The 70,162-nt window shown below is 35.4% G+C and overlaps 2 protein-coding genes and 1 long non-coding RNA gene across 3 annotated transcripts; 2 read left to right on the top strand and 1 right to left on the bottom strand.

The window, feature by feature from the left end:
- Positions 1-17,792: 17,792 nt before the first annotated feature.
- LOC100010256 (olfactory receptor 13C7-like) lies at positions 17,793-18,752 on the bottom strand. The gene has a single exon (XM_001363144.3). It carries the CDS (start codon positions 18,750-18,752, stop codon positions 17,793-17,795), a length of 960 nt encoding a protein of 319 aa, XP_001363181.2.
- A 15,393-nt stretch (positions 18,753-34,145) lies between these two features.
- On the top strand, positions 34,146-52,420 carry LOC100010207 (uncharacterized). The gene is made up of 3 exons (XR_008913375.1): positions 34,146-34,776; positions 36,874-36,970; positions 52,279-52,420. It is a non-coding gene; the product is annotated as an uncharacterized LOC100010207 (long non-coding RNA).
- A 5,518-nt stretch (positions 52,421-57,938) lies between these two features.
- LOC130453501 (olfactory receptor 13C7-like) lies at positions 57,939-58,977 on the top strand. Its single transcript, XM_056804427.1, has one exon. It carries the CDS (start codon positions 57,963-57,965, stop codon positions 58,923-58,925), a length of 963 nt encoding a protein of 320 aa, XP_056660405.1. The 5' UTR covers positions 57,939-57,962; the 3' UTR covers positions 58,926-58,977.
- Positions 58,978-70,162: the final 11,185 nt, after the last annotated feature.

Genomic DNA, 70,162 nt, shown 5'->3' with positions numbered 1-70,162 from the left:
CATGAGAGTTACCTCAGGGAAGTTTCAGATTTAGCTAGTCTCAGACAGGTCCATGGACCCAAAGGTAAATGCTAATCTCAGTTAGGTGGGACTACACAAATGCTATTAGAAGTTTTCCCTATTGTATCAGGTCCTGCCAAGAAGACCAACACCTGAGCAGGGAAGATCCTTTTAGTGTCTATTGTAATTAGGTCACTTCCTGATACCCCAGGCTCTGGCTATGGTCTCTCTCAAGCCTGCTAGTAGCCAGGCAGCTAGTTTGAGCACTCCCATTTCCTTGTAACCCTGGTAATATCAATCATTTCCCTGTCCTTAGGTTTCCCAAAAGGTATACAAGTTCCTCAAATTCTTTTGTTCCTTGGAGTCCTCATCTAGTGGTGTCACTCCTAGGGATAATGTCTCCAGAGTCCCAGGGTGTAGATCTTACAAAAGTTCTTGGTGCTAAGCTCTGAGTAAAGGGCCAAATATTGGACTTACCACTTTCCTGATTAAAGACTTGGTTTTTCTAACTACTTTGGTAGTTCAGTGTTATTTCCAAGTTAACACCTTTCTAGATTACTTTAATAACCTCCTATCTTCAACCAGACTCTTTCAGTTCCAATTTACTCAAACAGCTTTTAGACTAATTTTCCTAACACATCTGACTGTCACTCACTACCCGGTTCAGAATTTTTCAATGATTCCTCACTATTGAAGGGATAAAGTTTAAGCTCCTTAGTCTGGCATTCCAGGGCCTTTATTAATCTGATTCCAAACAATGTTTCCAGTCTTATCCCATTTCATTTCAACACAAAGTCTGGATCATATGTAGGGTCCTATACTAGGTTTTAGAGTTGGAAAAGAAGTGACATGTTCCCTGTTTTCCAGGGGCTTATAGATATATAATAATAATAACAAATATACTATTTCACAATGCTACTTTTTACCTACCCTAAAATCCAGCAAAGTTGCATAGTTACTATTTCTGTAACAATTCCAGAACATGCTCAGACCTGGAGTCTAGTACCTGTTCTTCCACTAACTATGTATGATACAGGATTAGTCATTTTCCTTTTCAGGTTTTGTTTCTGCTTGGGAAAAAAAAAAAGAGCTCTAATCTTTAAGGTTCCTTCTAGCTCTAAAAATTACATTTAAATTCCCATTACTTCATTTCTGTATCTTAATCCTTTTTTTTTAAACATTATTTTTATTTGGTTAATTTCAACCATTATTCTTTGGATACAAAAATCATTTTCTTTTCCTCCCTCCCCTCCCACTGCCCCTCCCATAGCCTATGCACAATTCCACTGGGCATTACATGTGTCCTTGATCAGAACCCATTTCCATGTTGTTGGTATTTGCACTAGGATGTTCATTTAGAGTCTACATCCCCAATCATATCCCCCTCACCCCTGTAGTCAAGCAGTCGCCCTTCAATAGACCTTGAGTTAAAGGTCAGTAGTTAGCATGTCAGTCTCATAACCCCAAGGTCCTGAGTTCCACCCTCAAAAGGGGGATGTGATACAATGGGAAAAGCTTCAAAGGTTAAGGAGAGGCATCTGATGGGATTAGCCATCCCCAATCAGAACTAACTTAAGGTCTATTTTTAGCCTGAGACCAGAATAGTAGGACTTTCCCTCAGGGAGGAACTCTCTTGTGACAAGGTCAAAACCTGGGGTTTCTACCTCCAAACTAAAGAAACTGGGGATCACAAAATCCCTCTAAGCTACAAGTTTGGGAACTTCTAGTTTCTTCATTGACATATATGCCAGGCATTTAGAATTAAGGAAGGAAGCAAACATTTATTTTTTACATTTCATTTTATCACCCTCCCCCCAATTACATGTAAAAACCATTTACAACATTTTAAAAGAAATTTTGAATCTTGAATTCTCTTCTGCCTCTCCCAACCTTCTCTTATCCATCCCTTCACTGAGATTGTAAGCAATCTGATATAGATTTTATATGTGAATTATGTAAAAACATTTTTCATATTAATCCTTTTGTGGAAGGAAACTAAAAAAAATAATTAAGAAAATAAGTGAAAAAAGTTTGCTTTGGTCTGGATTCAGATTCTATCAGTTCTTTTTCTGGAAGCAGAAGGCATTTAAATTTTTTTTTTTTATCATGAGTCATTTGGGACAGTTTTGGATAATTGTATTATTAAGAATAGCTATGTAATTAAAAATTATTCATTATACAATATTGCTTGTACAGTGTTCTCCTGGTTCTGCTTACTTTACTCTGTTCCAGTTTGTCTCAGTCTGTCCAGGTTTTACTGAGCTCCTCCTGTCCTCATTTCTTATGACGTAATAGTATTCCATTATAATCACATTTTAACTTAGTCATTCTCTAATTTATGGGTATCTCCTCACTTTCTAATTCTTTGTATCCAAGAGCTGCTTTAAATATTTTTGTACATATAAGTCCATCCCCCCTTTTAAAAAAATCTCTTGGGGGTACAAACATAGTAATAGTATTTCTTGGTCAAAGGGTATGTACTGTTTAATAACCTTTTGGGCAAAGGTCCAAATTGTCCTCCAAAATGGTTGAATCAGTCCACAACTCCTCCAACATTGTATTTGGCTCTCAGTTTTCCCACACTCCCTCCAAATTTTAGCATTTTCCTTTTCTGTCATAATAGCCAATTTAATAGTTGTGTGTTCATACTTCAGAGTTGTTTTAATTTGCATTTTTCTAATTAATAGTGATTTAAAGCATTTCCCCTCATGACCATAGAGAGCTATAATTACTTTGAGAATTGCCTGTATCCTTTGATCATTTATCAATTGGGGAATGACTTGGGCATATTCTTTTACATTTGATACATTTCTTTGTGAATTAGAGAAATGAGACCTTTATTAGACTTGTAAAATTTTTTTCACCATTATTATTACTTTACATCCTATTTCCCCCTCATTTATCCTTTTCTCTCTCCTTTTATTCTGTCTACAATGTCCCCCAATTTGCCCTCTTTTCTATCATCAACCCTTCTCTTGTCCCTTTCCTTTCCTATTTTCCTATAGGGTAAGATAAAATTTCTATATGCAATTGAATGTGTATGTCCTTCCCGCTTTGAGCCAATTTTGATAAGAGTAAGGTTCAAATTTTCTTCTCCCCATGTCCCCCATCATTCCATTTACTGTAAAAGTTTTTTCAAGGTTATTTTATGTGAAATAATTTACCCCATTTTATCTCTTCCTTTCCCCTTCTCCCAAAGCATTTCTTTCTCTCTTTAATTTAAATTTTTTGTAGATATCTTCCCATCATATTCAAAGCACATCTTTATTCTCTATGTATGCCACTTCTAACTGCCCTAATAATGATAAAGTTCTTCATCTTCCCATGTAATTATATAAATAATTTATTCTTATTGAATGTCTTTTGATTTCTCTTTCCTGCCTACTTTTTTATGCTTCGCTTAAGTTTTGTATTGGAGGGACAAATTTTCCATTTAGCTCTGGTCTTTTCAACAGGAATTTTTGAGTCCTCTACTTTATTGAATAGCAATTTTTCCCCTGAAGGATTATGATGAGTTTTGCTAGGTAAGTTATTTTTAGTTGCATCCTAGCTTCTTTGCCCTCTGAATTATTATATTTCAGTTCCTCCAATCTTTAATGTAGAAGCTTGTAATCTTGGGTTATTCTGACTGTAGTGCCATGATATTTGAATTGTTTATTTTTGGATGCTTGCAATATTTTCTCCTTGAAATGGGAGTTATGGAATTTGGCTATAATATTCTTTGGAATTATACTTTTGGTGTTTCTTTCAGGAGGTGATTGATGGATTCATATAATTTCTATTTTATTCTCTGGTTCTATAATATCAGAGCAATTTTCCTTTATTTCTTTTCTTTATTTTTTTTAAACCCTTACCTTCCTTCTTGGAGTCAATACTCTGTATTGGCTCCAAGGTAGAAGAGTGGTAAGGGTTAGGCAATGGGGGTTGATAACTTGCCCAGGATCACACAGCTGGGAAGTGTCTGAGGCCAGATTTGAACCTAGGACCTCCCATCTCTAGGCCTGGCTCTCAATCCACTGAGCTACCCCGCTGTCCCCTTTCCTTTATAATTTCTTGAAAGATGATGTCTATTCCCTTTTTTTGATCATGACTTGGAGGTAGTACTACAAATTTTAGATTATATTTACTATTTTTATTTTCCAGGTCAGTTGTTTTTCCTATGAGATAGTTCACATTTTTTTTTCTATTTTTTTCATTCTTTTGACTTCATTTGATTGTTTCTTGAATTCTCATGCAGTCTTTATCTTTCACTTGCCCAATTCCAATTTTTAAAGTATTATTTTCTTGAGTGAGCTTTTATACTTCTTTTTCTAATTGGCCAGTTCTACTTTTTGAAGTGTTCTTTTCTTCAGTGAATTTTGTTTCTCTTTTTCCAGATGGTTAATTCTGCCTTTTAGAAAGTTCTTCTCTCTAGTACATTTTTATACATCCTTTTCCATTTGGCTAATTATGCTTTTTAAAAAGTTCTTATATTCAGTAGATTTTTGTGCTTTTTTTAACCAATTAGCCTACTCTATTTTTTAAAGTATTATTTTCTTCACTATTTTTTGTGCCTCTTTTACCAAAATGTTGACTTTCAATATTTTTCTATACCTTTCATTCCTTTTTCCAATTTTTTCTCTCATTTAATTTTAAATATCCTTTTTGAGTTCCCCCACTATTACTTTTTAGTCCCTCTTGTTGTGGCAAGCTCTGATGTATACTAGTCTTCCTTTTGGGCCTGGGACTCAGGACTGGGACCTAGACCTGGGTATGGGTAATGGGACAAGAATTTTTCAGAAAGAGTGAAGGGACCTGTGTATTCTCCTTCTGAGCAGTTGTCCAACCCATCCTTACCATCTGTGGCTGAGAACTCTGGAAGCCTTTGTTGCTAATTCAGGTGATTCCAAAGCCTATTGCCATACTGGTGTCCAATTTGATGTGCTACTTTGTACTTCATTTCCATCTTGGTACAATAGATCTTTTGTGCTAGTATTATAAGTTGTTTAGTAATGAAAAAATTATTTTATCCCATCTTTTTTATGAATTATACTACTCCAGAATTCATTTTGAGGTTCTATATCATAGTTGTTTAGAGAGTAATTTGGTGAAACAAACATTTATTAAGTACTTATATGTCAGTATCTGTACAAAGTACTGGTATACAAGTAAAAAGGAAGATAGTTTTCTACCCTCAAGGAGCTTATATTTAATGATGTATACTCTGTGTATTGATATTATTTTGCAACCTAGAAGGTTATAAAAATGAATGAAGAGAAGCCAGATAGGATCTCCTCACAAAATGGAGGCTTCAGGAAGAACTCATAAGTGGGAGAAGGGGAACAAGCCTTACAAAAGATATTATATGGTGAGCAGGCAGCAGGGGTGGTAGGATGATCCAGGGTGAGGAGAATCAAGGCACTGAGAAAAGTTCCAATATAAGAAAGCAGTAGAGGCTTGATTTGGAGGCCCAAAATGTCAGGAACAGGCATGGTAGGGGAATGAAGGCAGGTTTCCTGCAAGGTCTGGAAATATAAAGACAAAAAATTAAATGCTTTCTATTTTCAATGAACTTCCATTCTAATAAAATTCATTCTACTTAATATATATGCCTATAGACATATAGTTAAATAAAATTTTATTTCATAATATATTTTAAATATTATCAGAACCCTGAAGGAACCCCATTCTTTGTATAAAAACATTTTCTTTTCCCAATCTCATTCTAAATCTACAATTTAATTTTAGCAACAATGGCTGAAGTTTTATAGCCCAATATTCTTTTGATGTGACCACATGCCCATATTAGATGCACTATCTCCTGCTTCTGCTTTAGGAGTTATCACTATAAAAGAGAAGAGAACATGAAATGAAATATTTTAAAATGTAAAGTATTAAAAATCTACAACAAGAATAAACTACCCATCAAAACTGAGTATAATATTATAAGGAGAAAATTGGATCTGAAGTGAAATAGAGGATTTTCAATTATTCCTGATGAAGAAATTGGATCTTAAAAAGAACTTTCAAATAAAAATATATTAGTGAAGAGAGAAAATAAAAGGTAAATACTGACAGAGAATCAGAAGGGACCAATAAGGATAAAAATTATGTTTGGAAGATGTAAGAAAAAAAGAAAGGAAAGGCTGCTAAGAAGAGACATTAGGGTGAAATGGGAGGAAAAATGGTGGAATTGTTAACATACTTAAATTAGAATGTACAAATAGAACTATATCCAAATATGAAAAGGGTGGGTGGCATGGGCAAGACTTGAACTTCACTTTCATCTAAACTGTTCAAAAGATGGCAGAATACATACACAGTTTTGTGTATGACTACATTCAACAAAACAAGGCTATACATAGGAAAGAAAGAAAGGAAAAGGGGAATAAGAAAGTGGGTAGATACAGGGAAGAATTAGTCACAAATTTAAAAAACAACAACTTCAAGCTTGGAGAGGAGAGAGTGAGGAGAAAGTTAAAAAAACAAAAACAAAACAAAAGACAACAACTTTCAATAAACAGAGCCAAGAGTATAGAGAAGAAAAATATGAGTACCATGGAGAGAAATTAACAATTCTCTTTCATAACTGTGAATGTGAATGAGATTAACTCACATAAAACAGAGAGCCTAGCAAAATAGGTTAGAAAGTAAAATCCAATAATATGTTGATTTCAAAAATACTTAATGTATATAAACCTCAGTTTAACACAAGTGACAATTATGATTTCAGACAAGGGAACAAGATAGATTTAATTGAAAGAGATAAAGAGGAAAAATATTTTGCTGAAAGGTAATATTGACAATGGAAATAAAATACCTGAATTGACATTTTATAAATATTAGATATGATAGACCTCTGGTGATTATTGGATAAAAAGAGAAAAAGAGTCACATTTTTCTTCACTGTACGTGGTACCTAAAATTAATCATGTCTTAGGACATAAAAACTTCATGAAGAAATGTAGAAAAGCAGAAGTATTGTATATATATATAATATACATATATGTATACTTTATTAACTACAATTCAGCAAAAATCATATTAAATAATAGGTCTGGAAAAAAGTATTAAAAATACCTGGAGGCTAAATAATTCCTGAAGAATCAGAGTATCAAAGAACAAATTATAGAAATTTTAGATAATTCTGTAAAGATAATGAAAACACTAAGGTAATATATCAATTTTTTTGATAAGAAGCCAAAACAATTCTTAGGAGGAAATATATTTCTCTAAATGCTTTTATCAATGAAAAAAAGAAAGGACAGATCAATGAATTGAGAAACTAACTAAACATAATAGCAAAAAAAGAAATTTTTAAAACTCCAATTGAACACTAAATTAGAAATCCTATGTAAAAACGGAGGTTTGAACCCCAGACTTCAATTCCCAGAAGTCCTTGGCCACTTCCCAGAATGCTTTGTAACCTCATCTGAATTCCCACCTGGGCCAAGAACAGAAATTATATTTAGGCTGACTCTCCCACTAATATGGTTTTACTGTCTATTTCTTCCTTCAATTCTCCTAGTTTCTCCATTAGAAATTTGGGTGCTATATTATTTGGTGCATACATGTTGATTAGTGATATTTCCTCATTATCTAAGGTCCTTTTTAACAAAATATAATTACCTTCCCTATCCCTTCTGATCAGGTCTATTTTTGCTTTGGCTTTATCAGATATCATGATTACCACTCCTGCCTTCTTTCTGTCAGTTGAGGCCCAGAAGATCTTACTCCATCCTTTAATTCTGACCTTGTGGGTATCAACCCACCTCATGTGTGTTTCTTGAAGACAACATATGGTAGGGTTTTGGATTCTAATCCATTCTGCTATTCGTCTACATTTTATGGGTGACTTCATCCCATTCACGATCAAAGTTATGACTGTCATTTGTGGATTCCCTGGCATTATGATATCCCTCCCTAATTCCAACCTTTTCTTCTTCAGCTCTACCTTTTAGTCCAGTGATTTACTTTAAATCAGTCCCCCTTGTCCCCTCCCTTGATATGTTTCCTTTTTTAGTCCCTCCCTTTTTGTTCCCTCCCCCTCCCCCCTCTCTTTCCCTCCCCTTTTGTTTTCCCTCCCCCCCTACCCCCTTGGTTTTCCCTTCTCCCTACCCTTGTTGGGTAAGATAGAATTCAAGATCCCAATGGATCTGGGTGTTTTTCCCTCTCAGAGTTGATTTCCCTGAGATTAAGGTTTAAGTAAAAATTCTCTTCCTCTCCTTCTTATAGGAGTTTCCTTCCCCTCCCCTTCCCATGTGAATCTTTGCATGAGAAAGATTATTCTATTTGGTCTTTCTTTTCCCCCTATTTACACATTACATTTTCCCCACATGTTAGTATACATAGATTGATATAAATGTAGTCCTTATAGAAGAGAGTTTGAGTAAAAGAAGAAGATAACATTTTTCTCCTTTTCCCTTTCTTTCATATTTACCTTTTCAAGTATTCCATGCTCTTTGTTTTTCGGTGTCGAACTTTCCACAGAGCTCTGGTCTTTTCTTTGCAAAAACTTGGAAATCTTCTATTTTGTTGAATGCCCATACTTTCCCTTGGAAGTATATAGCCAGTTTTGCTGGGTAGCTGATTCTTGGTTGAAGACCCAGCTCTCTTGCCTTTCTGAAGATCATGTTCCATGCCTTACGATCATTCAGAGTAGAAATGGCAAGGTCTTGTGTGACCCTGATTGGCATTCCTTTATATCTAAATTGTCTTTTTCTGGCTTCTTGTAGGATTTTTTCTTTTGTTTGAGAGCTTTGGAATTTGGCAATTACATTCCTGGGAGTTGTCTTTTGGGGGTTTAGTGTAGAGGGTGTTCTGTGAGCTCTGTCAGTGGCTGTATTGCCCCCTTATTCTAGAATCTCTGGGCAATTTTCTTTGATTATATCTTATATTACGATGTAGAGTTTGCTTTTTATTTCTGGCTTTTCTGGAAGTCCAATTATTCTTAAATTATCTCTTCTCCCTCTATTTTCCAAATCTGTCACCTTGTCAGTGAGATATTTTATGTTCTTTTCTAATTTCTTGGTCTTTTGGCTTTGCTTTATTAGTTCTTGCTTTAAAGCCTGGTCAAACTGGTTTTGTAGATGCGTGAATTTCTTTTGCATTATTTCACAGTTTTCCTCCCAGAAGGCTTCCATCTTTTTGATCATTTCTGATTCATATTCTTCATGGATTTGTGGAGAGTTTCCATTTCCTTTGGAAGGTTTCGGAGTATTCGCTTGTGTTTCTCCTCTTCTATCTCCTCTGTGTTTTGTATTTTTGCTCCATAAAATGTGTCCAAAGTTGCCCCCTTCTTCTTGTTTTTTTTTTTTGGAATTTTGGTTTTTTTGTGCTTCTGTGGAGTTTGCCATCTCTATCTGAGTGGGGAGGATTAGCTTTTCTTATCTCTGTCTGGCTTTCAGAGGTTTTAGCCCTAGGCAGATTGTCAGTTCTATGGCTTGGCCCTAGGGGGGAGGGAGCTCTGAGGGCTGGTGATAGGATTAACCTCAGACTGAGTATGCCCTCAGGCAAGGACCTTCAGTGAGACTCAGATGGAAGGATCTGGTCAGGGGGCTACAGGCTCCTCCTATCTCTCTCTGTTTCCCTGCTGTCTGGGTGCCCCCTTGACTGGGTCAGGTTGTTTTCAGGATTCAGCCTTCAGCTCCAAGGCCCTTTTGCCAGCCCTGAGGGTTACTGTTGTTTCAGACGACCCTGCACTCTGAGGGGGAAGGTGCTGTGGATTCCTGGAGCTCTGAGGGCTGGTGATAGGATTAACCTCAGACTGAGTATGCCCTCAGGCAGTGACCTTCAGTGAGACCCAGATGGAAGGTTCTGGTCAGGGGGCTACAGGCTCTCCCCCCCCATCTCTCTCTGCCTCCCTGCTGTCTGGGTGCCCCTGCAACTGGCTCAGGTCGATTTCAGGGGGCAACCCTCAGAACAGCAGGCTCCCAAGGCCCCCCTGCCTGCCCTGAGGTTCCTGCTGCTGCCTTGGACTCAGCACTCTGGGTTGGGGGGGAAGGGACCTGGGACCTTCCCTTTGCCTTCCCCTTAGATCCGAGTGATCTTGGGCTCCGACTCTTGGGGGGCCGTACCTTTTGATCCAGGTCCAGAAGGAGTGTTTCCACAGTCTATTCTGCTGTTTGTTTTGAATTTCGATGCCCTAGGAGCATTCCATTTGAGATCGGTAAGGAAGGGTTTCTGGAGCTCCAAACTTTAGCTTTCTCTAAGCTGCCATCTTGATAGGAAGTTCTCGATATCTAGATTTTTTGATGATGATTTAGACCCAAAATGAGTTTCACTTTGTTCAAAAATATGTTTACCAAAGTTGAAAGATTTGCTACATTTGTAAAAATTGTGACAAATATCCATCAGTGCATAGGCTTTTTAAAAATGCCATACAGAAACTCACATGTAAAAAATGATAGTGTGTTTGTTACTGTAATTAACTGGACTATTGAGAATTTTGGGGATAATATTTGTAATACTGTTCTTTATTAAAAAAATAAAAACTGTTACCTTGTGAAATTCACAATGGATCATGGCCAGATATGAAGAGGAAATGGATTTCATTTTTGGTGAGAAGCCTTTTATTCTATATTTTCTTAGCTGACACAGTGTGTCAATGATTATAAGCTATATTTTTGAATTTCAAAACTCTTTTATTGTATTTTTCTTGCATGTGCAAAATACTATTTCAGTTTTTTTCTCTCCTTTTTAAATTTGAAGCACATCACCAGTATTAAGATTGTTTTAAACTTTTTTGATTTTGCAGTCATATAAGTTTAACATATATTTGTCAATGCATGCCCCCAAAGCTTGAGACTATAAAAATGATGCCACTTATTGTTTAAAAAAATATATGGGACTTTGTTTAATGATTTTGTCTGATTCCAGGACAAGATATACAAAAGAGCCATTGCATAGGGCCAAAGATAAACCAATCCAGGATTAATGCATTTCTAAGACAATATAAAGGACTTGAACCTAGTGTGAAGACTCAAGGTTGCTATACTTGACATACGTTAAGACGTAGGCCTTCCTTGTATCCACACTCTTTGTGAAAATACTTACAGATGAGTATCTCAAACTTGGCTCCTACTTGGCTCCTATAATCTAATCCCTTTTTTGTCTTTCACAGTGTGGCAAACTTTCTGTAGTCCTGGCTACTGACTGGGTAAATGCTTACTTGCTTAGATCATTTTAATTGGGCCCTGATTCAAGGACCTGTTATAGATTGATTTTTCCTTTACTTGGAATTTTTACACATAAGACTTTGATAGTCTATATTTTCATCCAGAAATTACCTTTTTTTATTTGGATTTTTCTGATGTCTTTTTAATATCTTGCCAATTGATTTATATACCTCATAACTCAGCCATGCCTTCCTAAGTGATCCTGTGTTTTTTAATCACCCTCTTCACAGGAAAATGTAAAAATATTATTATTTTAAATTGCAAAGTTTAAATTCCTTTTGAGAAGAATTTTAGGTCAAGAAACATGATACCTCTCTGAATCCAGAAACTGAACTGTTTGGAGAAGACACCATGAAGATGCCTCCAGACCACAAGCTGCACGAGAAGATCAAGAATGAACATTGGGTTTGGTTGATTGAACATTTATTTGTATGTATACTTTCATGCCAAAGGGAACTGCCCCCTATCTGGCTTTTATCAATGCATCTAGCATTTATTGGTTTTGTTCTTTTTTCCTCTTATCCTCAAATTGTTGTAATGTTTAAGTTGATTATGTTTTCATGATCCTTTTTGGGGAAACTTCTTTCCCCAATAATGATCAAATGGGAGAATGTAAAAATGGAGATTTGAATCCCAGACTTCAATCCCAGAAGTCCTTGGCCACTTCCCAGAATGCTTTGTAACCTCACCTGAATTCCCACCTAGACCGAGAACAGAAATTGTATTTAGGCTGACTCTCCACCTACTTTGGGGCTCTCGCTCCCTGCTTCCGCTTCCAAGCACACATGTCTCTCAAGATGTAGTGTAAGTGAAATTGAATGGGCCTTTCGGCCCTCCTAGCCACATGCTTTCTTATTTTGTATTTTCTTTATTTCTTAATCTTTAATAAACCTCATAAAAATATAATACTTTTAGCAGAGAAACTAATTTTAACTGTTATACCTAACAGCATTAACAAACTTCAAAACAAAAAATTGTTGCATCAATAAAGTTCAGTTTTGAGAAATCACTTAATGAATTTGATTAAAAAGGAGAAAGGAAAATTAAATGACTAGTTTAAAAAATAGAACTTAAAACAGATGATGAAAATAAACGATATTATTAGAAACTATTTTTGCTTAACTACATGCCAAGGAACCCAATGATTTACATGAATGAATACTTACAAACATGCAAAATAATCAAGTAAAAAGAAAAATAAATGAAGAATTAAAACTACCCAATTTTATAAGAAGAAATTGAAGAAGCTAAAAGTGAATTTCCATTGAAGAAAATTTCAAGACAAGAAGAATTCTATCAAACAATTAAATTCACTTTTACATAAATTAGAAAAATAGTAAGAGAAAAGATCTTACTAAATTCTTTTTATGACATACCTTACCAGTGAATAAACAAACATTTAGTAAGTGCCTACTATGTGCCAGTACTCTGCTGTGTTGGGATATGAAAAGAAGCAGACAGTCCCTGCCCTTGAAGAGCTAACAAATTTGGAACAGTTGAAATCAAAAAGTTAAAAATTAATGGGAATAATAACTTCAGCAAACTTATAAGATATAGAATAATTCACATCAACCATCATTTCATTAGCTATACAATATATAGAAAATATATCTGATAAGCCAGTTTTTTTATTAACCGAATGACCCCAGCTACTAGATAAGGATTCACAATTTGACAATTGACCTGGAAGTTCTAGAACTTAGCTATAACATTCCTGGGCATTGTCAACTGGGGATTTAATATAGGGGGTGATCTGTGGATTCTTTAAATCTCTACCCGCTTATTCAAGAATAACAGGGCAGTTTTTATGGATAACTTCCTGTAGAATGATGTCCAAGCTTTTCCTTTTGTCATGATTTTCCAGTAGTCCAATAATTCCTAAATTGTTTTATTAATGAGGTCTTTCATATTTTCTTCAATTTTTCATTCTTTTGATTTTTTTTTTAGACTCTTGCTGCCTTGTGAAGTCATTTTATTCTAGTTGTTCATTTCTAGTTTTTAAAGACTGAATTTCATCTCTGGCTTTTTGATCATCCTTCTCCTTTTGGACTGTTTTTCTTTGTAAGTCATCTTTCACTTTCTTTGCCTCATTTTCAAGCTGGTCAATTCTGTCTTTCAAGACACTATTTTCTTGTTTTACTTCATGTGCCTCTGTTTCCAGATGCTCTATTTTGCCTTTTAAGTTCTTTTCCCAATTGTCTTCAACCTCTCTTAATTGTTTTTTGAATTGTGTTTTGAGTTCTTCCAAACCCTGTGTCCAATTCACTGGAGTTTCTGCATTTTTGCTTGGTGTTCCTTGTTCTTCCTCTGTTCCATTTGCTCTTTGTTCATTACCTGGATAGAAGCTGTTGAATGTAATGCCTTTTTTCTTTTTCTGTTGTTCACTCATATTTTTTCCTTCTTTCTCCCTCATCATTGGCTGTATTCTTGCTCCTCTGTTTATTTGCTGGATATGTGGATTTGGTCTATTCTGTTCTGAAGGGGTTTCTTCTCTGCTCAGCTGACTAACTGAATTAGGCTTATGTAGCTGGCTTGTTGTATTAATGAGCCCTGAGGCCAGATCTTCCCCAGCTGCCAGAAGAAGCTGAAGCTGAAGGTGAAGGTGTAGAGGCTAAAACCTTTGTGCTCCTCTCTTCTTTTTTCCTGCCAGCTGCCTGGTCAGAGCCCTAAGTTTCCTATCCTGGCACTAAGATACTCTGTTGTAGTTATAGGCTTTGCCCTGAAATCCCAGTCAGTTGGATTTGGTGCAATAGATTAGGGAAGGGTGTTGGAGATTGGGCTTCCCTGTCCTCTAAAGGTTTCTTATCTGCATTATTGGATTAAGCTTGATCTGCAGGAGCTGAATGTGTTCTGAGGCCAATGCCTCCAGAGGCAGAAGCCCAAGAGGGAGGAGAGGTGGCTGAAGGCTGTGCAATCAAGCTGCTCTCCCCTCTTCCCCTCTCTTCCAGCTGCCTCCTTTCCAGCTGCGGTCAGAGCACTGAGCCACTGAGCCCCATCTGGCCACAGCAGCAAAGCACTCTGTCTGGGCTGGAGCCCTTGTCTTGAGACCCCAGCAACCTCAGGCAGAGGAGTCTTAGGACCCTCCTTCTTTCTTTTCCTTAAATCAGTGAATTCAACCTTCTCTAAGTACCTTTTAAGTTGAATTGAGCAAGAAGGTCCCCAGCTCTTGTCCTGTTGTTGAATTTGTTTTTGTTGGGTGTTGAAGGGTTTTTCTCAGAGGATTCAGCTTTTGCTTCTAAGCCACCATCTTGCCTCCTGGAAGTCCTGCAGTTTCTTTAATAAAGTTTTATTCCAACATAAAGAATTGATTCAAATTTGTAAAAATAAGAGCCATTCTTCACTTGATATATGATCTAAGAATATAAACAGACAGGTCTCAAGGAAAGAAACCTATGCTATCTATAGACCTATGAAAAAATGCTCCAAATACCTATTAATTAGAGAAATGCAAATTAAAGCAATTCTGAGATTCTATCTTACAACTATCAGCTTGGTAAAAGTGACAAAAACAGAAAATGATAAATGTTTCAGGGACTGTGGAAAAAAAGACACACTGATACCTATGAATGGGTGGAACAATTTTGTAAATCAATTTGGAATTATAATAAAAAAGTTACTAAATAGTTTTTATCCTTTGATTCAGCTATGCCACAACTAAGCCTATATTCAAAAGAAAACAAAGAAATAAGAAGAGGTCCTAAATATACTGAGAAGATTAAATCTATTCTATATTATTTTCTTACTGATCCTATTTACAAGTAATTGATTTTGTCCTGTCACTGCTTAAATCATGGTTCTTGGTCTCTTAATTTAATTCAGAGATTCAGCTGATAGATAATGGGCTAATTTTAAAGCTCCAGCTCCCTTGTTATCTATTCTTGCTTCAAGAAATTTAATCAAACTTGGAGAAATGTGGGTGAACAGAAGAGTGTTGAGCCTAATATCTTTACACCACCAAGCTTTCCTGCAAGGATATCTGGTTTACTGTCCAGAAGTCTGGATCTTTATTGGTAACCTCAAAGGTGGACTCAGAGGAACAATGAGCACTTGTTAGTTATTCAGAAGGAAGGAGTAGGTCATTGTTAGCCCCTATTACCACACATATAACCAATCATGCTCTTTCCTGTGCCTCAGCTTTGAAACCAATAATGTTGTCCCCAGTCCCTATTCTGTTCATTATTCTGTACTACGTGAAATCTGTGAAAGGAGAGCTGTCCATCTGCTTTGGGGCTTTGGCACAAATGGAAGCAAGTCTTGCCCCATTTATTGATAGGCAATAGGCCCCTATTAATATTATCTTGCATGGAGCATTGCCTCAGTTTACCTTCTTGTTAAATGCTTGCCATGACTTATAGAAATATCTATTCTACTTCCTTTTGTAGCAAAAAATTGGAAACTAAAACTGCAACCATAAACTTAGGAATGGTTGAATAAGTTGTGGTATACAAATGTGTACTATTGTGAAAGGAGTACTATTGTGCTGTTAGAAATTTGGAAAAAAAGATAATTTCAAGCAGACATGGAAAGACTTGTATGAACAGCTACAAAAGAACTAGGAAAGCTATGTGATAATGACAACACTGTAAAAACAAAAACTTTTGAAAGTTGTAAGAACCGTGGTTAATACAATGACCATCTATGATTCAAGGGGCCTGATGAGGTCACTTGGCAATGAGGTAATAGTTTTAGAATGGAGGATAATATAGATAAATCTACATACATACATACAAACCCACATACATGTTATTGCCTGTACTTTTTTTCAAAGAAGACCGATGACATTACAATATTTAAGGTCAGGGTGTGTTTGCTTATGACTGAACAGTCATATGAGTTTAGAAGAACCTACTGCAGTTTGGGTATAAGTAGTCTGAACATTTGGGATAAAGGTGGCTCTGGATTTTTGCAGTTCATTTTTCCCTTGTGCTCCCAGGATTCTGCTTTGCTCATAGAATTCGGCACCCTCTTTGATTCAGGCACAGCATTCTGGGCAATCCTGTGCCAGCATCTCCCATATCTCACAGTTGATGCCAAAGTTCTTCAAAGAGGCAGAATGTCTTTGTACCACTCCTTTTGAGTTCTCCACAAAATGGTCTTTTGGGTAAATATCTATTTGGTAGCTGTACAATGTGGCCAGCCTTTGTACTTACTTTCTGTGCAGTAGAATTTGAATGCTTGGCATTTTCAGCTTGAGAGAGGACCTCTCTGTCCAATACCTTATTTTGCCAAATAATCTCCAAAATCTTCCCATGACAATTCAGTTGGAAATATTTCATTTTTCTGGCATGGTGCTGATAAACTCTCCAAATTTTACAAGTATGCATATAGCAGTGAGATCAGTGCAAATGCTCTATAGATCTTCACTTTGGTATGCAGCCTAATATCTCTTGTCCCTCCCACTCTCCATGTATATTGGAAATGAAGGAATTTATTTTGTTCCATTATGAATATTTGTTATAAGAATTTCTTTTTCTAATCTTTTTTTCTCCTTCTATAGGATGAGATGGGGCTGGGATAGAAAGAAAATAGATTCTATTAATCAAAATAAGTGTTTTTTAAATAGAGATGTGTGTGCCTATGATGCAACATATCTGTAAGTTTGCATGTGCTTACTATAATTAATTTTGCTTAATTGTTTTTAGTTTGTTACAAGAGACTCTCTACTCATGAAGTAGAGATAATCTGTATGTGTTTGTAATACCAATACAAAAAATATAATTAAAATTAAAAAAAAAGAGTCTTTGTGTCAGAGTCTTCATTTCCCCCTTGCTTATTTTCTAGTTTTTGTGTCACAGCTTCTCTGTCCAGTTTAGAGAAATAGAATCAGGAGATACAAAAGGCATTTCCTTCACTCTTTTATTGTCTCTTTTCTTTTTTTTCTTCCTATCTTTTTACTGCTTTCTTTTTCATTTCCCAAAGTCCTTTGAACATATCTATGGGTGCAGGTCAAGGAAATGAGTGAGAGGAGATAAAAATTTTGGAGTTAAACATTGATCGGTAGTAAGTGAAAAAATTGGTGAGTTTCCCAAGTATAATCTAGAAAAAGGTGGTCACTAATAAGAGAATGTCAAGAGAAATATTTTTTAAAATGCTATTCTTTAAATAAGAGTTAAAAAAAACAAAATAAACATCTGCACTCAGATGGTATGTGGCTCTTTAGATACTACTAAATATTTTGCACAAATATTACTTGCTATGGGCTATAACTACAATTCTTGTGAGCAAGGTCAAATATGCTGAAGGGATGATATTATTTTACATTCTAGTTCTGCATAATGAAAATTTTTTGATAAATATATAATATATGAAAATATTTCTTTTTGAAATCTCAGCTATAAACCCATCAATTAACATGTATTTATTATCTACTGTGTGCCAGGAATCATACTAGGTGCTGAGATTACAAATACAATGAAAAATAACTTCTTTCAAGGCACTTAAAAAATCTTGAAGATTCTAATTGAGAACCTGCTATAAATTAATTATGTTATTCAGAGCAAGATGCTTAAACCTTTGCTCTAACCCCCTACTCCAAGTTCATTTCTTTAATTATAAAAAAAGTGGTGGAGGGGGTATGTTGGATTATCTGACCTTTAATAATCTTTCCAATTCTTTTGTTCTGTGATTTGATTACATTTACTCAGTGAAGAGCTTTTGAGTTAACATATTCTTCACGGCTGTTTTCACATCCTTGTTCCTCAGACTATAGATCAAAGGATTGAGCATGGGAGTCACCACACCATAGAACAGGGAGATTAGCTTGTCTGCTATTTGTTGTTTATCTACTCCAAGAGAATCTTTAGATTTAGGTTTTGCATACATGAAGAGGATGGTCCCATAGAATATAATCACCACTGTTAGATGGGCAGAGCAAGTGGAGAAAGCTTTGCGTTTTCCTTCTGCAGAGGGGATCCTCAGAATGGTGGAAATGATGAAAACATAGGAAACAAAAATGAACAGCACTGGCATAACTAGAAAAATCATATTGGCTACTACCATGCTAATCACATTGGTTATGATATCTGCACAGGCTAGTTTGAGGACAGCTAGAATTTCACAAGTGAAATGATTGATGACATTGTCCCCACAAAAAGGTAATTGCATTGCAAGAGATGTCTGCACAATTGAGTTGACAGCTCCTGCTATCCAGGATCCCATTGCCATTGGCACATAGGCAGACTTGCTCATGATAATGGGATATCTTAGGGGGTTGCAGATGGCCACATAGCGGTCAAATGCCATCATGCTCAGGAGAACACACTCAGTTGCTCCCATAGCAAAAGACAGAAACATTTGTACTGCACAGCCAGAGAAAGAAATGGTTTTCCTTGGGGTGAGGAAGCTGTCTAGAATTAGAGGAACAGAAGAAGTTGTATAGCAAATATCCAAGAAGGAGAGGTTACCAAGGAAGAAGTACATGGGTGTATGCAGGTGGGAGTCATAGATAGTTATGATGATGAGGACTCCATTGCCCAGAAGAATTACCAAGTACATCACTAGGATTAGCACAAAGAAAATTTTCTCAAGCTTTGGATGGGCAGAAAGTCCCAGGAGAACAAATCTCGTAACATAGGTGGTCTGATTCACTTCTTCCATTTATTTCCTGTATGTTACCTGCAAGAGTTCAGAGGACCAATCATATAATAATTTAAAAAGCATTACAGGATCACTACTGCTTTATAATTGGATGAAGTTTGAAATTTCCGGATCTGATTTACTGATTTCTTCAATCCCTTTACGTATGAAGTCAACAAATAAGAGAAATATCAATTCTTTCATTCATTCAACTAGGACTAATTAAGCACTTACTTTATTCCATGAACTATGCTAGGTACTAGATATACAAAAGCAAAGATGAAACATTACTTGCCATCAATGAGCATATATCCTACTGGAAGGAAACAGCATAATCCTAGATAAAGTAGATTTTTTACACATCTACATACATCTGCATATATATATAGTGAATTCAGAGATTTTTGGGGGAGGTGGGATGCCACTAGCAATGTGAGGAAAAGGGTAGGATGGTGGCACTTGAGGGAAGCTTTGTAGGAAGATATTTGATCAGGCAGAAATGATGAGTAAATGAATTCTAGACATGGAATTCATGACCTAATTCTTTTCCACAAAAGGCTAATAGGGGATATATGACAAATACATTAGAGATGGAAAATGCTGGGTACAGAAGGACAAATGAGGAGGCTGTTAAAATAGAGTGGTGGTAAGGTAAGTGAGGAAGAAGGATCAGTTTTGAGGTGTTATGGAGGGAGAATTGACTGGATTTGGTGACTGATTGTATACATGAGTGATATGGAAGAGTTGTGGAGATTTCTGAGGTTCTGAGCCTAGAGAGAAGAGAGGATAGTGTCATGAATCCTTATAAATAGAGAAGATGGGAAGATGGACATTTTTTTTGAAAGATGAAGAGTCCAATATAGGACATTTGATTTTGAAGCACTAGAAGAATATCCAGGTGTTCAAAAGGCACTTGGAATCACATGTTTGGAACTTAAGGGGAGATCAGGGTTAGTTATATAGATTTAGAATTTATCTGTATAGAGGTGATAATTGAACTTATGGGAGTTGATAAGAATATATGGAGAGAAGATAAATCATAGGACAAGACCTTAGGGGAAATTATATTAGAAAGAAGAAAATTAACCAATCAATCATGGGAATGGAGAGGTTGTCAGGAATTGGGAGAGAGCAGAGTTAGAATCAAAGGGAAAAGAGTATCAAGAAGACAGTGGTCAACAGTGTCAGGTGCAAGAGATTCCTGTGACACTATACACTTTTGTTTCTCTCTGACTCTTTTTCATCTAATAACCTTTACTAAGGCAGGTATCTCTCCTCTCTTCTCTCTATCTTTGATCCTTTGGGAACCTTATTATTTCTGAAGTGTTAAACTATTCCTTGTTATTAATGACTCCAAAAGTCTACTTATCCAAACCTGACCCTGGCATTCCCTTAAGTACCATATTTCTCAGACATGCTCCTAATATCTAAAATTAGGAATGTCCAAAGTCAAGTTGGTAAGCATGTTTTTCTTTCCCCCCACTAGACATTCACTGCTTCAAACCTTATAACCTTCTCATTCTTTCAAGCCACATTTTTTTTTTCAATTTTTCATCCAACTCAGGCTCTAATCACTTAATGCCTATCCTGATACAACAGTCTTCCAGTCAGTCTCAATTTTGTCCATTCCAAAACAGTCTTGTAGCCACAAAAGTATTTTATTCTAATATTGATTTTATCATGATTTTTCCTGCTGTCAGAGCAATGACTAGAAATTCTGGGGCAAAATTATTTGGTGGAAAGGGTGAGACAGAGACTCTGTTACTGAGGAGGTTAGTATATGTGTACAATGCTGTTGATTATGCATAAACCATGTTGCATTGGTTCTTAATCCTAGTGGCCCAATAAAAACTATCCTTGCTATTAGGGTAGAGTCATTCTAGCATGCCAGTACAAAATAATCCTTGATAGGTGCATTCAGGAGACAGATCTCTTGGGAGGGATAGTGGTTCAGGACTAGGTAAGAAAATTAGGAGACAGCTAAATTGGACTGAAGATGTGCAATCTCTCTTCCTAGGCCTACATATGCTAGTATCCTAGGGCAAAGCCTGTTCACTTTGTATTAATTAATGATTCTGTTCCTTCAGTTTAATAGCTTCAGTTAATGTGAATCATATCTCAACTTCTAATTATATACTTTAAAGTCCTTCACCAATTCCTCTATCCTGTCTTTCCTATCTCTGACTCAGTCTAACTACACCTATGTTCAATCACTCTAAAAGTCCCTTGTCATTTTCTTCAAATCAAATTAGATGACAGATATTTAGAAATATGTTATATATATTATGGTGGTGTTGTCTTTGGAATTTGTACTGTATAATCTCAGATGATTATTAGCACCTTGATGGCAAGGGTGACATCGACTGCTTATTTTGTTTGTATATTTTCCTCCTAGTGGCTAGATATAAGCTCTTTATACCACAGGAACTCATTGAATGTTGTTAACTGACTGATAAATGCTGATTAACTTACATGTAACTAGGTCTCAAGGACATAACTATTCTTGATTCACCAAGTAATATTGAACAAGTTAGTTAATAGATGTAGCTATATTGGCAAATTCTGTGACTCCAAATATGATATTCAGAAAGAGAGGTCTTCTCTTTTATCAACTGTACAATAAAGTAGTCTATAGTGAAGAGTCATTTCCTTCTTTCCTACTCCCAAGCATATATGCTTGTGTGTGATGGGAATAGATTGGGTAGATTAACTGCAATGAAAATGGGAAAATTATTCTGGGTAAAGAATAAATACTGGTCTGCTTTCAGAAGAAATAACCTGGAATAATTATCATGTCTGAACCAAAGAAAATTATAAAAAAGTCTTACCTCCATTTTTCTTTCTTGCTGTGAAGTCTCCTTTGATTGTGGATCCTAAGCATGTTTACATGTCTTTCTTCTCTGTCTCATTGTGTTGCTTGCAAAGGGACTGCTGATGTCTGCCCATGTTTATTCTGATGACAGCTATTGAAATTATTAGACTGAATCTTTCAGAGAGCCACATCTAGACAAGAGTCCTATGATCTCTTGACACTGGGATGCTTGAGAGAAAAGGAGTGAATCTGATACTGTTGCCAAAGACTGTGCATGGTCATCAACTTGTGACACAGACCCTTTATCTCCAAATCCTCTGGTGTCCCTTCTATCCAAGATCTCAAATAATTCATAGCATGTCTAAGCCATAAAATTTCCTCAATGACACATACTGCAGAGAGACAAAGACTACTAAGGTAAGTTATTAGCAACAGTATTTTTACCTTTAATTTAAGAATCATAGAATCTCAGAGTTGGAAGGAACTCCAGAGGTTATTTGGTTATCAACAATAAGCATTTTTAAGCACTTACAAGAGCCAAGCAGTTACACTTTTCTTAGGAGTGAGACTATAAATACAAGTTCAAAGAAAGCTAGGTGGCTTAGTGAATTAAGAATCAGGCATAGAGATTGATCTCCAGAGTTCATATCTGACCTCAGACATGTCCTAATTGTGTGACTCTGGGCAAATCACCTAACCCCCATTACTGAGACCTTACCACTCTTCTGCCTTGGAACCAATACAGAGTATTAATTCTAAGACAGAAGGTAAGTATTTAAAAAAATAGTCTCTGTCCTCAAGAAGCTTATAGTGTAATGGAGGATGACTGCATATAAAAGGATGTTAAAAATCAGGGGAGGAAGGATCACATTCACTTTGGACATGGTGATCCAGTCTTTTAGAGACCAGCTTCACTATACAGTCTGAAAATTCAGAAATAGAACGGGAAAAGAATCGTTGGCTTGAGGTCCTTATGTAAATAAGGTTCTGAGAGAAACTCATCAGTGGCACAGGAAAGTTCTATGGTGAGAGGGCATCTAAGGTGGCAAGATCCAAAGAGTAGAAGAAGTTGGGACAGGAATCTGGTATAACTCAAGCTTCCACTTCACAGAATACTCGATAAGTTATATTTTACAGCCTTTCCTTGAAGACTTCCAGTGGAGGGAAACCCATTAGCTTTCAAGAAATCTCTGATTCTAAATAGTTCTAATTATTTGGACTTTTCCCTAACCTGGACTTGAAACCTATCTCTTTGACAGATTCCATTTCTTGTTCTTTTTTCCTTATCAGAATTGAGTCTTTTCATCTACAGAATATGATTCTTTAAAGCTTCCTTTCCTTTTTGCATGGACTTCTCAAGTAGAATTTTAGACCATGGGTTCTTATGTATACTTTCTCTGAACCCTAATAATTGAGTCTTCCCAAAATGTTGGGTGAGTGGCTGGGTGCTACAGTGGGTAGATGCCAATACTTTACCATCTTCAAATCTGGCATCAGACATTTACTAGGTTTGTGTCTCTGGGCAAGTCCCTTGGCTCAGATTGCCTTAATTCATCATCTGTAAAATGATTTGGAGAAGGAAATGGGAAACCACTCCAGTATCTTTGCTAAGAAAACCTCAAATGGGGTCACAATGAGAATCAGAACTAAAATACCAGTCTCTATGCTATTTCCTTTGCTTTTAGAACTAGGAAATTGTCATTGAAGAAAGCCATAACTCTATGAGTTTCTTTGTTTTAGGCAAGAGAGCTCCAAAAGATGCTAGATAACAGAATTTCTCCAGCACTACTATATTATGTCTCTATATCAGCCTTGTGAACTATTTCTGGAATTCATGTCTTTCCTCTGTCTAATCAGTTATTCTGCAATATATTATAGTAACAATGTCACTTGTGGTTTTTATTCTATTGATTGATATTCATTCAAATCCTTACTATCACATTCCATCTTGCCCTGGTTCCTGAATTTTCTCATTTGAATAGGCCCTCTTAAAACGTACTGCTAAAAAATCTGTAATGCTACTTTGTGTTTCTCCCTTCTTTATCTATCTTATTCTTTTCCTTTATCCTTTATCTATGGGTCCCAACTTACCAAGTTACAAAAGCCCTCAAAGGTTTGAATTTATTTTCTTCTATTAGGATGTCTAATTCATTAATCTTGTTACATTATTTCATATACATATAGATATGGGTTTCCTTATTATATTATTTACCCAGTTTTTTCTATAATGGATTTCTGTGTTTTTTTTTTATCATAATTCCTTCTCCTAAACTTATATTTAATCTTTAGTTTGCTAGATCTACACAGACAATTTTCTCCTTGCCTATTCATTTTACCTTAAAATTTTTTATTAAATTTGCAAATCTCCAAGCAAATAATTTTTATAAGACATTGTTAAGTTGGTCCATTCCTGACCAAGAGCCCATCAATCCTGAATTTGAAACTATAGCTCATAAATCTGAAACCAGTTCTTGGAATTATCCCATTGGCAAATTGTTCACTTTATATGTATGCTCCCTTCTTTGAATATGTTGCCTTTAATCAACAGTTAAAATATTACAATTTCCTAGGTACTTGTTTCTTGTCTTCAGTGCTTATTAATTTCTTAATGCTTTAGTTGTTATCCCTAGATATATTGTTCCTAAATGGCTTTCTCTGTTTGTCTTTGTCCCTGTGTTATATGTTTCCCTGAAAACATTTTAATATGGTAGACATGCTATGAATTATCTGGGGGGGTTGGATAGAGAGAATTTTGGAGGATTTAGGGATGAAAGATCTGGGTCATAAATTCTATAATCTTTATAGGTGATTTCTTGTTTCCTTTTGGAGATACTGTGCTTTTGTGATTCTGAAGAAGTGGGCAATGAGATGAGATAAATTGTAGAATATTATCCATCATGTCTTAGATACTTGTACTAGGAAGATATAAAACTTCTTTATTGCTTAGGTTATGTCCATAAAGAACTGTGTCAGTAGTTGAAATGTAGGGATAATAATTTATGCCTTAACTAACTGGAGGGACTATTATAAAGAGTAAGTGGGGCAATGAGTATGTAAGTTCTTTGGGAAATTAAAAGCACTCCATAGATATTAATCTAGATGGGAATTTTAAAGAGTTTCATCTTGATTATATTGAGCAAAATATAGTTACAAGGCTGTCACTTAATAAATATGGAATATTTATCCATTATTTTATCCATGATTTTTATCATTGTGGATATTCCCTCCCTAGGAATATATTATAACCCTTCTATGCCTTAATAGATGCTCTTTGCAAGTAGCAAGGGCCAAACAGATAATCTGTCTATCTATTTAACATACACCATATATGGCATATATATATCATATATCACTAGGTGACAAACTTTCTGGTATTGAACCTTTATTTTTCCTTAGCTAGGGTGGTCTATCAATAAGTGCATCTCTATAGTTCTAAAATTTAGCCTTTCCAGGTTGGTAGGACTATATAAGGCTATAAGTAGAGGAATAAATCAATATGGCATTAAAAATTCTCAGAAATAGTTTTTCTTATTAGTATTGTAAGGAGTATTTATTTTTGCTTCCAATTTCTTTCTTAATATCATTTTTGAAGACACTATTATCCTTCAGAGCACAACTCTAGCACCGTGGAGACGTACCCAACAGGTAAACCCATTTTTCACATGTGATCAAAGTATATTGTAACTAAAAAAACAAAAAAATAAGAAACAAACAACTATCCCCACAAATTAAAAAAAAATAGTTTGACAGTCACTTATTTTAGTGTAATATAATCATGAGAAAACTCATTTGAAATATTTTAGATGAAAACTTTTCTCTTTAACATTTTTTTTTTGAGACTGTCTCCTTATGTCATCCAGGCTGGAAGTACAGCAGCCACTCAACATACACACTGCTGATTGGCATAAAAGTTTCAGCATTCTCCATTTTGGCCTGGACCAGCTCATTTCTGCTTAGGTAGCCTTCTTAGGTGGCCCCTTCCTCCATATTGGTGCCAGAATTATTGTGGTCACTTGAGTGGTTATAGACTACTGCAACTCAGAGTTCCTGAATTCTGTGATCCTTTTTACCCAGGAAACTGTGGCTGGTGCTGATGATCCTTCTTACAGGAGAAAACTGAAGCTAGTGCAGAGGATTCATCAGCACCAGTTTCAGTTTCCCCAATAAGAAGGATCACACACCTAACTAGCTAAAATTATTTTGTCTGTGACATCTCGCTTAATTAGACAAAATTATTCTTGTAATGATCGATATTCCTGTAAAAATAAACCAGTTGTGCATTAAAGCAGTGCTGTCAAGTTCAAATAGAAACATTGGTTAGTAATTTATGTCCAAGGACCCTTAGGGGCTGCATGGTGACTTAATTTTAAAATGCAATGTCAGTGTTTATTGTATTTGTATTTATTTTGTTAAATATTTCATAAATACATTTTAATCTGGCCCAGCAGCTATTCTGGGCAGTGTGTTTCACATCGCTTTGGTAGATTCACTAATATCGTAAGCATAGCTAAGAATTCCATATCAAGAAATCAGCATGCATTTGGGAAGCCCTTAATACATTCCAGGCACTATATTAGTCACATGGCATAGAAATACAAAAGTAAAACAGTTCCTTTCCTCAAGGAACTTAAGTTCTCATGGTTAGAGACAAGCTAGACATATATTGGCATAAACAAAACAAAAGGATAACTCATGGGCAGGAAGGCACTAATAACTAGGGCTATGGGGCAGAAAAGGTCTCATGCAGAAGGGGACACTTGAAGTGAGTCTTAAAGGGAACCAAGGATTACTAGAGTCAGAGATGAAGAAAGACATGATATGACAACACGCAAGAAGGGGAATAAGTACAAAAGTATGGCAATAATATATAGAATGTCCTTGGTGAGGAACAATGAGGCCAGTTTGTCTGGGCAACACAGTATGAGGAGGATAGTGATATGTAATGACAATAGGAAAGTATGATGGGAATAAGTTGTGAGAAACTTTAAGTACTAAATGTTGTTGTTATTGAGTTGTTTTCAGTTGTGTCCCATTCTTCCTGACCCTATTTGGAGTTTTGTTGGCAAAAAGACTGGAGTGGTTTGCCATTTCCTCATCCAGCTCATTTTACATATGAGGAAATGGAGGCAAACAAATTAAATGCTTTGACCAGTATCAAGTAGCCAATAAGTATCTGAAACCATATTTGAACTCAGATCTTCCTAACTCCAGGTCCAGCTGCCCTTAAATGCCAAATAGAGGATTTTATATTTCATCTCAGAGGTAATAGGGAATCACTGGAATTTACTAAGCAAGGCAGTAATATAGTTAGATCCACACTTTAGGAAAATCACTTTTGTGGCTGTGTGGAGAAGGATTTGGAATAGAGATAGATGAGCACAGGAAACCATATGGATCATTCTTTAATTTTTTTTGCATGTTATCATGTAATTAGTCTTTTAGAAAGAAATAATTTTCTTATTATCTATGATGCCTTATTCTCTAAGTCTATGCAGACTAAAGGCAAGGTATGGACAACTTTAGCATCTCAAGAAGCTCCTTGCATAGGTGGGGTCACAAACTGTTGTTTGAAAACTTAAGTAAGTATTAGGGTGATGGAGAACTGAACCCCAGAATGAATGCAAAGTGATGAATTTAATCAGCAATTCCAAAAACTCTACTAAGTTGCAGACATTTTTAAATTTGCACTGGTGGAGATCACATACATACTAATGAAAACATAAATCCTTAAAACATAGAAAAAGAAAATGAGTTATATATACTGATGGAGATAAAACAGTTTAGAGCACCCAAGACTGGTATAATTTTCTTGATTCACTATGTTTGCATCACTGCCTGAGACCACATGGAACTGGTCCTCCAAGAACAGTTTTATAGGGGTAATATAATAACAAGAACAATAGTAATGATAATATCATTAATGTAGCATCCTAAGCTCTTATCTATCACCTGAACCTATAATTGGTGGTGCAGTACATTCTAATAGATTTACAAAGCATTTTAAACATCATACCCAAGACTTTAGATAGTTATCATAGATAAGAAAAAGAAGGAACCTGTTTTTGATGATAGACCAAAGAATTACATATTTCTCTCTTTGTACGGTTAATCAAGAGTCAGCCTTTAGGTCACTTTCTGGATGGTTGGGCACATCCACCAGACTTTCAAACATGATTTACTATTTCACTGGATTTTTCTTGTTTGTGTTTTTCATGGGTTATTTGTGCCAATAAGTGACTGAATTGAATGCTAGAAATATGACTGCAACACTTAGAAGTTCTAATTCCTATTTTTTTTTAATTCCCACTTACCTTGATCAGTGACAATTTGAGAGAGTTTAATGTTTGCTAATCTGCTACTTGGAAGAAATAATATTGAATCTACAAATACTCAGATAAGGAATTGTCTTATGTAATTATTAAGACGTCAGGTGAAGTTTTTCTCAATGACAAATTTCATTGAGTATTTCAGATGCAATCATCAAAGGATTGATCACCGAGTCCAAGAGCCAATTTAAATCTTTCATTCCTTTTTGGGACTATTTTTGGTCCCTGAAGTAATTTATAGCTTCAAGATTGAATTGTAGAAAGTTTAGAAACTTTTTATGCTTCTGGGATGATGTCCCAAAGATCCAATTAGGATTATGTTAGTGTAGCTAAATTTGCTTAAGGCTTACTCTGATATACGGGTTAAGAGCATGAAAGAAAGAAAATTTCTTAACATAAATTCCAAAACAGTAAACAAATTTATTTGTAGCCTATGAAAGAATGAATCTTTTTCTGTGTGACCTGGGGGGGTGGAGGTGGTGAGGAAAGAAATAATTAACATATTTAACAGAGTGTGTTTTCCTACCAGTTTAATGGTATTCATTTAATTGTAAAAGCAAATAATCCTTATTTACTAATTTGAAAAGTCAGAGACTTAGTCCTACTTGGCAACCCTTGGTTATCCACTAGTTGTTTACATACATTACTGGAAATTAAAAGAGGTATATTCATTTTTGAATATTTTATAATTTATTATTTTTTAAATTTTATTTAATTGATTAATGAAGATAATTTTTCCATGGTTACATGATTTATGTTCTTTCCCTCTCCTCCTCCCCACCCCCTCCCATAGCCAACGTACAGTTCCACTGGGTTTTACATGTGTCATTGATCAAGACCTATTTCCCTATTATTAATATTTGCATTAGAGTGATCATTTAGAGTCTACATCCCCAATCATATATCCCCATCGATCCATGTGATCAAGGAGTTGTTTTTCTTCTGTGTTTCTGCTCTCACAGTTCTTTTTCTGGATGTGGATAGTGTTCTTTATCATAAGTTCCTCAGAATTGTCCTGGATCATTGCATTGCTGCTAGTAGAGAAGTCCATTACATTCAATTGTGCCACAGTGTATCTGACTCTGTGTATAATGTTCTCTATTCTATAATTTAGATAACACCAGAATCTTATTGTACATATTTTAAGACATACATAAAAGTCAACATGCATTTATTATGTGCCAAACACCTTACTAAGCACACAGTGTTGTTTTATAAAACAAATGAATAGGTGTTGAAGAAACAGCAATGAGGTTTATTTGTAATGGTGATGGGGTGGTGGTCAAAGATTAATGGATGATGCCAGAGACTTGGGTCAGATATTGAGATGGCCTTTGCATTTGTCTGTGATGGTTGACAGATAATCAGGAACAGGGAGGAAATTGTGATACTGATATAGCTCTTAGTTAATGCAAGGGATCTGGATATTGAAGCAGAAAAGAAAAGGATGTTCTGAATATCAAATCAGATCTGAAGATCAAGTGGTTAATCAGAGCTGTGGGTGGAATAAGATAAAGGATCAGACACATCAGTCTCACAGACAAGGAAAAAGTACACCATGACTGAGAGGATCCAGCCAAAAAGCAGGTTGCCATCTCTAATGAGGCACTTGCCTCTGCTTATTCAGTGCTCTTGCTATGCTTTGCATAGTATTCTTTTAATTATCTTATTCTAGACAATAAATGTCTTAAGAGTAGGGATCATGTTTTATCTAGACTCTCTATCTTCTCCCCTCCTCTAGGACTATCACGGTGCTCTGATAAGGGTAGAAATCTTGATGTTTGTTGATTTAGTGATTACTACAAGGAAATAAAAGGGAGATGGCTTTTTCTAGCCAAGGAACCTCTGGTTTCTTATGGTTGTTGACCTGGCAACGATCTGACAAGTGGAAAAAAATACAGTTATTCAGGAAGTTTTTGAAAGGCTTGGTATCTCTTTCACTGACGATAATCAAGTTCAGGTATGACAAACCTGTGGCATGAAATAAAGGGAGTGAATTACATGACTTGTTGAGTTCTTTAGAGTGAGAACAGGATGGTGCAAAGTGTGTTAGACATGATATTAGGAAATACATGGAATCCTTCTACTAGCAGATTATCAATAAGTTGTCATTTCCCCATCTGACAAATGAGGATATTTTTTTAACAGATACATTTCATTTTAACATAACAATCATAAACTTACATGCATTTAAGTTCCCTGAAAATATTTTAAGCACAACACAAAAAATCTGTAATGAAACAATACATGAATAATTGCTGAATGAATTGTACGAAATCAAGCTTTGCATCTTACCATCTATTGGGGTCCATCCAGTGGCCCCTCTGAGGATCTGAATGAATTGTACAAAGTCAAGATTTTTTCAAAGTCAAGCTTTGCATAATTGGGGCCCATCCAGTGGCCCCTCTGAGGATCCAAGGTCTCTCTGCCCAGATCTGCCTAGTCATGGTCGGAATAAGGAGATGAGACACACTGTGCATTCAACATATGTATGCAGGCATCACACACAGTACTCTGCCATAGTATTGTGTTTCATTTATTATATAGGTTTTTTGGTACATGCTTCTTTGACACACAATCAATCTTCCACATATGTGACGTTCTACAATTTGATTGGATATTATCAAATCACCTAAACAACACTCTTGTGATGTTACTACAACAAAGAACTCTGTGATCATTTACTAAATTTCTACACCACTCTGTGATAGATATGATTAATGTGAATTAAGTCATTTGTAGGTTAGTAACCCTTGATCTGCTGAGAGGATCATTGTGCTTTTGGTCAGCTTTCACTATCAATCATAATTGCTTGGGAAGTGAACAGCAAAACATATTCATATCTAGGTGTGAGGACTTAAAGCAGACTAGTTTTGGGGTTTTCCTCAATTTACAAGTTCTGTTTTTCTTATGTTACTTTAAAATGCCTAGCAATGCTGCTTGGCTTCTGTTCCAACAAATTCATTGGAGTGTGGTAACTGTAGGAAAAGATTCATTATAGTACTCAAGCTTTTGGCTGGTGTTTATTGTAGGGCCTTAGAACAAAGATCCCAGCTTTTGGAATCAAAATCCACTATTTGATAAAAACTACTGGGAAAATTGGAAGACAGTATGGGAGAGATTAGGTTGTGATCAACATCTCACACCCTACACCAAGATAAACTCAGAATGGGTGAATGATTTGAATATAAAGAAGGAAACTATAAGTAAATTAGGTGAACACAGAATAGTATAAGGTTTAAAAAAAAAGCAAGAGCTAGAAAAAAAATCACAAAGTAAATAATTTTTATTACATCAAATTAAAAAGTTTTTTTGTACAAACAAAACCAATGCAACCAAAATTAGAAGGGACGCAACAAATTGGGAAGCAATCTTCACAACGAAAATCTCTGACAAAGGTCTAATTACTCAAATTTATAAAGAGCTAAACCAGTTGTACAAAAAAATCAAGCCATTCTCCAATTGATAAATGGGCAAGGGACATGAATAGGCAATTTTCAGTTAAAGAAATCAAAACTATTAATAACCACATGAAAAAGTGTTCTAAATCAGAGAGATGCAAATCAAAACAACTCTGAAGTATTACTTCACACCTAGCAGATTGGCTAACATGACAGCAATGGAAAGTAATGAATGTTGATGGGGATGTGGCAAAGTAGAGACATTAATGCATTGCTGGTGGAGTTGTGAATTGATCCAACCATTCTGGAAGGCAATTTGGAACTATGCCCGAAGGGCACTAAATGACTGTCTGCCCTTTGGTCCAGCCGTAGCATTGCTGGGTTTGTACCCCAAAGAGATAATAAGGAAAAGAATAATATTCTTATACAAGAATATTCATAGCTGTGCTCTTTGTGTTGGCAAAACTTGGAAAATGAGGGGATGCCCTTCAATTGGGGAATGGCTAGACAAATTGTGGTATATGTTGGTGATGGAATACTATTGTGCTCAAAGGAATAATAAACTGGAGGAATTCCACGTGAACTGGAATGACCTCCAGGAATTGATGCAGAGTGAAAGGAACAGAACCAGGAGAACTTTGTACACAGAGACTGGTACACTCTGGTACAATTGAATGTAATGGATTTCTCCATTAGTGGCAATGCAGTGATCCTGAACAATTTGGAGGGATCTACGAGAAAGAACATTATCCTCATTCAGAGGAAAAACTGTGAGAGTAGAAACACAGAAGAAAAACAACTGCTTAATAAAATGGGTCCAGGTGATAAGATTGGGCATATAGACTCTAAATGAACATCCTACTGCAAATATAAACAACATGGAAATAGGTTCTGATCAAAGTCACATACCCAGTGGAATTGCATGTTGGCTACAGGGGGGGAGGGGAAGGGGAGGGAGGGAAAGAATATGATTCTTGTAACCAAGAAATAATATTCTAAATTGACTAAAAAAGTATGTACTGGAGTCTTAGAACCTAAATGTTTTAAATTAAAAAGAAAAGTGGAGAGAAAAAAAACTACTTAAGAGTATGTACCAATATAAGTGCCATTGAGAGTAATAATAATAGCTAACTTTTGTGTATACTTTAGCTTTCAAAGTGATATATATATATATATATATATATACATTTATATACATAAAATATACATACATACATGTGTGAACTTTAAATTATTCCACCCTACATTAGATCTTACTTTATGGTGAAGATAAAGTTGTAATCTCCTGATTGAACAATGAAGGTACTTAGTTCTAACTTTATAGTGAAGCTAGAACTTTAAGTTAAGGTAAATTAATCACAAAAAGGTCAAGTAACTAACAAAAGGTGAACTTAACAAAGAAGTGTTAACTCTAAAGATATAATCTAATCAAAGAAGATGAGAACTAAAGAATGGGGGCATTTAGAGGAGGGGACACAAGAGTAAAAGGTCTAATGTATTTGGCTCACTTCCTTTCTCCGGTACCTTTGGTGGTGGAGAGTTGGCTGGTGGTAGCGTGCTGGGCCTTTCAGCATCTTGGTGTGGCTACGAGCTATTGTCCGGTTCGGTGGTGAGTTTCTGGCTGAGTTTTTCCTCCTTTACTTTCCAAACTTTATCCTCTTAGAAGCCTCTAATCTCCTTCAGAGACCCAGCGACGAAGATCTTGAACTCCTCCTGGCACAGGCCAGCTCTTGCCTCTTTTTCCTTAAACCCTTCCCTCTATATTAATTAAAATTGCCATAAATTTCCATACTGATTTGGGTATTTTATTTGGGGTTTTTCCTTGGCAACCAATTAATTTAGATTTTAAGTCACAACCCTAAAATTATCTTTACACATGTACATATAAACACAATATGACTGTTAACCCTCTGGTAAGGAGAAAGGGATCAAAGGAAAGAGAAACTGAAGGAACTTGTTTTAGAGATTATGGAAAACACACTCAATTCCTTTCTAAAAAAACCCCATAATATTTTGTGCCATCTCAGAATTATCAAAGTTAAAGATAAGCTTTTGCATGGTGTATTGATGGTTGGACCCTGGTGTGAAGACAAATTATTAACCACTGGTCCTGAAGCTTGTTGAATTTCAGCATAACCTTTCTGTACTCCCAATTCATTATGGAAGGAAATAAATTCTAAAGTATACTATGCATTTGCACATAAGTAAAATCTTCCCAAATTCCCTATTCAATACTGAATGGAAAATAATGCTGGAGATTACCATGGATATGTCCATAATAAATGAAATTAATTTCAATTGCAAAATATATTTCCCAAATATTCCCTATTCTGATTGAAAATGAAGGAAATAAAGGAATGAAATGGAAATACATTTACTAAGTACTTATGGTGTGCAAATAACTTGGTGAAAAGCAGGTCAGTCTCTGCTCTTGTTCTTCCTGTCATCAAGTATATCTATATCCTAGATAGGGAAATGTTAGGGTAGGATGTAAAATTTCTTTTATTTCAGGATTATAAAATTCAACTTCATGTTATATGCCTAATTATTTAGTATCAGCATATATTATAATTCCAGGGAAATTGAATTCAATTACATTGCACTTAGTGAAGAATTAATCATTTTTGTTTTCTCATTGATTTCCTCCTATCATTCTTTTTTATGTCATGAGAAGAAAAATCACAGTTTAAACCACAAAAAACAATTGAAGAAATATCAACCCCTTATTGGAAAGATACTGAAATAAAATGATTTAAAAATTATTCTTTTAATTTTTATTACCAACATTTGTAAACACAAGCTTATTTCCCAAGAACCTTTAATTAAATAGAATGACTTTATTTCTAACCACAGAAGTAGTTTTTTTAAGAAGCACACTCATGAATCCATATTTCCATATCATGTAAATGCAGCAAAAATATATGGCCTTTTTTGATAAAACAAGGATTATATGATATTCATTCAGTAAAGAGTTTTTGATTTAACATAGTCTTCACCATTGTCTTCACATTCTGGTTTCTCAGACTGTAGATTAAGAGACTGAACATAGGAATCACCATGATTTAGAACAAGGAGATGAGTTTGTCTGCTACTTCTTGTTTATCACCTCCAAAAGTTTCGTTAGGCACAGAAAAAATGGAGAGAACTTTTTATTTTCCTTCCGGAGGAGGGAATCTCGAGATGGCATAAATGTTGAAAATATAGGTAACAAAATAAACAGATCTGTAACAACTAGAAAAGTCATAATTCCAAACATTATGCTAATCACATTGGACTGGATATCCCCACTGGCTACATTGTCCCCACAAAAAGGGAATTGCATTGTAAGAGATATCTGTGCAACTCCTACTATAATAGTGGCTCTTTTACTATGGTATTTATGGTAAGGGAAATTCTAGACCGGTTACACTAGGAAATAAGGTTAGAAGGAGAACTGGGATTTTCACTCCAACCCCCTCACCCACTTCCTGTGTCTTTCTGTTGATTTTAACAGTTCTTCAGAGAAGGTAAGTTAACAGCAACCTTTCAATAGATTAATTTCACAATATAATACTGTCAAAAGGGGATTTATTTTAAAGGAAGAAAGTTAGGGAAATGGGATAGGGCAGAGGGAATTTAACATTTCCCTAATCTAAGTTCAATATAAGGAAATATGGTTGATTTGTCTTTGAGGGGAAATTGTTAATAACTTGAAAAGGATCTTCAGAGCTATGCCCCAAACTTCTCCAAGGTTAAATTATTGTTCAGGAATTCAGAGCAGTGGTCTGCTGGCTCCTCTCTCCCGGTTCAAGAGAGCAGAAGTGCAGTTTCATATGTTGGCTTTCTTAACTGTCTCTCTGATCAATTCTTCTCTGGAATCTTCCCTTCTCTCCTTGATTGACAGACTTCCAAGCTTCCGTTCCTTGCATCTCTTTGCAAATCTCTCTGTTGTGGTAATCAGTTTCTCACAAACCCCCCTTTTCCTTTTAAGCAAAATTACAACCCGGAATTTTGCTGTAAACAATACTCACTTATTATTTCACTATGAAGAATTTCTAACTACCTATATTCTGAACTCTATTTTAACATATTCCGCTACCCCCCCCCCCAAAAAAAAAATCCTAATCTGTTTTAACTATTCTGACTATCTATTTCTATCCTAAGGGTTGGGATTAAGGAAAGAGGTGTAGTTCATAGATATGCAATACAGAAATATGGTTTTGAACATAATAGTAAACAATGCAATAATTCAAACAATATTTTTGACAATTTAACTTTCTTATACCCTAATGATTATAATTTGCTCTAAATAAAAGTTTCTATGAACAAACTTAACTTATATTAATTATGCTATACATCTGTCCCTAAGTCATCTAGGCTTCTTAACAAATTCCCTAAATTTTGCCCTATGTGTTAATCATTAGAACGTCAGTAACTTAACCTAATAATGTTAGCATGTTAATTCTATTAGTATTTACAAATGTACATATTTTTTCTATGCAGATTTTATATATGTACAGTTATAATACAATTTTGTATGTGATTTCTGTGCAAAATCATGCAGATAAAAAAATTCCCTTTGTCTGAATTTTCCACAGAAACTCACAAGTATATCACTATGAGTTTTGTGTATGTTACTATAAAATGTTTTGTATACTTACCCAGTACGTGATACTCTTTTCCATGTTGTGCTTATGTGTAGTTGTATATGTGTATATGTATCTATATGTGAAGTTAAACTGTGACACATTCTTACATGACATCATCACCATCAGTTCAAGATTTCAAAGACTTTCCAAGTCTTTGGTGCTGACTGTAGAAACATACATGTCTTGGGTTTTTCATCTGTGCAGCATACATGTGTTATCTGTTATCTTACCTTGATTGAAGTCCCATGTTCTTTAACATTCAGGAACATGCATGCATGTAAACTTTTATATGTGTGTATATAATATTCATGATTTCTTCTTGTGCATGAGAGTAAGTTTGAATTCTTCATGCATGCCTGTCAGGATTCATGAGTTGATTCGTCATGCGTGGAAGTATGCTTTTCCATATGTATGGGTGTTTGTAGCATGTTATACTGTATAAAATTTTCAGGATGTATATTATGATTTTGAAATATGATACTATCTTATATTATTTGATGTTTGATGTCACAAGGGGTTGTATTTTGTGTAAATTGTTTCTTTAAGATGTTCATATTGAGAGATTCTCTTGACTTTTGAAGTTTTCTTGAGATAGAATTTACTTTTAACCTATGGGTTTCTGTGTTCTTGTTGGTGTATATAGAATGATACACAATATAATGTATTTTACAGAATCGTGTCTTCTTATTTAAATAACTTTCTTTCCTTATCGTTGTTGTAGACAGAGACAATTTTCATCAGAGCTGTAATCTTTATATATGTATGAGGCTGTTTCATTATTGCTTTTTCTGCAGTGCTTATTTCTGTTGTAATTTGTACTCTTGTGTCTTTGTTATTATATGCAATGCTTTCTTATTTGTTCTTATTGTCTTTTTATATATAGCTTTCCATTTATAGGGACTGTTGTTAAATATTGCTAGGGCTGTAGACAATATTGCAGATTTTCCTTATGCATTTTCTTCTTCATTGCTGTAGTTTTACATGTGAAGCATGAAAACATGGATCTTTGCCATCTACCTTTATCGAGTTGTCATAACAACATTCAAGGAACCTATCCATTTTGGTTCTGTAGGTGAGTTTCTATTAAAATTCTTGATATATTCTTTGTCTCCTTGTTTTATCTTATGTAATGAGAAATCCAATGGTGTTCTTTGTACTAGTAATCCTAGCTTTCTTAATTTTTTTCCAGCCTGTTTTGTATTTCAACTAGGTATTTATGAAGTACACATTCCCCTTTAAGCATCGATAGATATGGTGGTTTTACAGTCCTACCATGCCATAATGGTTGACCATATAACATTTTGAATGGGGATACATGCAAGTCACCTCTGGGTCTTGTTCTTAGTTGAAACAATGCAAGAGAAATAACATATGTCTGTTTCAAGTGTGGTTCTGAACAGAGTTTTCCTATTAATGTTTTTAATTCTTTGTTCATTCTTTCCACTTGACCTGAACTCTGTGGTCTATAGGCATCATGGAAACTGCATTTGATACCCAGGTTCTTGTATATTTCTTGCAAAATTTGAGCAGTGAAATGTCCCCCTATCTGAGTCTATGGTATTGGGAAGGCCATACCTAGGAACTATTTCTTTTAGTAAAGATCTCATTACTGTGGATGTATCATTTTTCTTAGCTGGAAATACTTCAACCCATCTCGTCAACCTATCCACAATAACCAATGCATACTTATATCCCTTGTCTTTGGGCATGTTTATGTAGTCTATTTGTAGACATTGGAAAGGCATATAGTTTAGAGGTCTGCCTCCCAATGCTATGTTCTTGAAATGGCCTTGATTGAATTTTCTATATATGTCAAATGCCTGACCAGTTCTATTGGCATTTGTTGTTATCCCTGGTGCTGTCCAGAAATGTTGTACTGTATCCAAAATGGCTTGCACCCCATAATGTCCTTTTGCATGGATTACAGTACATAGATGTTGATATAATTTTCTAGGAAGAATCAGTTTCCCACCATGAGCCACCTAAATGGCCTTTGATTAATTTAGCACCAAGTTACTCTTTCCATGATTGAACTTCATCTCCACGATAAGCTTCGGTAAGATCATGCTTATCCACCAGAGAGAAATTCAGCACATGATAGGGACTGAATCTCATGGCATATTTCTCTGTAATGTCCACTCTTTCATTCCCCAGGGATATTCTGTCTTTTCCATGAGTATGTGCCTTGCATTAGGTTATAGCCAAATCTTTTGGAAGTTCTACAGCTTTTATAAGATGGGCTATTAGTATGCCATATGCAATTGGTTTCCCAGCTGATGTTATGTATCCTCTGTTCTTCCAAATAAACGTGGAGGAATGTATGGTTGTAAAAAGATAAGAGTAATCTACAAAAATGTTCACTCTTTTGCCTTTTGCCAATTCCAGGGCTTCGAGCAGAGCTTTTAACTTGGCAACCTGGGCACTAACATGACTTGGTAATGATGAATACCAAAGCATTTTATTGTTGTTAACTACTGCAGCCCCCGTGATCCTGTGTCCTCTATGAATGTATGAGGAACCATCAGTGTATAACTCTATATCAGGATCACTAAGAGGTGTGTCATTAAGATCTCTAGGTTTATACATCATTTCCACAACTTGATTGCAATCATGTAGTGGTTCTCCATCTAATGGAAAATCTGGAATCAGAGTAGCTGGGTTCAACGGTTCACACCTATGAATGGTGATGTTGTAATTTCCTAACAAAATGATTTTATACTGAGATACTCTTTTTTTTTTTTAAACCCTTACCTTCCGTCTTGGAGTCAATACTGTGTATTGGCTCCAAGGCAGAAGAGTGGTAAGGGCTAGGCAATGGGGGTCAAGTGACTTGCCCAGGGTCACACAGCTAGGTCTGAGGCCGGATTTGAACCTAGGACCTCCCGTCTCTAGGCCTGGTTCTCATTCCACTGAGCTACCCAGCTGCCCCCTATACTGAGATACTCTTGCATTTGTGAAAGAATGCATATTCTGTGATTGTATTAGTTTTTCAATTTGATGTGCAGAATATACATGTAACTTGCATCCCAGTACAATATCATATGCTTTCTTCACCATGAGAGCAGCTGCAACAATGCTTCTCAGGGAACGCACCATTCCTTGTGTGACTGGATTGAGGATAGAACTGTAAAATGCAACAGCCCTTAAATTCAGTCCCAAATATTATGCTAACATTCCACAAGCAATGCCCTTAGCTTTATGGTATGTAAAGGAAACAAGAACAAGTTCTGGACTTTCTGCTACTGTGTTGGAACAAGTAACACTGGGAATATCCATAGAAAAGAAATTGTCAAGACTGACAGTTGGTGGGGGAAGGGGCAACTGGGAGTGGCAGTGGGTCATGTGTCTAGCACTTCCTGCTGGTGTGGGAAGTTGGAGGGGCTTTTGGTTCCGAGTCTCTGGATTGAGGTGCCTCTACTTGCTTCAGTGGAAGAGATGGGCCCAATCAGCTCTGAAAGTCAGAACTGTTCTTGTTGCTTGCTGTCTACTGCTAAGATTTTGTAATTGACAAAGCTAGCACAGATATAGTGTAGACTGGAGTGGGAGAAACCCTCCATCAGCCTGTGAGGCCTGGCCTTAGCTCCAAAGCTGAGAAAGACTCCAACTTATTTAGGGACATCCCTCTTCCCTTTTCTCTGATCCCTCTCCAATCTGAACTGGTTATTAAAATTTCTCTTATTAGAATATCGCAGTCAGATAAGTGGACTATCTTTTCTGTGGCATAGAGGGAGCTGAACCTCAGTTAAGTCATCCAATTACAAAAGGTCCTTATTGCTGGGCAACCAAAGTTGGGGGAAAGGCTTGTCCCTCAGGAGGGTCCATGTTTAGCCTGCTCTGGGGCAACTTTGGCAGCAATCCAGTGAGATGACATTCCCACAGGTGATAACACGTGGTTCATTTCTCAGACACCCCGTTTGGTCAAAACAGCCTCTCAGCAGGGGGAATCTCTCTCCTTTTCTTCACCGGTAGCTATATTTCCTCTCTCCCTTCAACTCCTCCATTCCCTGCTACAAAACTTCCATTATCCCCTGTTTTTTCAATTCCACTAATCTTTTCCAATAAAATATTACAATGGACATACAAATGGAACTCCTTTTTGTAATCAGGTATTCCTAATGCTGGAGCTGTCAGGATCCCATTGCCATTGGCAAATAGGTAGCTTTGTTTATAATGGGATATTTTAAAGTATTGTATATGTACATATATTGGTCAAATGTCATGCTATTCAATATGTCACGCTATTCAATATGTCACATTTAATTGTCCTCATGGCAAAGGAAAGACATTTGTACTATACAGCAAATTAATAGCTTTATTTAGGGTGTGGAAGCTGTCTTGTATTAGAGGGACACAAAAGATTGTATGACAAATGTCCAGGAAGAAGAAGTTACTAAGGAAGAAGTTCATGGGTGTATGCAGGTTGGGCTGGGTCATAAATACCTGCTTGGATAAGGATACCATTGCCCAGTAGTCTTACCAAATATAATACTAGAATTAGTACAGACAATCTTCTCAAGCCTTTAATGGACAGAAAGTCCAAGGAGAATGTCTAGATGAGTAGATGGTCTGATTCATTTCTTCCATTTATTTCTATTAATTTCCTTCCACTCATTTCTTGTCTGTAACCTATAAGAATCTAAGGTGATAAAGGGAATAAATAATTCTTTTATTATCATTTTGTGCAATTTTATTTTAAATAACTATGTATATTTACTGTACAGAAAGGAAACAGATAATTGAAGAAATGACTTTGCAGAATAATCAAAACACCTTATAAAGTATCAAATGTCATATGACTATAAATTATACCTGACTAAAGTCAAGACATTGAAATTTTACTTCTGTTAAAACATGGCTCTTTAAATAATCTCTTTAAAATATTTTGGTATAAAAGTTGGACTAGATTAATTTTTACTCCATTGGCCAGCAATAAAATTGTTCAGATTAACATTCAGTAAGTATTAAGTACTGAAATATATTCTATAATAGTATAGAAGAGTTTTAGACCTGAGCCTAGAAGGAATGTAAAGTTTAGATATTGAGTAATGAGGAACATTAAGCTAAAAACCATTATTTTGTGATTTACTTCATGATTTTTATTGATATTTCATGATTTTATTTTGTACTCACTCATGACAAGGTATTTTCCTCTTTCATATTCATACTATAATGAAGATATCATGGCAGCTTGTCCCTCTTGTTTTTTACTTACTAAAAGCAAATATGCTTCCTTTCCACCATTTTGGATATTATGTGTTTTTAGAATATGTCACACAAGGATCAGTAGAAGGAACTGGGGATGTTATACTGGGTAACAATCTTAAATTCATGTATTTAAAAGTTTGACATATGGAAGAAGAATTAAATTTATTTTCCAAGGGAATCTGTCCCCAAAGAGAAGACTCGGGAACAATATGTGGAAGTAGCAGAGGCAAACTTTGAAATAATGAAGAAAAGACTTCTTAACAATTAGAGCTATCCAAAAGTGGAATAGTGCCTTGAAAGTAGTGAGTTCTCTCTCATTACAGATTTTTGAACAGAGATTAGGTTCCACTTATTGAATATACTCTGGTGAATTTATACTTAAAAAAAAAAAACCAAACCTGTTAAGTTAGATTAGATGGACACTGAGGCCCTTTGGAATTGTAGAGTTCTATGATTCTGATCATGATAGCTTTCCATTTCTTTATTATCAACTTCATCTTTGACTATTAGAAGTTCAGCTTCTACTTAGATTAAGCATTTCTGATAAGACCTCCAGTGTATTTATCATGACCAAATCTGAAAGCCCATTTTTGTTTCCCATTCCCCATACTCCTTGATATCTTTTTCCTGATCCTTAATTCATTTTTAATATTGATGAAGAACATATTACATGTAATGCATATTGCTTGGTGCTGGAGAGAGAAAGATAAATATGATACAGTCCTTACGCTCTCTTTTTATTATTGAGCTTTATTTAGCATTTCCTCATTTTAATTTATTTTATTTTAAAAAATAAAATAATTTAATTAATTTAATTTTTATTGTCATGCAAAACACTTCTATATTGGTCATTGTTGTAAGAGCAAACTCATACAGAATCAAGACCTCCAAATTAGGGGAGATTGTGATGGGAGTTCTAGGTTGATGGGTAGTGATAGATATGAAAGATAAAAGCACCAATAAATTTTTTTAATTTTAATTTTATTATCATGCAAAACATGCTTCCATATTGGTCATTGTTGTAAGAGGACACCCATACATAATGAAAACCCCCAAATAAAACCATAAATACACTTATGTGAAAGATAACATGCTTCAATCTCTATCCATCCAACTCTAACAGTTCTTTTCTGGAGGTGGATAGCATTCCCCATCATAAGTCTTTCAGAATTGTTCCTGATCATTGCATTGCTAAGAGTAGGCAAATTTTCACAGTTGATTATTGTACAATATTGCTTTTACTGTGTACAATGTTCTTGTACAATGTTCTCCTATTTCTACTTATTTCAGTCTGCACCAGTTCCTGAAGATCTTTCTTGCTTTTTTTTCTGAATTAATTTTGCTTATCATTTCCTATAGCACAAGAGTATTCCAGTACCAACCTATAACAAAATCTGTTCAGCCATATGCTCCAATTAATGGATATCCCCACAGTTTCCAATTCTATGCCACTACAAAAAGAGCTGCTACAAATATTTTTGTACAACTAGGTTCTTTCCTCCTTTTTTAAATTATCTCTTTGGAATACAGACCTAAGTCTGATCTGATCAAAGGGTCTGTATGGTATTATAGGATGTTGAAGGAAAAAATGGAGGGAAAAGGTAGGGAAAAGAAGGTAGCCTTGCTCTGGTAGGGAAATTGACCAGGCTTTTTCTTGTTAGCTATAATTATGCTAGGGAATGATAATCAATGGCTTGTTTCATTTCTATTGTCAGTGGCCTATGTAGGAACATTTTCTAAAAGTCAGTTTGGTACAGTGGAAAAGGCATTAAGCTGGGAGTCAGAGCGAAAGGAGCAGAACTAGGAGAACATTGTACACAGAGACTGATATACTGTGGAACAATCGAATGTAATGGACTTCTCCATTAGTGATAATGCAGTGATCCCAACAACTTGAAGGGATCTATGAGAAAAACCACTATCCACATTCAGAGGAAACACTGTGGGAGTAGAAACACAGAAGAAAAACAACTGCTTGATTACATAGGTTGAGGGGAGATGATTGGGGATGTAGACTCCAAATGAACATCCTAGTGCAAATGTAGCATTCCAATGTATGATTCCTAAGCGGGCCATGCGGCCTTTGTTCTAAGTCAGCTCATTTGCAAAGCACAGGCTGGATTCACTCATGCCTCTATCATGTACGTCATTAGCACTTAAACCAATGTCAATCCACTATCCATTGTTACATATGCATTACATACCTCCCAATCATCACCATAATAAAAGACAGGAAGGGCACAGCTCCTCCCTCTCTCTGACTCTGGCTTTGGCTCTTTGGATTGCTCCTTCTCTGGAGCCCTACTCTGGTCTCTAAAGATCTTCTTCTTTTGTTCTTTTGTTTCCCTGCTGCCTTATTCTCTTGCCATATGTCTCACCAGGAGTGAAGGCTCTTTTCCTAGCAGCACTCAGTCACCACCTGTTCTCTATCTCAATACTCAATTCCACGTGTTCTCTCTATCATCAGGTTTTTCCTTTAATTTGCTTTCAAAGGAAAACCAGGAACTAAGCGCCTTTCCTTACAAAAATTTAACTTATGTCTGTCTCTCGATTGATCACCCATAATCCTCAGATTCCTTGCTCCTTCTCAGGCTACAACCCACCAAGGAATTCCTTATGTAGCAGTCACAGGACGACTGTTATAGCAAACACCAGTAGCATGGAAATATGTTCTGATCAAAGACACATGTAATACCCAGTGGAATTGCATGTTGGCTATGGGAAGGGCAGGGGGAGGGGAGGGAGGAATAGAATATGATTTTTGTAACCAAGGAATAATGCTTGAAAATGACCAAATTAAAAAAAAATTCTTATCTTCCAAAAAACCCCAACAAAACAACAACAACAACATATGTTCTCTGAGAAAACTTTCTGGTATTGAACCTTTAACTTGTCTAAGCTGGTAGGACTTCTCTGGCCTGTATTTCCTAGTCTGTACTTTTCCAAGATTATCTCCTTTTTATAATGAATTAAGGGAAGAGGAAGGACTTAATATGAAAAAAATCTACATTTCATTTAAAGACCTGAAGATGTTATATTCATTAAGATTCATGGGGATATTATTTATTTCTGACTGTGAATTCTTCCTTGGTTCCCCTGTTTCTCTGAGTCTCCATGTTATAGGCACACAATTTATTCACCCTAGTGGAACTCAAGCACCACGGAGAGCTACTAAGCCAGCAAACCTCTTTCCCCAGTAATTGTGATTGCAAATCATGATGTACAATACCTAAAAAAAACCCCCAAAACAAACAAGAAATAACCCTGCTTAAGTGAAAATGATTAAAACTCAAAATTGATATAATGCAATATGATTTTAAGAGAATTAATTAAAATAGCTAAGAGGTTATAGGTCTTTTGGAAGCAACCTGATTCAGTCCTTGAGAAGATATTGGGACTCATACCATCCATTTTTTCACATTTCTTCATTCCAAGTTCACCAAAATCTCCCTCCTTAAAATTTCCATTAGCAAGATAGTACCACATTCTGGAACATTTAGAAAGGTCAACTAAGGACATTTTCTATGGCAGCCAGGGACTCAAAATTATGAAGTTAGTCTAAGGATAGTAAAATGCTTTTTCACTCACTTAAACACACTTTGATCACTCACTCACTCAGTCATTCATTCACTCTATTAAAGGTCTTGATGGTGGCTACTGTAGTAGCAGACTGAACTCATTTCAATCCCATATACTGAAGATTATATGTAAAGTGTTATAAGGGCAAACCGCTTGCCCTGTTTTGGAGGAAAAGAATCATTACAATCAATTTGCTGAGCATATGTAGCTTGAGGACTACATGGTATCATACCATACAGACCTTCAAGGGGAAATATATTGTCACCAGGAACATTTTTGATAGAAGGACCCATAAAAAAATCATATGGTCCTTCTTGCACAACATCATAGCATCATCTTCCTCATGTTCAGATTGATGATAGATAATCCTGAGTCTCTACTGTTCCAGAAACCATTAAAATTATATTATATTCAGCAGAGGGTGAATGAGTCCTTTACTGGTCCTTAATGAGTCCCACAACTAACTACAGGTGGCATATATCATTAATACAATTCCTTTGGGGGTTCTGATTTCAAAATAGAGAATCCTTAATTATCTAATTCTGTCCTTTTCAGATCCCAGATCATCAGAAAAACCCATATCTACAGCCCAGGATGAATATAAATCATATTTTTGTTGTTTTTCATGTCCCTCAAAGGTCTCAGTTTATATGTTAGTTTGTAGTTAGTTCAGTTCAATAGGAAAACTTGCTAGGACCCCCCTCATCTCCACAAGGTTCAATGAAGCAAATCTAAGGCTGCAAAAGTTGGATTGCCTGGACTTTTTCATGACAAGTAGAACCATTGGTAGACTACAGCTAATGTGGCATATTGAAGTGGAAGGGTTAGAAATTTGGGCCTTGAACTGAAGTTTCTTTTCATGAAGAGAAGGGCACTAACACTTGAGAGATCTGTATGACCATAATCTTTTAGGTACCACTTAAAAATGGAAATCTACTATTGCCGATTCATATTATTTAAGAAACCATCTTGAATCATTCAGAACATAATCCAGACTAATGGCCTTGTATCACTTACTCAGTCATGATTGGGCCACCAAAGCAGATAAGCATACATGACTCTCTTAGTGAGCTTATCATAGGTCCCAGACACCTAATGGTCATTTAATCTTGTCGCTCTTTAATCCATGCCTAAAGCCCTACTTAGCCTGGTCCTTATGAACAAATAGTTCCTGATCTTCAATAGCTTTAACTATCATCTCTCTGCTGATGGTTTCTAGATCTATATATCCAGTCCTAGGCTTTTCTCTGAACTTAAATCTTTCACTGTTAATTACTAATTAGACATTTCAAATTGGGTGTTCTGGATACATCTCAAACTCAACATATCCAAAGCAGAATTCAGTATCTTCCCCCATAAACCCACTCCTTTTCCAAACTACTCTATTTCTATCATTCTTCTAGTTTCTCAGGCTAATATTGATATTAATCTTGAATCCTCTCTTTCTCCCACTCGACATATCCAATCACCCAATTCTACTTTTTCAATCTTCATAACATCTGTTACATGTGATTTTTTCTCTACTCATATGACTAACTTGTCTTAATAGGATGTTGGTGTTAAGCATTTCCCCATTACACTGTAATATTGTTGTTATAAAATAAAAGGTTTCTTTTAAGACAATCATAGGTTGCCTGTATAATAAATGTGAGACCTATTTGACAAAATATTTCTAATTTTCAAGAAGTTTATTGTATAGTTTGAGACAACAAACATACCTAGAAAAACAACTAACCCAATAATGACAATGGTAATGATGCTTATAATAGTCATGATAATAACACTTTATATGGTCCCCTAAGATACTCATCCCTAGAACCCTGAGTTACATTTTTAAAGTATTATGATCAGCTTTTATGAATATAGTTACTGAGACTTATAGAGTTGAAGTAAAGTTAGTGTAGGGTAAGGGCCACATGAGCGGTGTAGGAGTTCAAAAGAAGAAAGGTTATAGAAGTTCATTTCCTTAAACAATAATAGCTCACATTTATATAGGATAGTTACAAAGTGCCTTTACATCCATTTTCTCATTTGATCACCACAACTAAACTCCTGAAGAGTGGCTGAACCAGATTAGGATTACCTGGAAATATCTTTTTTAAACACAATAGAGGTAATATAATGTGGCTAATGTTAATTGTAGTTTTCTAAGTAAATGTGGCCCAGAGATCCATTTTAATTTGGAATATGAAATCTCTTGGATATGAGTGAGATAGACTGGAGAAAAGGGTCCTAGGAGTTGGGGATATTGAGGAGCCCGAAGGCAGGGTTGTAATAGAAGAATATTGTAAATCATGTGTTGTACTTACTGGGAATGAGGCAGAATGACATGGAATCATAGAGATGGCATCCAAAAGAATCTGGAAAAGATAGAACCTTGAAGGACTCTGGAGAGTAGATTGATGAGTGATGATGGGGAATGGATGATCTGAAAGTGCCACAGAGGAGCAAGGAGAGCGGGGTTCAAGTTTTCCAAATCTTCCTCTTGCCCCCTTTGTGTTAAGTCATATGAGCTAGACTTGCTGTCTGGGTTTGATAAGTAATACCTGTTTCTGGTTCTGTGGTGGAAGTGTACCAGTGGTATGCTGGTGCCAGCTCTCCAAATAAGAGCTGGTTGTTAAATTTTCAGGGTAAGAATTTACACTTTTGAAACCAACAAATGTTATAACTCAGGGCTTGATTTATTGTTTTGTTGATAGTCCAGGTTTTAGAAAGTATTAATAATGCAGATTAAATTAAACATGTGTGTGCAACACTTTTTTTTCCCCTGGAGAGCCTGATTGTTAACATCTATAAAGCACATCTGTGCATGGCTATGTAAATAGATTTTCTGCTGAGAAGTAATGCAGTAGGAGGCTCAAGAAATGAAACTATCCTCTTATGGGAAGCCTAATGCTGTAGGCTACTACTACTACTACTACTACTACTACTACTACTAACTTCGGGTTTTTGCAAAATATTTTATGTTCATTTTCTTATTTGAGCTGGACAACAATTTAATGTTTAATCTTAATTCAGTTCATACCAGGTGTCAGGGTATTTTGCTAATTTCTGAGGATACAGATAAAAAAATATAGTCTCTGCCCTTGAGGGGGGGAGGAGGGCAGATCCTTGACTGGGTGTGGCAGCGTTGGTGGGGAATAAAGATGGGAAGACAGCTGAAAGGTTCAATCTGTAGCACAGGTGTCACAAGTTGCTGCTTCATCTTTGTTCAGGCTTGGCTTTATTTTACCTCAGTGGTTCTTGTTCTTAGCCTGTACATGGGGGTGGGGAATTCTGAGCACAGATTTGCAGAAGTTTTTATGCTAGAAAAGAGGGTCCTATCTAAGTGGGTAAATAAGAATTCTTAGGTTTAATTTGTAAGTAGGATCTCCTGGTGTTTTTCTGGGGGGATAGAGTGGGACATCTGTATTAACCCTGCAAGCAGGTTGCTTTCATCTATTTTCTCCTGGGAACAATTCCAATAATAAGGGATGTTAGTGAGAGAAGTCACACAGAGCGGGGCTTAGTGGATATTTCCATCCTCCTGGGGGTCCACTTTGCAATCCCTGATTTCCACCTGTGATCTTGTCAAACATTATGGGTTTGATAGCTCCCAGAAGAAGAGATTATAACCTAAATTGAGAAAATAACATGGGAAAAAAACCCTTAAAAAGACTAGGAATAGCAGAAGATACTTGGTGCAGGGGCATGATGTTCATGGAGTGAAAAATCAATCAGAGCTGCTGATGCAAAGTAGACTTACTATTTTCAGATGTACCTAAATACACTGAGTCTGTGTCAGCTTGTTTACATGTGAAACCATATCACACAGTCCCAAAAACGTGTTTATCTTTACCATATGCAAACATCAAGAGAAACAATGCTGAGGGCCAGGATGAATAATTTACACTCACAGACATTTTCTCTTTCTTCGCTTCCTTCCTTCCTTCCTTCCTTCTTTCCTTCCTTCCTTCCTTCCTTCCTTCCTTCCTTCCTTCCTTCCTTCCTTCTCCTTCCTTCCTTCCTTCCTTCCTTCCTTCCTTCCTTTCTTTCTTTCTTTTCTTTCTTTCTTTCTTTTCTTTCTTTCTTTCTTTCTTTCTTTCTTTCTTTCTTTCTCTCTTTCTCTCTGTCTCTCTTCTCTCTCTTTCTCTCTTTCTCCTCTTTCTCTCTTTCTCTCTTTCTCTCTCTTTCTCTCTTTCTCTCTTTCTCTCTTTCGTCTCTTTCTCTCTTTCTCTCTTTCTCTTCTTTCTCTCTTTCTCTCTTTCTTTCTCTCTCTTTCTCTCTTTCTCTCTTTCTCTCTTTCTTTCTCTCTTTCTGTCTCTTAGCCAGTATCATATTGTTTTGATTGACTGCTGCTTTATAATATAGTTTGAGATCTGGGACTACAAGGCCCTCTTCCTTTGTATTTTTTTTTCATTATTTCCCTGGATATCCTTGATCCTTTGTTCTTCCAAATGAACTTTGTTATGTTTTTTTCTAAATCAGTAAAATTTTTTTGGAAGTTCAATGGGTATGGCACTAAATAGATAAATAAGTTTGGGTAGGATGGTCATTTTATTATATTGGCTTGTCCTATCCATGAGAAGTTAATGTTTTTCCAATTGCTCAAGTCTAGATTTAGTTGTGTGAGAGTGTTTTGTAGTTGTGTTCATATAGTTCCTGTGTTTGTCCAGCAAATAGATTCCTAAGTATTTATATTTTTTAGGGTGATTTGAATGGAATTTCTCTTTCTAATTCTTGTTGCTGAGATGTGTTGGAGATATATAGAAATTCTGATAACTTATGTAGGTTATTTTGTATCCTGCTACAGACACTTTCACTTTCTGATAGGATCAGGGGTTCTCCATTTGCTTCTGACATAGAGTTCATTTTCCTCAATAGAGAAAATGTTCTGGAACTTGATTGGTCCCTGCCTCCCTTGATGTAGTTTCCTGTCACAAAAAAAAAAAAAACAACACCTGTCCATATAGAGTTGGAATCCTCTGACTTGGGGGATTTCTGAAGACCAGAGGAACTCACCCTACCCTGACTTACTGACCAAACAATTTCCATATAGAGACAAAGAGGGTCGTGTCCAGCAAAATAAGTGCCACTGTATCCTGGTTGCACTATCTTTGTTTACTATGTGACTAGGTGGGCCGGTGGATAGAGTTCTGGGCCTGAGGACAGGAAGCCCTCAGTTCAAATCTTGCTTCAAATATGAGGTTTATGACCTTAGGAAATCCCTTCACCTCTGGCTGCTTCTATTTCTTTACATGTCAAAATGGGATAAAAATATCCCCTGCCTAACAGGATTATTGTGAGGTTCAAATGAGATAGTTTTTGTAAAAGGTTTAGTATAGTTATTGGCATATAGTAAGTGCTTAATATATGCTTGTTTCCATCCTTATATTGGGGCAAGGAAATCCTCCTTTTGTTAATTGCTCAAGAACATGTGAGTATCTCATTTTGTTCCAACATTGAACTTAACCTAATAGAGTACTGGCATTAGACTTACCTCTAAATACACTAGGAATATTTTTGCTATGAAATAAAAATTTTCTTCTATGCAAATTTTTTATAAGACATCATCAACACATGTGTAGCAAATCTATTGTATATGTAATAATGTGCTGACTTCTGGGGATAGAAATAAGGTAGAAAAAATGGTTCTTGCTCTCACCTTTATTGTCTAATTCAAGAGACAAGCAATAAATACTCATGGAAAAACAATTAACACTGATAATATTATAGATAATGACAATATTTATGATAGCATGTTCATGTGGACTTTAAAGCATTCTTCTCTATGATCTTGTGAGTTATATATTACAAGATTGCAAATGGAACAATTGAGGCCCAGAGAGATGAAATAAAGGTTGTGTGGCTAAAGTAAAGGTAGTGTAGCCTAAAAAATATGGTATAGTTATTCAATAGAAAAGAGGCTCCTGGGTCTTATTTCAATAAATTTCCAAAAATTTCAAAAAATAATCACTTATATGTATTACTACATGTAATGTACTAATACATTATTACATGTATTAATATAGTTTCAAAGTGATTTCATATCAATTTCTCATCTGATTTATCACAGTAGCCCCACGATAGTTACTGACTATATTATCTCCATTTTATGACTGAGATAAGTCAATGATTTATTCCATAATCACTTAGAAAAAGAGTGAGCCTTAGTTTAAACGCATATCTCTTGAATACAAGTCTTTTGGTCTTTCTCCATCATGCTTTCATTATTTTCCTTTGTACAAGTCACACTTATTTGTAGATATATGAGTCAAAAAATAATGACTTTCCATGAATTAAATAGCCTGGGTGATAAGCAGTACTTGTTCAAACAAAAACAAGAAGATGGGTGGGGTTGAGGTATATGGGGTGGTCTATGACATGAGAACTTCTGAACATGGTTGTGGTAGACTGGAGACTGCTGGAAAGTCGTAGTTTAGATATAAAAGATACTATGAACCTTACATTGTACTTATTGCGGAGGATGGAGAGTGATGTAGTTTGAAACAGATGGTGACAAAAGGGACCTCGACAAGATGGAGAGAACCTTAAAGGGTTCTAGATAGCTAGGTGATGGTGACATTTTGAGTGCCTAAAATGGCACTGGGGAACAAAGAGAATGGGGAGGAATCATTCCTAATCCTCCTCTTTACCTTATGGCTCAGAGTACGTAAGCTAGGCTTGGAGAGGGTACTGTGAGTTGTGTTATCTTCAAGAGAAATCTGGGTTTCAGTGATAGAGAGATCATGAGAATAAGTTATCTGGAAAATGGTGGTTTTAGGATCAGAGCATATAGAAATAGAAATTAAACAGATTTTAGAGTTTATGATTGCCTTACTCCTATTTCTCATAAACAAGAAAACTGAAGCCCAAATCATGAGCACACAGAAATTCCAATAGGACAGGATCCAAGTTCATCTGACTTCTAATACCAAATTTACTCCTTTTCCTGACTGTATCATGAGAGTTTCCTTACCAAATAGGAGAGTTTTTGGTTACACCTTAGAAAGAGATGATACAGGAGAAAAGAGGGCTAGAGGAAATATGGACACCCATGCATGATGTCTTCGCTGGTATTTTTTTTTCCCTCTTTTTCCTTTCTATGTTGATCTCAAGTGGAAGCATCCTCAATGTCAATATTGTGCTCCTTTTGTCTCTGGACCTAATGTCAGTGCCTAACACTTCTACTTTCTAACACCAACAGGCAATTATTTTTTTCTTGTATGAGTTATGATTCAATTAGAACTTAGCAGTAAAATTTCACTCTAATTGGGTCTGTGGGATATTGTCCCCGAAGCATCAGAAAGTTTAGTTTCAGAAACTTTTCACCACATTTCACTTTCCAAAAACTTTAAATTGCTTCTGGGATTAGAATCTATCCTTTAATCAACAAGGATTTTAAATTGCCTTGTGACTGGCTACTCCAGCTGATGCACTAGAGAATGGATCTAGAACCTGGAATGCAGGAAAACATTGAAGTGAATGGGACTTGACAGTTTTATTTTTCCTGTGTTAAAAGAGAGGGATCACTATCACTGTTGAAAGCTTAGGTAGAGGTATTCTTGATATGCAGACTCTTCCACTTTGATATTTCTTTATTTTATTGACTTACAGTGAATGAAGAGAGAAAACTGATGACCACAAGCATGTGAACTTTTCAGACATCTTCCTCTGCCACTGCATCTTAAACTTTTTATATAATCACTCTACTTTTGAATGTAACGATAAAAATAACCATCAAATGTATTCAACCATATTATCCTGGTCACTATCTTTTATGATTCAGAATATCAGAGCAGCTGGAAGTCAAGTAATATTCTTCTGAGTTAAGAAGGATGATATTTCCCAGACCTAGAGGTAAATGCTCTCTCTTATGTATAAGCTTCTGTCTTTGGAAATAGAACTTTCTGAAATTATATGATCAGGAGTAGGTCAGACCTAATTTGAGCAGTTTGGGTCAGATCATTGCTAGTATCAAATCACTATTTAAGGAGGTACATCCAATATTTTTGGTCACTCTAATTACTTGTTTATGTTGACTAGGATTGTATGGGAGAAGTGAGAGATGGCTATTAAACATATGGCTGTTTTTGGTGACCAATGTTTGGGTTTCTCTTGTTAATCTTTGGAAGACAGAGTAATACAGCCCCAAATGTCTCTTTTTCAAACAGAATTTGGCCCAGTACCTAGCGGGACTAGTAAGCAGGAAGATCCTAGTTCAAATCGTGCTGAACAGACTATCCTAGGCAAATCATTTAACCTCCATATGCCTCAGTTTCCTAATTTGTAAAATGGGGATAATAATAGCACCTATCATATAGGATTATTGTGAGGATTAAAAGCACTTTGCAAATCTTAAAACTGTTTATGAATACTAGTTATTTTTCATTATTAATGAAAACAATATTACTTGTAAAGGTTCTTATGAAAACAGCCTTTAGTCAAGATAAACTAAAGGCAGTGGTTGTCATTACTTCTATTTATATAGCACTTTATTATGTATTAAATGTATGTACAGGGATTAGCTCATTGAAGTCTCATAAAAACTCTTAAAAGCTCATTTTATAATCTCTGTTTACATGTAACTATATGGGAAACTGAGATTCAGACTCAACCACTTGTAGTTTATCTAAAATATACAGAAAATACCTGGCAGAGACTGGATGGACTCTGACTTGGATATTATTGATTCCAAATCCATTACTATTTTCCATGCCATTACTTTGCAGAAACAGATGTGACACATCCTTTTCTCTTTCAAGTTACTACTTGAATAGATTCTGTGAGTTCATTAATAATGAGAACATCAGTGATGATGTAACACCTTGTGAGTACAGTTAAATCTTCTCATTCCCAATGCTTAGGAGACAGCATGACCTGAAAATCACTTGTGATCTGAAGCAATTGGCTTGGTTAACACTTTTTACATATTTCCTAATGGAATGAGATTGGACCTTCAAGCCTCCTCCCCATAGTTTTAAAATGAATAAAAATGGGGCCCAAAGAAATGATTTTCCTAAGCCTACATCACTGGTTAGCCGTTGATTCAGGACAGCAGCTCAGGATCTCTGGCACCATAATCTTGGCTTTCTTTATTTGACTACAGTTTTCCTCAATTTCTTAGTCTAAGTTTTATTTGTGAGATCAAATTCTAAAGACTGATTACCTTCTAATAGAAAATGTTAATTGTTCTAATACAGTTTTGGTATATGAATGAGAAACAATTTTTCTAATACTCAATAATGGTTTTAGATCTGAGCACTCTTTGCTATGGTGTGTAAGAGTGTTTCTCTCATGCTGGTAATCTTTCCACAGAGGGAGGAAACCTATTTTATAGTATAGATTTAAAAAATTAAAATATTTTTTACTTTTTATCATATTTTTCAAACAAAATTTTCTCTCATGTATTCAGTGAGCCATTACTTTAAATCAAACAAACAGAAAAAGAAATAGCAAAACTACTGAATGTGTTAATGAGTCCAATGGTATACTCTGCATTCTGTACCTCTCCCTTCTTCTGTAAAGAAGGTAATAGAGTGCTTGTTCTCTTCTATTCTACTGGCCAGGCATAATCATTTTTATTTCATTATACAGGGTTTTGTTATTATTTTTCTTATCATCTCCAATCAATGGGCAAAATGGGACTCGAATTAAATTTTTTGGACATTTTATTCACTTGCTCAGCATATTTTCAAATGGTTTTCTAGACTGGGCAAATTCACAGCTCCATCAACAGTCTATTACTATGACTACTTTCCCATCAATCCCTCCAACACTGAATATGCTCATTTTTTTTCAAATATGCTCATTTTTTGACATCATTGTTAATCTGTTTGGTGTGAAGACAGGCCTTATGGTTGTTCTGTTTTTATTACCATTAACATTTTGAAGTAAACTCATATGCTTGATATTTAATTATTTTTTAAAAAATTGTTTGTTTTAGTCAAGATCTACCTTCTTTCCATTCTCTGCTCCCATTCCAGTTGAGAACACAAAAAGAATAAAACCCATCACAAACATTTATAATCAATCAAAACAATTTACAAATTGGCCATGTCAAAAGATGTGTGTTTTTTTTTTTTGCCTCATTCTATAAGGATGTGGATAGACTGTTTCTTAAATGGGCCTTTGGAATTCTTATTGGTATGACCATATGACTTACATGCTCATAAGAGTTGAGCATAATAATATTGTTGCATTTATGTAGCATAACTTGTTCATTCATTTCTCAAATTAAGAGCACCCTCTAAGATTCCCATACTTTGCCATCTTAAAAGGATTATGAATATGTTTGAATGCTGATAGTTTGTTCCCTCCTTTTATCAGTACTCATTCTAATTTCCTACCCCTTCTTTCATTCCTTCCTATTTTCCTGTTTATTGAAATGTATGTCTGTAACCATCGTATGTGTATTCTTTTGCACAATTCAGCTGAGATTCAAATGCTAATCCTCTCACTCTTTCTTTCTTGTGAGTGTAAGATGTCTACTTGTATATCTTGATGATTCAAGATGATTTTCCCTAACCTTCCTTTCCTTCCCCATTCTCTCTTGCCTTGAAGTGTGTGTTTCTCTCCACTCTTTTCATTATTTTCTCAAGATCAACAAGGCATTAAAGTTATAAGAGAACAAGTTGTCTAATTGGATTTCCTTTGTGAACTCTAATGATGGCTTAAAGAGGACACATGCATGATCTCTCCATATTTGAATATAAGCAGTTTATCTTTGTTTAGTCCTTTAGGTTTGTTCTTTGATGTTTACTTATTTATGTTTCTCTTCATTCTTTTATTTGATTTTCAATGATTCTTTGCAGCTCTGATATTCATTAGGAATGTTTGTAAGTCCTCTGTTTAATTAAAAGTTTATTTTCTCCCTTCTCCCCTACCTGCAGCATTATGCTCAATTTTTGTGCATAAGTTATTCTTTGTTGTAAGGGACAGGCAGCTTCCTTCCTTCCTTCCTTCCTTCCTTCCTTCCTTCCTTCCTTCCTTCCTTCCTTCCTTCCTTCCTTCCTTCCTTCCTTCCTTCCTTCCTTCCTTCCTTCCTTCCTTCCTTCCTTCCTTCCTTCCTTCCTTCCTTCCTTCCTTCCTTCCTTCCTTCCTTCCTTCCTTCTTTCTTTCTTTCTTTCTTTCTTTTCTTTCTTTCTTTCTTTCTTTCTTTCTTTCTTTCTTTCTTTCTTTCTTTCTTTCTTTCTTTCTTTCTTTCTTTCTTTCTTTCTTTCTTTCTTTCTTTCTTTCTTTCTTTCTTTCTTTCTTTCTTTCTTTCTTTCTTTCTTTCTTTCTCTGTCTCTCTGTCTGTCTGTCTCTCTTTCTTTCCTTTCATTTTTTCCATCATTACATGATTCCTGATTCCCTCCCTCACCCCTGTTCTTCACTCTCCCCTCCCAAATCCTACAAAAAGTTCCACTGGGTTATATATGTATCATTTTTCAAAACCTATTTCCATGTTATTCATATGTGCAGCAACATGATCCTTTATAAAAACCCCAATTATATCCCTATCACATTACAAGATCAATCACATATTTTTCTAATGCATTTCTTCTCCCACATTCTTTCTCTAGATGAGGATAACGTTCTTTCTCACAAGTTCCTCTGAATTGTCCTGGGTCATTTCATTGCTGCTAGTAGAAAAGTCTATTTCATCAATTGTGTCATAATGTATCAGTCTCTGTGTATAATGTTCTCTTGGTTCTGCTCCTTTTGCTCTGCATCAATTTCTGGATGTTGTTCCAGTTCACATGGAATTCCTCCAGTTCATTATTCCTTTTAGCACAATATTAATACATCATCAACATATACCACAATTTGTTCAGCCATTCCCCAATCGATGGACACCCTCTCATTTTCCAGTTTTTTGCTACCACAAAGAGAGCAGCATTAAACATTTTTGCCCAAGTCTTTCCCCCCTTATTATCTCTTTGAGGTACAAACCCAGCAGTGATATGGCTGAGTCAAAGGGTAGGCATTCTTTTAATGCCCTTTGGGCATAGTTTCAAATTGTCCTCCATAATGGTTGGACCAATTTACAACTCCATCAGCAGTGTATAGTGTCCCAATTTTCCCTATTCCCCTCCAACATTTATCACTTTCTTTTGCTGCCATATTGGCCAGTCTGCTAGGTATGAGGTGGTACCTCAGAGTTGTTTTAATTTGCATTTCTCTAATCAGGAGGGATTGAGAACACTTTTTAATGTGCTTATTGATGGTTTTGATATCATAGTGTGAAAATTGCCTATTCATGGGATAGGCAACTTTCAATGCTCCCAAATTGGTCTAATACATTTCAAATTTGTTTGCTGTCCCCCTTTCCCCTGCTGACTGAGGCGTATTTTTGGGCAACTTTCTGACTTGGATTTAAGTTTGTTCAAAGGTATACTGCTGGCTTTATGCCACTCCTTTCAGTCAAATCGAAATATTTTTTGTTTCAGAGTGGCAGAATTTTGGGTTCCCTTTTAACTTGGGATTCTTGCTCTTATTCCACTATTGGCTGATCTAAATGCTACTGGTTTCTGAACCCCATTCTTTTTCAGTAAACCACAGAGGTTCAATCAGAACCCTGCCTCTTTTGCATAGGTATGCTTCTTAGTCCACCGGAATTTGTGATCCAGAACTGCCAGAACAAGGTGACCCAGAACAATGAGGCACTTGTCCTCATTGTGGAGTTCTGGTACAAATATGGGGTGGTTTTGGTATGGATCTCTAAACTCTTCTTGTCCTAGTATACAGCTTCTTCCAAATCATTTCATTACAGAGTTTCTTTTTGGAGGTTATCAGTAGATTCTTCAAAGGCACTAGACAGCTCCTCCCATGATGTCCTGACTCTCTCCCTAATATTCTTAGACCTCCTAATCTAACTCCCTATGTCAATTTGGACTAGAGAAATGATTAATTTTGACTTTTTCTAGATTTCCTTATCAGGATTTGGTCAGGTGCATCTTCTAGATGTGTTTGGAGGAATTGTTGTTGAGAGCTTACCACACTGCTTTCAAATTCCACTATTTTGGCTCCTTCCCACTTTCATGTATTTGTTAAATGTTTGCAATATTGTTTTGGAAACTGTTTGTTTATATCTTTTAGTATTTATCCATTGGGAAATAGGTCTTGTTTTTAAATATTAATATAAATAATAAAATATTAATATAAATAATAAAACATACTTGGGTATTCAGTCATAGATTTATAGTTCTACACAGGAGAAATAATATGGGAAATGCATAATTCTTGATGGCAGCAATATAACAAGATCATTTATATTCTATTTTTTCAGAATGCTTGGGAGTGAATTAAAACTTTAAAAAATGGAAATGGAAGGGACCAATCAAACCACTGTGACAGAATTTGTCCTGCTGGGCCTCTCTGGCCACCCAACATTGGAGACCATTTTCTTTGTGCTGGTCTTGTGGATGTATTTGGTAATCCTTCTGGGCAACGGTATCCTCATCATAGCAACTGTCTATGACTCCCACCTACACACACCCATGTACTTCTTCCTTGGTAACCTCTCCTTCCTGGACATTTGTTATACAACTTCTTCTGTACCCCTAATTCTCGACAGTTTCCTTACCCCAAGGAAAACCATTTCCTTTTCTGGTTGTACAGTACAAATGTTTTTATCCTTTGCTATGGGAGCAACTGAGTGTGTGCTCCTGAGTATGATGGCATTTGACAGATATGTGGCGATTTGTAAGCCTCTGAGATACCCTGTTATCATGAGTAAGGGTACTTATGTGTCAATGGCCACTGGCTCCTGGATAACAGGGGGAATCACCTCTACAGTGCAAACCTCTCTTGCAATGAAGTTGCCCTTTTGTGGAGATAATGTCATTAATCATTTTACATGTGAAATCCTGGCTGTCCTCAAACTGGCGTGTGCAGATATCTTACCTAATGTGATTAGCATGACAGTTGCTGATATATTTGTTCTAGTTTTCCCAGTGCTATTCATTTTTACTTCTTATGTTTTTATTCTTTCCACCATCCTGAGAATCCCTTCAGCAGAGGGGAGACGCAAAGCCTTTTCTACCTGCTCAGCCCACCTGACTGTAGTGATTATATTCTATGGAACCATTTTCTTCATGTATGTGAAACCCAAATCTAAGGATTCTCTTGGAGTAACCAAAGAAGACCTTACTGACAAATTCATCTCCCTCTTCTATGGTGTGGTGACACCTATGCTCAATCCCTTGATCTATAGCCTGAGGAACAAAGATGTGAAGACAGCAGTGAAGAGTTTGCTGGGTCAAAAGATCTTCACTAAGTGAAGTCAGATGACCTATATCTGATCCCTGGGAAGGAGAGAACATTTCATTTATGCAAAGATGTGCTTGAGAAATATTTAAAGCAGATAAAATATTTTTAAACAGAAAGATTTTGTGTAACAAAACAAAGATGTTTTTTGTTTAGCACTCATTACAAATGCCATTGTAGGCAACAAACTCAATCTTTAAAGCCATTTCATGTAAGAATCACTCCCTCATGGAGGTACACATTAGTATGGCATACAAAGGATGGATAAGTTTGACCCTGAAGAAATAATTTATCTTCAAGTATTCTCTTCTCTCATTATTCAATTATATTCAGGTTGCCTCCCTTAATTATTTGAACCTGATCAATATAAAAACCTGCATAAAAATTTAAATCACCCATTAAACTTAAATAGCATGAAGTCACATAGATCTGAGAGCTTTCAGAAAAAATTGGGAATGAAAAGAGAACTATCAAAAAGAGAATTGAACTTATACATTAGTAGGTTCTCAGTGCCTTAACTGTATTCCTCAGAATTTTTTCCAACTATTTAAAAACAAAAAGAAATTGTCCATGAAATCTTTTTTTTATCTTTTACTCATGTAGATAAAGTATATAATTTATAATATTGAATACATTAAAATAAAATCCCAGTAAAATTTTTTGTCACTAAATTGATCTTAATGGCAATTAAATGCTAGGTATTATAAAAGCTAATTATTAGGTGACTGAAATATGTAGTATTTTCAGAATTAAAAAATGAAAATAAAATATATGGTAAACCCTAAAATTACTTGTGTTCCATCCAATTAGATATTCTTTAATATTATTGAATGAAGATTTCAAATCTGTGATATCTAAGGAAATAATTTATCAAAAGTTTTTTAAAAATCATTTTCTGTGTGACTTAAAGTTTACATAATTAAAATTAGAGGAAAATGGGATTAGTTATCTAGTCTTTAAGGAATAACTAAGGAAATGGTGGTGATCTGAATGTAATGGAATGTTCTTGTGCCATCAGGAACTACAAGTGTAATGGATTCAGAGAAACAGGGAAAGACAGGATCTGATGCAGAGTGAAAACCCATACATAAGCATTACAACAACATCATTAAAAAGAAAATTTATGTAAAAAAGAAATACGACATTATAATTATAATGACCAAGTTTGGTCCGGTGAAGAGTTGAAAAAATTGTCCTCTCTTTGAAGATACTCTGAGTGTGAAGTGTGCTGTATAATGTCAAATACTGTTTATTTGTTGGTTCTTTTTGTTAAATCTTTTCTCTCCTCTTCACAGAAGGGCAATTTTGTTCCAAGAGAGGTTTGCACTATAGATACATTATCTTCTGCTGTCCAGTATCCAATTGTCATTGGCATATAAATATAGTGATTCTAGGGGTAGATGTCTTAGGGGCTTGTAGATGGCCACATAGGGATTAAATGTCATTATGCTCAGGAATGCAAACTCTTTTGCTCCCATAACAGAGGACAGAAACATGCTCTAACATTTCAAATCAGTAGTAGCATTAGGATTTCTTGAATGCGATATCTATGGTGACCTGAAGTTCTTTCTGCTCAAGCTATGGAAACAAAAATATCACCTTAATTCCAGCCTTCCTAATCTTGCTAGATTCATGTATCATTTCTATTTTTTGTTTCTACCACAGATTGGAGATAATATCTTTTGCTAGCCACTTTTTTTCCTCTTATTTTCAGTAGTCTTGATTTTCATCTGACATTTATTTCTTAGAGTATCCTTTTCCTTTCTACTCAGAGAGAAATAATTTGTATAATAAAATACTTATAGAGAAGGGAAAAAAGCAAAAAGCAGTTTTATAAAACTTTCCAACTAATTGGCTCAAGTCTGACTGCATATGCAATAAATCTTTTTACACATATTCTCCCATATTTGCAAAGAAAAGAGTGAGGTTCATTTTTTCATTTGTTTCCTAGCATTCAGATCTGTCATTACAATTGTACAACATGCAATTCCATTTGCTTTTCTTTCAATTACTACATTTTTGTAATCATGTAATTTTTCCATGGTTTACTCACTTTAGATTGATTGTATTTATTCATATAAATGCTTAATGCTTCTCTGAATTCTTAACTTTCTTTGTTTTTTATAGTGTAGTAACATTGCATTTCATTAGCGTGTCACAACTTATTCAATCACATCTCCCTGATATCAACCAATGATTATCATCGTTGTTTCAATTCTCTGCTACCAAAAAAAGTATAGCTGAAGATATGTTGATATATATAAGACCTTACTGTCTTTGAACTCCTTGTGGTAGGGTCTCTGGGTCAAAGACATGGACATTTAAGTTATTTTCTTAGCATGATTATAAATTACTTTCCAGAATATTTAGATTGTGATCAGTCAACTAGAGTTTTCCTTTTCTCTGTATAGGTGCCACCAACCATGTCAGCCTTAAAGTTAATTATGGCAGATACCTGGTTTTTCCTCTCCTACTCCCAGTCTAACTTTGAAAGTGATTTTCCTGCTGGATCAGAAACCTCCACCTCATTCTTCCGTACCTACTTCATTTACTAAAACCTTTGTGGGAAGCCTCTGTTGGACATTCCAGTCTCCAAGGAAGCTAAGTGGCACAGTGAATGAAATGTTAAACCTGGAAAGAGGAAAATTTGAGTTCAATTTTGCCATATACATTTACTAGCTAGGCAAATGTGGACAAATCACTTATCCTCTATTAGCTTTCATTTCTTCATAAAATGGAGATAATAATACCTATCCACCAGAGCTGTGAAGATAACATCAAATGTTCATAAGGCACTTGGAAATTTTCAAAGTGATATATACACACTAGTTATTATTACTAATAATTATAGTGCATGCTCTAACTCTATCTTTATGATGAGTGTTAGTATGAAAGCAAGCTCAGTTGGAGATGGGAGCTACAGATGCATATTATCCTAGTGAGGGTGTCAATGATGAAATAAATGGACTGAGCTTGTTGACAATAATCTTCACAATAATCCCTGTAGCTCATGCTTTGTGAAAAATACAAGCCAAGTTCTTTAATGATCTGAGGTGTGAGATCCTTGCCAGTAATAATACTATAACGTATTGTATTTTCAAATTATTTCTGAGGTTCATGAGAAGCAGTAGCCGATGGTATTAGCCTAGACTGAGTCAGTGGGCCATATCATCATCTATTCCCCTAATATCAGAAGATTAAACTCAGTCTTAGAGAGGTATAAAGCATTGGGAGCAAACATAGTATACTCTGTGAATGAAGATACATAGACTCATACATACATTCCCACAGTGCTTCTTTGGCTGCCTTTGTAAAGTTTAGCATTCTTGGAGAGACACATAGAGTCATGTCTATGTTAGCAAGACTTCGGATAATCTTGCTGATAAAATCATGCCCTTTGTGAACTCTGAAGTTTCTTCTCCATTTGAGTAGACATAAAAATGTAACAGAAAGCACTACAATGCTCCATTTATAGGACAATTAATTTCAGTGATAGTCATGAGATAATATCAAAGATCAGAATATGGCTTTGAGAAAAATACATATTCCTTTAAATGTCTATTGGATGTAAATATCTTTGTGATTGATCCCTAAAGCTCTTCAACTCAATGCCCCATTTTGAAACCACTGGAGACACATGGAATGAAACAGAAACTATTGGTTTCAAATGTCCTTTATTAAGGGGTTTGTCTTCAGGAAAGGACCAAGGCACATTCTCTGAGCTTTAGAGGATGTCATATAGCCTATCTGATGGAACTGGTGCAGAGAAAGGGTCTCTTGATTACTTCCATTACAATAAAAATCCTAAAAAAGGTTAATAATGGAAAGAATTTTTTTACATGATCAAAAGTTTTTGACATAGAGAAGGATCATTATATGCAATGGTGAAACATTAGAAGCATTTTTACTCAGAGAAAAAAACTTCATATACTCAGTATTACATTTTGAACTAGTTTCAGAGGTAATTGTTTTAGTAATCTGCAATAACATTGGTTCTATAACCTCATCAATGTGGCTATTCCCTCCAATGATTTCAATACATCCATACTTGTCCATTTTATGTGACTCTTACTTATTCCTTCCATAAGTTTTCAAGAGGAAATCCAGCCTAAATGTTAAGAATCCAGCTCTCTAACTGGATGCAGATAGTATGTTTTATCATGAATTCTATAGGCTTGTGTGCGGTCATTGTTTTGATCAGATTTTTTTATACTATGTTTTGATCAGACTTTTTATACTATTGTTCTTGTATAAATTATTGTCCTGGTTTTACTCACTCACATATTCCTTCTATTGTCAAGGTGCCACTCACATATATAGGGTTCCTATCGATTATGCCTAAATCATCATATGCCCCTCTTTATCGTCATTCATTTTTTGATAATATCCTTTACATTACTTCTTCATAATTCCATGTTTGCAATTTGTTGCAACCTGCTATCACATAACAGTAATCTTTCCTTTGTCCCCCAAGGATCAACAAAAGTAAAGTGGAGATGTTTTAACAATGAGGCAAGAAATATAAATTAAATGAATGAGCCTTTCCAAGGAAGAATATATCTACAGATAATTTAATGGTATATTTAAAACCTGGAGAGACTCAGCAAAGAATCAGCCAAGATAAGTTCACAAGTTCACAAAATCATCATCATTTGTATAAAATACTGACAGAAACTAGGAGAAAGTAGTAGAAAGAGAAATGCCTTTTACTTTTACTTAATTACTTAATTAATATAATCCATCCACATATATCCCAGGCTCTCCCCACCTCTACATCATCTGGGAAACAGACATGTTCATACAAATTAAGTCTTTTCATGTCTCCACATTTCAGTTCAATCTCTGGAGGTAACATTCACAATTTATTATTTCAATATCAATTCTGTAGCTTTGCATGATCTCTAGGTTTTACTCATTTCACTATTCATTATCCCCTGTAATTCTTTCCAAGTTAAAATAATTGCCTGCTCATTGTATTTTTATGGTCCAGTAGTAGTATATCAAAATAATACACCACAGTTTGTTTAGCTAATACCCAATTTATAGGCTTCCCCTCAACTTTCAATTCTTTGCCACCACAAAGAGCTACTATGAATATTTTGGAACATATAGATTCTTTTCTTCCTTTCTTCTTCATCACCCCTTTTCTATGATCTCCTTGGGAAACTTGGGAAATCTAAGGAGATATATATATATATGTATATATATATATAAATATATCCTTAAATATAAGGATATATATACATATACACAGTTTTATAACTTTCTGGGTGTAATTCCAAATTGATCTTCAAAATCGTTGGATCAGTTCACAGCTTTATCACATACAGTGAATTTGTTTCCCCATTTTCCCATGTCTCCTCCAACATTTGTTATTTTGTCCTTTTGACATCTTGTGGGTGTGAGATGATATCTCAAAATTGCTTTGGTTTGCATTTCTCTCTTCAGTAGTGTTTTTGAGCATTTTTTCATATTCCTTTTGTTGTAAGGGGTTTTCTAACCATCATAAATTATTGGTATTAGCATAGTAAGTTTCCAATAATTGTATCCTGTATAGACAGGCTGTTGGTTTGACCATTGGGAAAGATGGTTTCCCAAGTAGTCTAAAAAATTCTGGCTCAGTCCAGGTTATATAAAAACTATTTATTGGAATTTTAATTAAGAATTAATTAAAAATAAATATAATTCTTAAAATTTAAGAAAAAGGGTAAGAAAAAGGAAACAAGTAAAATAATATTTACAATAAATCTAAATTTTCTAGCTGTACCCAAACCCTAACTTAAGGTTCACAAGAACCCCCTTCTCCTTGATAAAATTCAAGATGAACTTATCTTCCTATCTGTCTATTAACCCAATTCTAACTTTATACCCTAAAACGAAAAAATATAATTTATCACAATGAGAAAGATTGGATTTCTTTCCTGCTGTTTAGATGGGAAAACAGCTAATCAGAATTCTCATCGCTTTGCTCTTTTTGACCACCACAAGGAAAGCAATAATGCACTACTATCTCCTTCCTTCTTACTTGGATATTTCTCAAGTAGAAAATTTCCAGATCTTGTCCAACTTCCAACTCTCCAAGCCAAAAAACCCTTGGACTGCCTTCTTTTAGTCAGGACAGACCAAGAGTGAGTTTGTTGGTCTTAACTGTCCTTCCCAAGAACCCCTGAGAAATTCTTTTTATTTCCCATGACCCTCTCTTGAAAATTCTATTTTGGCTTAAAGAAATATAGTTTTCTCAAGTTTCTATATTTATCTATTGCATTTAATGTTAGTTTCTAATCAACTCTTAATTAACAAATATTCTATCATACTATATATGGCTTTGACTTTTCCATCCAAAAACTGTCTTTTGAGGATGAGAAATAATTGTAAAATAATGACGTTATCTCAAAATCTCAAACTTAATAACCCTATTGAGATAATTATGACTTGTATGAAATTGCTTTCCAGAATGGTTGGATCAATTCACAACTACACCAACAATACACTAGTGTCTCAAATTTGCTACATCCCTTCCAATGTTTATCACTTTCCTTTCCTGTCAGATTGACCAGACTAATAGGTATGAGGTGGTACCCTAATGTTGTTTTAATTTACATTTCTCTAATCAATAGTGATTTAGAACATTTTTAAATTTGTTTATTGAGTACTTTGATTTCTTCATCTGAAAGTTATTTCTTCATATCCTTTGATCATTTGTTGATTGGAAAATGGCTTCTATTCTTATAAATTTGAGAAACTAGACTTTTATCAGAGAAATTTGTTATGTGTTTCCCCAGTTTGTTGTTTCTTTTCTATTCTTTTTAATATTAGTTTTGTTTGTGCAAAAGATTTTTAATTTAATGTAACCAAAATTATTCATTTTACTTCTTAATGCTCTCTATATCCTGTTTGGTCATAAATTCTTCCATTCTTCAAAGGTCTGCCAGACAAATTATTATGTATTCCCCTAATTTAGTTATGATATCACTCTTTATAGCAAAATCATACAGACCCATTGACATCCTGGTATAGGGTGTGAGATATTGGTCTATATCTAGTTTTTGCTATACTGTTTTCTAATTTTTCTAGCAGATTTTGTTAATAGTTTGTATTTCAAAAGCTGAGGTCTTGGTCAAACTCTAGGTTGCTAAGGTCCAACAAATTTTCATTTATTTATTTATTTATTGAGTCAATTTAGAGCATTATTCTTTGGTTACAAGAATCATATTTTTCCCTCCCTCCCCTTCCCCACCCTTCCTGTAGCTGATGTCCAATTTTACTGGGTATTACATGTGTCCTTGATTAAAACCTATTTCCATGTTTCCAACCAAATTTTTTGAGAATTATAGAAGGAAACAAAAATAACAGAAGGGAAAAAAGTCTGATACATTTGTTTATAGCTTTTGATATATGTATGTAATATATCACAAAAAGATTAATAGAAATGTTATGTTTATATGTTATATAAAATATATATTACATATTTATATATTTTATACTGTATATATATACCCTTCTTAAAATATATGTGAAAAATTCTCAATTATTTATAAAGAACCTCTTGTACTTTAAAACATTTTGAATGGAAATATTTGTGTTGATTAAGTTTACAATAAAAATACTTTAAAAAAGACTTTCAATGAGGGCTATCTCCTCAGACTCCCAAGATAACCCATTCTGTCATCCAGACAAAATCCACTTTTCCCTCATTTCTACCTATTGTTCCTAGTTCTACCCTTTATGTCCAAACATAACAAATTGAATCTTCCCCTATGTGATAGTTCTCAAATGCTTGATGATAGCTATCATTTCCTCTATCCTTCCTCCTCACAAAACTTAAGTTCTCAAAGCTAAACATCTTTATCTTTCTTCAAGTTTTCATACAAAATGACCTAATGAATTTCATTATCTTGGTCATCCGCATCTGAGAATTCTCCAGTTTGTTAATATCTTCTTAAAATATAGCTCCTAGGGGCAGTTAGCTGGTTCGGTGGATTGAGAGCCAGGTCTAGAGACAGGAGATCCTAGGTTCAAAATTGGCCTCAGACACTTCCTAGCTGTATGACCCTGGACAAGTCACTTAACCCCCATTTCCTTGCCCTTAAATGCTCTTCTGCCTTGAAACCAATACACAGTATTGATTGTAATACAGAAGGTAAGAATTTTGAAAAAAGAAATACAGCATGGAGACTAAGAATTATACTCATTTTTTTCTCTTTGAATTTTTTATTGTATTTTTTCCCAATTGCATACAAAACCAGTTTTAAACATTTGTTTTCTGACATTTTGCAATCTAAATTCTCTCCCTCTCCCCTCCCTAAGGTGACAAGCAATATATGTTCTATTTCAATGATATCATTCAATACATGTTTACATATTCATAGTGTTGTGAAAGAGGACACATATCAGAAATTCAAGAAAAAATTCATGAAGGTGGGGCAGCTAGATGGACACTTCCCAGCTGGGTGACCCTGGGTAAGTCACTTAACCCCATCTGCTTAGGCCTTACCACTCTTCTGCCTTAGAACAGATACTTAATATGGATTCTAATACAGAAAGTAAGGTTTTTTTTTAAACATTATTTTATTTGGTCATTTCCAAACATTATTAATTGGAGACAAAGATCATTTTCTTTTCCTACCCCCCACCCCCACCTTTACCATAGCCGACGCGTGATTCCACTGGGTATCACATGTGTTCTTGATTTGAACCCATTTCTGTGTTGTTGGTATTTGCATTAGAGTGTTCATTTAGAGTCCTCAGTCATATTCCTTCAACCTCTGTAGTCAAGCAGTTGCCTTTTCTCGGTGTTTTTATTCCCACAGTTTGTCCTCTGCTTGTGGATAGTGTTTTTTCTCCTAGATCCCTGCAGATTGTTCAGGGACATTGCATTGCCACTAATGGAGAAGTACATTACGTTCGATTGTATGACAGTGTATTAGTCTCTGTGTACAATGTTTTCCTGGTTCTGCTCCTTTCTCTCTGCATCACTTCCTGGAGGTTGTTCCAGTCTCTATGGAATTTCTCCACTTTATTATTCCTTTTAGCACAACAGTATTCCATCACCAACATATACCACAATTTGTTCAGCCATTCCCCAATGAAATGGCATCCCCTCATTTTTCAACTTTTGGCCACCTCAAAGAGTGCAGCTATGAATATTCTTGTACAAGTCTTTTTTACTTATTGTCTCTTTGGGGTACAAATCCAGCAGTGCTATAGCTGGATCAAAGGCCAAACAGGCTCTTATCACCCTTTGGGCATAGTTCCCAATTGCCCTCCAGTATGGTTGGATCAATTCACAACCCCACCAGCAGTGGATTAGTGTCCCTACTTTGCCACATCCCCTCCAGCATTCATTATTTTTCCTTTGCTGTCATGTTAGCCAATCTGCTAGGTGTGAAGTGATGCCTCAGAGTTGTTTTGATTTGCATCTCTTTTATTATGAGATATTTAGAACACTTTTTCATGTGCTTATTAATAGTTTTGATTTCTTTAACTGAAAACTGCCTGTTCATGTCCCTTGTCCATTTATCAATTGGGGAATGGCTTGATTTTTTTTTACAATTGGTTTAGCTCTTTATAAATTTGAGTAATTAGACTTTGTCAGAGGTTTTTGTTATGAAGATTATTTCCCAATTTGTTGCTTCCCTTCTGATTTTAGTTACATTGGTTTTGTTTGTACAAAAACTTTTAAATTTGATGTAGTCAAAATTGTTTACTTTACATTTTGTGACTCTAAGTCTTGCTTGGTTTTAAAATCTTTCCCTTCCCAAAGGTCTGACATGCATACTATTCTGTGTTCGCCTAATTTACGTATAGTTTCCTTCTTTATGTTCAAGTCATTCACCCATTCTGAATTTACCTTGGTGTAGGGTGTGAAGTGTTGATCCAAACCTAATCTCTCCCACATTGTTTTCCAATTTTCCCAGTAGTTTTTATCAAATAGTGGATTTTGTCCCCAAAGCTGGGATCTTTGGGTTTATCATATACTGTTTTGCTGAGGTCACTTGTCCCAAGTCTATTCTACTGATTCTCCTTTCTGTCTCTTAGCCAGTACCAAATTGTTTTGATGACCACTGCTTTATAATATAGTCTGAGATCTGGGACTGCAAGTCCTCCTTCCTTTGTATTTTTTTTTTCATTATTTCCCTGGATATCCTTGATCCTTTGTTCTTCCAAATGAACTTTGTTATGGTTTTTTCTAAATCAGTAAAAAAATTTTTGGAAGTTCAATGGGTATGGCACTAAATAGATAAATAAGTTTGGGTAGGATGGTCATTTTTATTATATTGGCTCGTCCTACCCATGAGCAGTTAATGTTTTTCCAATTGCTCAAGTCTAGTTCTAGTTGTGTGGAGGGTGTTTTGAAGTTGTGTTCACATCGTTCCTGTATTTATCTTGGGAGATAGATTCCTAAGTATTTTATTTTGTCTAAGGTGATTTTAAATGGGATTTCTCTTTCTTGTTCTTGCTCCTGAGCTGTGTTGGAAATATATAGAAATGCTGATGATTTATGTGGGTTTATTTTGTATCCTGCAACTTTGCTAAAGTTGTTGATTATTTCGACTAGCTTTTTGGTTGAATTTCTAGGATTCTTTAAGTAGACCATCATGTCATCTGCAAAGAGTGATAACTTGTCCTCCTCCTTGCCTTCAATTTCTTTTTCTCCTCTAATTGCTACTGCTAGTGTTTCTAGTACAATGTTAAATAGTAGAGGTGATAATGGGCATCCTTGTTTCACTCCTGATCCTATTGGGAATGCATCTAGTTTATCCACATTGCAGATGATATTAGTTGATGGTTTTAGATATATACTGTTTATTATTTTTAGGAATGACCCTTCTATTCCTATGCTTTCTAGTGTTTTTAATAGGAATGGGTGTTGTATTTTATCAAAGGCTTTTTCTGTGTCTATTGAAATAATCATGTGATTTTTGTTGGTTTGCTTGTTGATGTGGTCAATTATGTGGATGGTTTCCCTAATATTGAACCAGCCCTGCATCCCTGGTATAAATCCTACTTGATCATGGTGAATGACCCTTCTGATCACTTGCTGGAGTCTTTTTGCTAGTATTGTATTTAAGATTTTTGTATCTATATTCATTAGGGAGATTGGTCTATAGTTTTCTTTCTCTGTTTTTGATCTGCCTGGCTTTGGAATCAGTACCATGTTTGTGTCATAAAAGGAATTTGGTAGAACTCCCTCTTTGCTTATTATGTGAAATAGTTTGTATAGTATTGGGATTAGCTGTTCTTTGAATGT

This window comes from Monodelphis domestica, chromosome 7 (genome assembly GCF_027887165.1).
Source record: "Monodelphis domestica isolate mMonDom1 chromosome 7, mMonDom1.pri, whole genome shotgun sequence".
In the NCBI taxonomy this organism is placed as follows: Eukaryota; Metazoa; Chordata; class Mammalia; order Didelphimorphia; family Didelphidae; genus Monodelphis; species Monodelphis domestica.
This window is presented reverse-complemented; position numbering and strand designations above follow the sequence as displayed.

Bases quoted from the DNA above. Each gene is read 5' to 3' on its own strand.
- LOC130453501 (XM_056804427.1), top strand. From the start codon at position 57,963: ATGGAAATGGAAGGGACCAATCAAACCACTGTGACAGAATTTGTCCTG.
- LOC100010256 (XM_001363144.3), bottom strand. From the start codon at position 18,752: ATGGAAGAAGTGAATCAGACCACCTATGTTACGAGATTTGTTCTCCTG.